The 69,420-nt window shown below is 33.4% G+C and overlaps 3 protein-coding genes across 6 annotated transcripts; all 3 read right to left on the minus strand.

Moving 5' to 3' along the window:
* Positions 1 to 3,817: 3,817 nt before the first annotated feature.
* On the minus strand, positions 3,818 to 8,998 carry LOC129292129 (probable aquaporin NIP5-1). The gene is made up of 4 exons (XM_054929653.1): positions 8,080 to 8,998; positions 4,777 to 5,202; positions 4,637 to 4,698; positions 3,818 to 4,308 (listed from the first exon to the last, which is right to left on the minus strand). Exons 1-4 carry the CDS (start codon positions 8,278 to 8,280, stop codon positions 4,113 to 4,115), a joined length of 885 nt encoding a protein of 294 aa, XP_054785628.1. The 5' UTR covers positions 8,281 to 8,998; the 3' UTR covers positions 3,818 to 4,112.
* Positions 8,999 to 25,172: 16,174 nt separating this feature from the next.
* LOC129292073 (type IV inositol polyphosphate 5-phosphatase 3) lies at positions 25,173 to 38,950 on the minus strand. 4 transcript variants are annotated; one of them, XM_054929581.1, is made up of 11 exons: positions 38,450 to 38,913; positions 38,154 to 38,319; positions 37,862 to 37,924; positions 37,098 to 37,170; positions 36,870 to 36,974; positions 35,427 to 36,285; positions 33,522 to 33,706; positions 28,191 to 28,299; positions 27,664 to 27,803; positions 26,176 to 26,523; positions 25,173 to 25,631 (listed from the first exon to the last, which is right to left on the minus strand). In XM_054929581.1, the coding sequence occupies exons 1-10, from the start codon at positions 38,477 to 38,479 to the stop codon at positions 26,325 to 26,327; spliced, it is 1,929 nt and encodes a 642-aa protein (XP_054785556.1). In that variant the 5' UTR covers positions 38,480 to 38,913; the 3' UTR covers positions 25,173 to 25,631; positions 26,176 to 26,324. The 4 variants fall into 4 exon arrangements, with proteins under 4 accessions (XP_054785556.1, XP_054785557.1, XP_054785558.1 ...); XM_054929582.1 differs by having other exon boundaries at positions 38,154 to 38,274; positions 38,450 to 38,910; XM_054929583.1 differs by lacking the exons at positions 27,664 to 27,803; positions 28,191 to 28,299 and having other exon boundaries at positions 38,450 to 38,943.
* An 11,543-nt stretch (positions 38,951 to 50,493) lies between these two features.
* On the minus strand, positions 50,494 to 52,765 carry LOC129292578 (ran-binding protein 1 homolog a-like). Its single transcript, XM_054930149.1, has 4 exons — positions 52,481 to 52,765; positions 52,240 to 52,391; positions 52,008 to 52,133; positions 50,494 to 51,138 (listed from the first exon to the last, which is right to left on the minus strand). Exons 1-4 carry the CDS (start codon positions 52,627 to 52,629, stop codon positions 50,900 to 50,902), a joined length of 666 nt encoding a protein of 221 aa, XP_054786124.1. The 5' UTR covers positions 52,630 to 52,765; the 3' UTR covers positions 50,494 to 50,899.
* Between the last annotated feature and the right edge of the window lie 16,655 nt (positions 52,766 to 69,420).

Raw genomic sequence — 69,420 nt, forward strand, 5'->3', positions numbered from 1 at the left:
AAAATAGGTGTGGGTCCATGGCAATAATTCACACCACTCTTCCGCCTCCCATCTCCTTTTTTTTTCTTTTTTTTTATATAATATTACACACTACACACACACTAACGTCTATATTCCTTCTCCTTTTCCCCTTTTTTTAATATAATATTGCACACTATACACACCCCAATGTCTATATCCCTTCTCCTTTTTTTTTTAATTTCATTCATATCCCTTTTCTCTTTTAATGATAATAATAATAATTCTATTTTCTAAAAATCATAATTTAGAATTTGGATTTATGCTAAATTAAATCCAATAATAATCTCCTAACTAAAATTATTTATATCTAAATATTCCTCCAAAATTACTCATTTTCTCTAAATTAACTTAATTAACTTTAGGTTAATTTTTGGGATATTGCACTAAATATATTAGAGATTTTGTTATTATTTTGACCACATGGTAAACTACTTCTAGAGCTCCAATGGTTGACATTTTTGTTAAGACCCTTTTTCCCTAGCTTAGGACTGTGGGACATTATATTGGACACTTTTTTAAGAAGGAGAGTTTATTCTTGCAAACAATGCATTTTTGGATGGGTGTATTCTCAAGCTAGTAAGATAAGGTGAATGGGAGGCATAAGGGAGGGTTAGGGATGAGATCACCTATTTGTATAACTTTTTGATATACTTTCGAATTGTAAAAATAATATTTCCTTGTCTTGTGAACTTATTTGCAAATTGGTATTGTGAAAGTGACTATGCATGTAAATATAGGTTTGTAAAAGGAATTTTTAAATGGTTTGTTAATATATTTAGAATACTCATTTGTTATTAAGATATATATCTTGTTTGTTATCTCTTACATTTTTTAGGTAAGGGTTCCGATAGGTTATAAGGGAAGGCACTGGAGAGTTGAACAATGGCTCAATTGTCCCAAAGGCTTCGCACATGTCCAATTTACTTTTGTTTGTTGCCATGGCTTATGGGATTTTGGTATTTTGGGTCATATGGGATTATTTTAAAGAGTTTTTATTTAATCATGAGACCAATCGTATTATCTTTATTAAAGTATTTCCTTTAGGTATTTTATTTTGGGATCAATTATGAAAATGGTTTAGAGGCTTGAAGGCCTTAGTTGTTTTTTTTTTAGGAATCCCAATGTTTACCTTGACAGTTTTTTTTTTTTTTGAGTAGAAGGCCACGAGGTTAATCCATGTAGACAGACAATCTAAATCTTATCGACATACACAATATTTATACAACTAAAGGACAGATTATCAAAAATCTAAACATTTAAATTATCGATAGATGCTAAATGAGCTATCCAATCAATGCATTTATTAGCTTCTCTAAAAATATGATCAAAGGTTATCGTCCAATCCCTAATAGTAAGTTTTCTGATGTTATTGATAGCTGCAGCAAGAGGATGATTAGTGAAAAACTCTTTGCATATTAATGTGAACGCTTCTGTAGAGTTTGTGTAAACATTGACTTTGCTAAACTTCATCGCCTAACAAATGTTGAGACTTTCTAAAATACCCATAAGTTCAACTGTTGTACTTGATTGATAACCGTTGTATTTGGCAAAGCCTTTGATCTAGTTTTCTTGATCATTCCGAATGAGACCTCTACAAGAAGCTGCACCTTGATTGTTAACAAAGCCATTTGTATCAAATCTAACCCAATTTTTTCAAGAGAACACTATTTCGCTTTAGATCTATCACTTTGTTGGGTCAAGAAGTCGATTCTAGATTGAAGGTATTGATCACTATGAATGTCCTAAATGTTAGTGAATACAATGTCTTTGTTAGGCGTGTTTTCCTCAAAGTAGATGTATTTACATCTTTCTTTCTAGATATTTCAACACACATGTGCGAAAAGTCTCTGCCAAGAAACATTCCTTGCTTTAGCATTTGACAGGTTTTATTTAAAACAACGTTTTATTTATTTATTTATTTTTTGTTAAACTAAGGGTGTTACAACAAGCACTGGTAGAGAAGCAAGAGCAAGAGTTGATTGCAACAGCCACTTCAGATCTGGTAGGTTCCGTCAACTTCAATGGACAGGGACGCATGGATGCTTCAGATCTGGATGACTTCGGAACCTTCAGCTAATGACTAACCTTTTTCCAAGTGTAAAAATTGAAGGACAAAAAGATTGCAACAATGGAAGAAGGGAAATACCAACCTTAGAACAAATGAAAGATAAAGCTTGAGGAGCAACAATGGAGAGGATTGGTAAATGTCCGCAACCCACGGCACGAGTGACCCACACTTAATGACGATAATGGAGACAACGACAATGACCCACCATGTACCTTTGACAATAAACAACAGGGTTGGCCGAAAACAATGATTCTTAGTAAAGGGAAGTGTCTTTGTGGTAAATGAGAGAGGTTTCGTGGGAGGGGAGTTTTAGAGGTTTTGAGATGTAACGATTGGTAAAAATAGAGGCAGCTGATAATTTTTTAAAAAAGAACTATAATAGTTATTTCAAATATCCCTATATTTAAACTTAAAATTATATGGCAGTTATTTAAAAAATAATTACTATATAATCTCAAGATTATATAGCGGTTATTTATAAACAATCACTATATAGTCTGTAGAATTAAAAAAATTTAAAAAAAGAAATTTATATAATGATTATTTAAAGTAACAACGGTTGTTTATAAATAATTGCTTCATAGTCTCCATGACATTTTTTTAAAAAAATAATAAGATTACTTCTTGGGTTCTATTTATAGGGTAGAGAGAGAATAAAAAATTTAGTTTTATTTATAAGGCACTTATCAATTTTCAATGCTTCTCTTTATATTTTGCTCTTACTAAATACTTTGAATAAAAATACTATGAATAAAAATACTAATAATGATATTTAAGAATATTTATTAGAGATACAGATGGAAACTTGTTAAATTTTAAGATAAAGTTAATAAAATTTAAAATTTTTTTATTTTCAGTAAAACATGCTGGAAGTGATTTATAAATAAAATCAGAGAAAGTATATAACATTGATTCATATTAACTATTATATAGGTTCAAATTAACTATAACTGTTATGTAGTCTTTTAAGTCAAATTTTGTCTCGTTTATATAATTGTTTTTGAAATAACTAATATATAAGAGGCATTATACATATGCTATTTTCTAGAAGTGCATCTTTCTTGATTATACATAGTGAAGATGAACAGTTGTTTAATTTGCACTCTGCACATCAGTGAAGAAGAGTTTAGATAATGTTTGGCTTGAACGATGCCTAATTTTTGAATTGAGGGGGAGGAAGATAGAGGAAAGGAAGGGAAGTAAAATCCAAATGTATATTTTCTAGATTGTATTTCTTATTTCTGAATTCTTAATTTGTTGCCATGCTAGAGAATAGACGAGCCTCCTTTTCTGCTTTGAGATTATATATATAGGTATGTATGTTCAGATTCTTCATATCAGTTGTTTGTAGAAAGTGTCATTTTAATTCGGGCCAAAAAAAACTTTTCTTTTTTCATTTTCAAGGTATCCTCACAACTGGTAGTGATCATGAAACTAATCCTTCAAAAAAATTGAATACAATTTAAAGGATGTCCTCTTCTAAACACTATTTTTCATATGCATTTTTAGAAATCAAATTGTGAAATGATGTTCTCCATTAATAATTTATCTACATATATAGATTAGAGGTTCACCGCTGGCATGTTTGCTCGGGAATATGGTGTTGTTGTAGGTTTGGTATATGGTGTTGTTTTTTGCTTCGTCCAGGACCCAGCCTGCTATCCTAGTGCAGCATCAAATATAAGTAACTTATATCTAGAGATATCAACAACCAATAACAACAAAATATTACATAATAATTTTCACTCATTTATTATCATTGATTTTAAACTCATACTTTAGTTCTGGACACCGTCGTCATAACTTGTAGCACACACACAACATTCCCAGATACAGATAATCAAACAAACAAGCCCAAATCGCAAAGAGCGACAGCAACGAAAAAGCTTTCCGTTGCTGCCATCAGAGAAACACACCGTACAAAAGAGTATTTTCAACAATGTCTGCTTATGAGAATGGATTCCCCGCAGGCTTATTTATTTAGTTATTATGGTAACCACTGCACAGTGATGAAGCAGCGTGGCTAGCGACGGAAGCTCCGAACCTGGCGTGGCTGCTCAGCCTCGTCGCTGCGGAGCTTGACGATAGTATAAACACCAGCACCGGCCAGAGCTCCGAGGGTGGGAGCGATCATATATATCCATAGGTGCTTGAAATTTCCTGCAGCCACGGCGGGACCCAAGGTGCGAACCGGGTTCATTGAACCGCCACTTGCCGGCCTACCAATTTACACACACAAACCAACTTAACACTTTTCCTTCCGGCCCCTTAATTTTATGTCTTTATTCTTAAATATTATAAGATAAACTTGGTACAATACGTGCATGTGCAAGTGCACAATGACATGTTATATTAGATATAAGAATCGAGCGATTCCTGACCGTCAATAAAATGACCATTATTAGACTTAAATATAATTATCAACATTTTCAATTATTCATCATTTCAAAATTTAAGAATGTAGTTTTTTCATTAACTCATTAATCACATAGTAACTCCTCACACCAGAACAATACGAAGATGAGAAGATTATACAAAGGTGCTAACCCAGATATCAGAATGTTGAGCAAAACTGTGGCTCCAACAGCAATTCCGGCCAATTCCCCAACCTGCGCCACCATCAATTCCGTGATAGATCAAAGTCGAATTTGATCGAGTAATGGGATAGAAGAAGAAGAATAACTCACTGCACGAGTATCGGTGGCAACAGCAGTGACGACGAAGAGAAGATTAAAAGTGATGATGAACTCGAGCGCAAAAGCCTGGCCAACGGTGGTGCTCACAGAAGGAATGGTAACGCCTCCGGACTCGTAAGGATTGAAGATGCCCTTGAGAGCAAAGGAGGCGCAGATGGAGGCCGAAACCTGGGCGGCGATGTAGGCGGGGACGTGGACCCACGGGAAGTGGCGGAAGGCGGCGAAGGCGATGGTCAGGGAAGGGTTGAGGTGAGCGCCGGAGATGTGACCGGTGGACAAGATTACGATCATGACGCCTAAGCCGGCACAAGCTGCGTTGCCGGTGAGGCTCTCTGCTCCGTTGTACTTCTCGTTCAGGATGGGTCCTGCCGAGGCGGCGAACATCAGTAGGAAGGTGCCCACGAACTCTGCTCCGATCTGCTATTTTGTTGCATGCATTTCACAGACAAGATGATTTAAACATTGTAACAATAAATCTAATTAAACCGTTTCCCTCATTTACCAAAGACGAAATGGTTTTCCTCAGCTCATGGTCATATCTACTCTCTCATATCTTACAAGTTAACTAACTTCACATTTTTCAAAAACTTTTAGTAATGAATAAGCTTAAAATTGCAAAAAAAAAAAAAAGAATGATTTTTCAATCCTACACTTTGACTGAAATTAATGACCTCAATTAACTACGTTTAAGAATATATTAAAGAGGGGCAATATTACAAGAATTTTAGATATTATATTAAAGTACACCTTTATTCTATATTTTAGAATTAAATTAGCTTTAATTTAAAATTTTACCTTATAATTAGGATTGGAAGGAGTACTTAACTAATCCAAACAGATTTAAAAATAAAATTTAGTTATTTTTAATTAACGTGTCAATAATTTGTGATATTCTTTTTGTTTTTTTAATATCCCTCTCATTTAGCTGGACTCTTGACATGGTCAAAATCTCAAATTATTATTGCGTCAATAATTTGTGATAATTTACTTTTTTTGACTGCTTGAATAGTTTACTTAGCCAGTTAGTCCCCAGCATCTTGTAAGTACGAGAAAGGAACATCTTTGGTGAAAAAAAGCAAGGTACGTGGACAGTAGAAGTTAAAGATTTATATAAACTCTTTTGATGTAATTAAGAAAAAATAACATTCATAAGTAAGCAATAACAGGTGATATGAAAATTTGAGAACAGGTGATATGTTTTTTCCCCCAGTAACCCGAAGAAACTTTTTCTGTCCGAACGATCAAAAGAATTTCGATCACAAATTTTCCAAATGTTTTTTTTTAAATCACAGAACTCAGAGAGCCATAATGCAAATAGCTGCAATGATTAGCCTTTCTATTATCTGATAGCAGTTTGTATGATTGAGAGAATCTTATCCCAAAGAAGTTTGCTCTAACGCCAACATTTGGCAATTCATAATGCGTTCCCATTTTGTTTTCTTCCTATTCTCTGTATTTTTAATAAAAATAGTTAAATGTTTTTTTCCAGATTACAACACAGTAGGTAAACTTGACATACCACATATCAAACTTATTTTTCTACCATAAACCAGAGAGATTAAGATTATATGTTGAATTTAATGTGTCTCTTTAGTTTCTCTTGACCATGAGAAAATGTCTAATTAGTTACGCATTTTGCATCACAAGATCATATATTTTGGTGTGTTTTTCTCTTTAAACAAACTGATTTTCAGTTCCCAAAAAAGTTCATCGCCGACCCAATGTTATTAAATAATCAAATTGCATTAAAAAGTAAAATTTCTATATTATATAATTGTTCGGTGGCCGCGGTTCAAGTCCATCAAAATAATGACATTTATCGGCCACGAATCAAGTGACGAATATAGAGGACAAATAGTTTATGAAAATGTCAGAAAATCTTTAAAAAATTAGAAGTAGGTGAATAAATTACTTAAATTAAAGTATATCTTTAATTCTTTAATTTTATAAAATATTTTTTTATTTTTTAAATTTTTAATATCAGTATTTTTCATTAAAAAAATTTGTATTGAATTTTTAAAATTATTAATAAAATATTCTTAAATATGCTGACAAATTAACAATGTCTGGAAAACTGCAAAGACATTTTATAAATTAAAAAATTATACTTATGAAGTAAGAGAATAAAAATATATTTTACCTTACTACATTTATGGAGGTCGTGGCTGGCTTTGGAAAACGAGCGCCGCCCATTGTTAAAGGCCGACATAATTTACATTTTACAATATATTCCCTTTTTTTAATAATATAAAATATTTTTAATTAAATTTTATTTTTAATAAAATAATTATTTACTTTTTAAATTAATTATATTTTTTTATATTTATAATTATTAAATATTATATAATAAATATAAAATCATTCATTAATAATTTTTTTTGAAAAACGCAATAATTACATGTTAAAATTAAAGATTAAAAATATCTTATATTTTTTAATATTTAATTTTTTAAATTTTTTATATATTTTTAAACGTATATATATAAATCCACCAAATGTCAAAATGCTATAGTGACAAACAATACCACTTTTTTTTTTTTCCCGCTCTTCCGACAAGGATAAGTATATTTGTCAGAGTTGAATTTGTCACATACAAATTAGGAAATCACATTAAAAATAAAAATGTTTAAAATTTAGAATAAAAGAGTATTACAAATTCATATCATTTACAAGGATGGACAGGACTTATTTTTACAGTGGATTTAATTAACGAAAGAAAATGCAAGTTATGACTTTCGATGCTCGGAATTGAGAAACAAGGCCACAATAAATACACATCTCCGTTTAGATTTGGATCCTCTCCATTTAGTGATTATCATTAATAAACATTATAAATTTATTTATAAATAATTAAATAAATGAATAAAATTGAGTATTAAAATAAAGATGCATTGACGGAGGAGGGTGTGGAGAGAATGTCATTTTTTAAGTTTTTCTTAGTTAAAAATTATATTAACAGTAATATATAGGCGATCAGTTTATAATAAGAAAGGCTGCTCAAATTAGCAAGGATTTTTTTTTTCAAAAAAAGTTACTGTAACATTCTCAAATTATCCTTAATTACAACTATTAACATGTATTTTTGAGCTTTAACATGCTATCCATGTGAAGTGAACCAACTAGATGTGTGATTATTTTTAAATTAAAAATATTTATAAATATTCACTAAATTGTATAGAGTATGCTATAATAAGAATCCAACAAAATTTTGGCCAATGGAACAAAATTTCTAAGTTTATCAATAAGGAGAATGGAGGGGAACAAAATAAATAGAGAAATTTTATAGAACCGTACCTTGCGCGTGAGAGACACGTTGGGGACAGAGAAATCAGCGAAGCATGTGTGGGCCTTCGTTGGCAAACAATGGCACATCGGCATTGCGTTCCGCTCGTATGTCAGAGAGTCCACGTGCAGCGACGAGAACAGCGGCGCCGGAGTCCCCAGCGTAGCCGGTGCCGACGCTGCCGTCGGCGTCCCCATCTCCGTATCCGCCATCCTTTTCTGTTTTTTCTATGCAAGCAAGGAAACTTGAACAAAATGATATAGATAACCAAAAAAAAAAAGGATATATACGCCGAAGCTGATACTACTTCATTTTTCAAATTTGAGGATTAAAAGTAAATTTTTTTCTTTTTTTTTTTTCTGGAATTGTGGAGGAAAAGAAGGGCCAAAGTTACATAATTGGAAGGTTTTTATAAATGGGCTTCTAAGGAAGAGTGGGAGAGAGAGGATCCAGACTTATGAACGTAATATAAGAAACTCAGCTTTGGAATTGCAGGATATTCATGACAAGCATATATAAAAAGGGAATTTTTTTTTTGGTTTTTTGTTTTGGGAAATTGAAAGAGAAGAAGAGTGAAGTTACATAATTGGGAGCTTTTGTAGATGTGTGTCTAAGGAATAGAAGAGGAGAAATTAGGAGCCAGGTTTGATGAGCTTAGGATGAAAGTGGCGATGAGCAAAACATGAAATATATAGGAGAGAGTGATGTGGAGATTGGGAAAGGAATAAGAAGAAACTTGTGAAGATGGAGGAAGATAGGTGTGGCGATTATGAATGTATGATTTACGATCAGAGAAAAAGCAAAAGCACTGAGGAACAAGAAGGAGGAGGAGGAAAAGCACAGAAACAGAATGGAGAATGAATCGAGGTCAACGTGGAGAGAGAGGGAGATGGAGAAGAGGAGGGGCAGTGACGATGGTTATAAGAATAATGGAGTTGAGAAGAGAGAAAGTGAGTCGGTGAGTAGCTTGAATAACAAGTACACAAATCGAGTAATGGCCAATAGGATATTGTTTTTTGTCTGAATAAAAATATAAAAGTCAAAGCTTCTCCTTCAATTATTCAATGCTTCTCCTGTATGTGATACAACTATCAATCATGCATGATTACCCAGGCTCTTTATACATTTTCTTAATGGATGAATATGTGCTTCTTTTAGTCTTACCCAGTTGAATAATTGGACCAACTAGCTAGTGAGATGTATTTGAAGTTGTGCAGAACTTTTGTCAACTCTTCAATCACCTCAAAGAAGTATTCCAACTAATGCCAAAGGCCTATGGACATGGCGGCACCAAGACACCTTTAAATGGGTATGATTGCGAGTTCAAATCTGATGGAATTCGGGTAAATAGGTGGGGTGTGTGCGTGCGGGCTTTCCTGTGAGGAGAGTGTGGGGTGTGCGAGTAATTCCAAAGAAGAAATTTTTCTACATTTCTTTTTTCCTTTTTTTGGCAAACAAAAGTGGGTTCCATGTTTTGTCAGGAGCCTATGATGGATCCTGCATGCGAACTGCCTTCTATTATTGGTTTTAGGAAGTCACTTTTAATGACTAAAATATCCCTTTCATTGTTAAATTCTTGAATTAGCGATTGAATCTTGAATACATATTTATTGATTTTTGGCGATGATTTTCGATTTACTAACCCCCAATACAATTGTTTCCTGAATAAAAATAAAAAAGGTCAAAGCCTCTTCTATTCTCCAATTTATCGTATGGCACAAAATTTTGCCACATGTGACTTATCTCATTAAAAAAGAGTAAAATGAAAAGTGTATATCATTTTAAAGATAATTAATTAACTAATTCTTTTAATTCTTGTTTCAATTAAAAAACTTTATTAGTTACATCTTTTAACTAAAGATATTTGTGAAAAAATCTTCGTAATTATTCAACCCTCATTAACCAATACAAGGTAAAGCTAAAAAAAAAAATTCCTTACAAGTGTAAAATACCGTACATTACTAAATCTTAAGGGCATCAGTTTTAGGAATTGAGAGAAATTCTTCCATGGACCCACATGGAGTGTTATATTTATTTAATCTCATGTGTTACCCCTCATTTATGCTACTTTACTTCAAATTATTTTAATTTCTTGCTTTTTTTCTCTTCTTCATCCATGACGATGATAAAAAGAGAAAATGCAAAAAATTAAGAGTTACTCTACTACAAAAAAAATCATTATAAATAATGCATGATAGATAAAATTTTATTTAATTGAAGTAGTATATTTTTTATTGAATAGAGCATATATAAGATAATACTCCTAGTCCATGCAAGAATTTTTTTAGTGTTTTCAAAGAATAATAGAAGATGTACATCTAAGCAATTGGCTTTTATTGATCAATAGTTTTGTTGTTTGGAATCTAGAAAATTGCATGAAGAAGCGAACAACGCTTTGTTTTTTGGGTTAAAATTTATTTTTACTCTTAAATTATTCCCTCAAAAACACCTAATGTCTTATATTATACTTTGGGCCATTCTTCCCCTTAAACTTAAAAAAACAATTCATCTAGTGTAACATCCTGAATTCTTAATCCGAAACCTAATTTTTAATTAGGTGTAAATTAGTAATTAATGAATTAATTAAGTTAATTATATTTTTGAGCTACTAATTGGTGTTTTGAATTATTAGATAGCTCCACAGTTGAGTTAGGATTGAAGTTGGATCAGATTGGGTCAGGATAAGTAAGGAAAAATTGAGGTTGGTTTGCTGTACCAAATGGTGTGATGTATGGCCATAAATTGAACTTAATCAAATCGTGATTCATCATTTCAGAATAGAGAACTTTGGTAATTCAAAGAGCTTGAAGGAGAAAGTGCAAGGTTGTGCTGGAGCTTTGGATTGAGCAAGTTTGGAAGCTAATTTGAGTCTACAATCACTTAGGTAAGCTTCCTGCCACTCTCCTCTACTTCTCCATCTTGTTTTTGTTGGTTTAAGGTTTAGGTAAGGGAAATATGAGCTGTGGAAGGGTTCTCTTCAAATGCTAGGCTTTGCATGTGTAATAACCTTAAAATTTCAAATATATATATATATATATATATATTCTCTCAATTTATATTTTATTTAAATTATTTTTTTAAATGAAAAGTGGTGATTTAATGAAATTTATGCTAGTAATTTTTTTTAAAGTTTTAAGGCTTGAATTCTACTAAAAAAAAAGGTTTGATTTTATTTTGTTTTAAATTATAAAAAAAAATTTAGCCTCATTTTGTAATTTTCCCTGTGGCCTTTCTTGCAATTTTCTCGATTGTTCTTGTATTCATATTTTCTTCTCTCCTTCATGCGGAAAACAGAGAGCAGTAGCATTCTTTTTAACTGACATATCTCTTTTCCCCTATGGTCGAAAATTCTAGATTCAGCGAGAGAGAGAGAGAGTCCTCGTCCATTATCCGACTTTCCATCTTTTCTCTATCATTTTTAAGGTCACCAGCCATGCAAGCAAGAGAGGAGGTTCGGATAGCAGGTCTGGGGATCCTATTTCATCGCTGATCCTCAGATCATTTCAGTCGTGGGTGTTGTCGGACCCTCTTTCTCCTCCTCCATTCTTTCCGTTCAAGAATCGTGAGCACGCAAGGAACTGGTCTAACAGTTTTGGAGGTCTGATTCATGAAAGGGTGGCTGGTGTGTGGCTGTCGTCTTCTCCCCTGTTCCGTCGACCCTTTCTTTCTCCTCCTCTGTTCGTGTTTTTTTGTGCTGTCCGTGTGGAGGTGAGTACTCAGATCATCTTCTTTCTTGTTTTTTTTTACCTTGTTCGTCCGTGGCTTGTGACTGGGGAGTAACAAAATGTTCCTCCTTTGACTGTGTTGTAGCTTGTTTGCATCGAATCCCTTCTCCCCTGTACAGCTCGTGACTTTCTTCCCTTTCTTTCTACGTTGTTGATGTTCTGTGATGGCTGGAGATTTTTATTTCTTTCTCGTTGTAGCTGTGTGTGATTGGAGTAGTAGAAGGGAGTCTGATCATATTCAAGATTTAAGCTTAAGAGTATGGTTTTTGGTAGCTAATTTCTCTTACTTACATTGGTTCCACCAGAAGAATAAATTGATTTAACTATCTTTGAGCTTAATTGGGAAGTTGTTGAACTTAAAATTGGTATTGAGGTACTGAGGAAGTTATTGGAATGGAAAAAAAAAACCTTGGATTATTAGTTTCAGGGTTAATGCTTATGAGGTGTTTGATAAAATGTCTATTAGGAGGAGTTTTGTTTAGTTATAATTTTCTAAAAATTTCACTAACCTTTATGAAGTCATACGTGGCTTGGGTGCTAATTATTTATAAAAGAAACTTGAATTTTGTGAAGAATGCCAATTATGAAACTATTGTGAGTTTGACTGGTATATTGCAAGCAATACTAATGATTACGGAGGTTATGTGTAGTTAGTACAATATTTGAGGCAATATTTGAAAAAAAAAATATTGGATTTAAGATTTATCTATTCTACTTCCTGAATTGATTTGGCCTAGTTGTGAAGTGTGACATGTGTATGTACAATATTGAAAGGATTGATTGATTAAAGGCAGAGATTGGATTGGTTTAAGAACTTAGTGACTATGATGTTAGGGGAGGAGGGTTTATTAAATTTGAGCAGAGGCCACTAAATTTTGTATTATTGAATAGGGATTTAGAGAAAGAAATTCTTGATTAAGGTAATAAGGAAGGATTGAAGCTTTAAAGGGTAAATTTTGTGCTTGGAGATGTTGCAGGTAAGTGGCTAGCGTCCCAACTGATTTTTTTTTTCAAAATTTCCTTTACTAAAATATTACATTTTTTTAAAAATCATTTTAATAGCATTAATGTGATTATTGGATATTTGTTGATTAACATTTCTTTATGATTGAGAAATTAGCTTTACCAAATTTGAAATGTTATTTGATCAATTAAGTCAAGTTTGAACTTTGATTATGAGATTTTTATTTTATCAAATGTTGAATTGATACAGAGAATGATTCATGCGAGTTCGACGTTGAATTTTTTTTCAATAAATGCAAGCATGAGCATCTGATATGAAATTTGATTCTGGCAAGTTTTAATGCCTAAAAGTATTCATGCGAGTTTGATTTTGAGAATGAGAACTGTATCTGAAAAGTGATGATTTTCTCGCATGTTTGAAAATGATTTTTAAAGGGGACTTTATATAGAACACTGGTTGCTAACGGCAGTTCCGTTAGCCCTTGGCGCGCCATGGTACACCTAGCTAGCAGGGTGTTTATAGAAGGTGCTAGCCCCGTGCGATGGCCAACGCACGTGGAACGGAGGGATGGTTATTCGTGAGCATCGTACTCACGTTTGTTTCGTGGCTTCGGCTGCGTTTGATTACGTACCCTCGTGGACTGTGTGTCCACGTTTGTTTCGTGGCTTCGGCTGCGTTTGGTTACATACCCTCGTGGACTGTGTGTCCACGTTTGTTTTCGTAGTGAGAACTACGTTTGGTTATTTACCCTCGTGGACTGTGTGTCCACGTTTGTTAATGGTTCTGATAAGTCCCTATTATATGAATTCGATTATTTGATAATCTTACATCCCACTGGTTTTAAATAGTGAATTATTTATAATTATTGATTTTGTTATTTGCTTACTTGCAATCAAGTGATAATAATATTTATTATGAGATTTAAACTGTTCGAGATTTTATTTAAAATTTTATAGAATCATTTATTTCGAAGTTCATTAAATTTTTATAAAAATCGTTGCTTCTTTAAATTACATAATTGTTTAATTTTTTTTATATTCAGTTATTTATTGTTGGGACGTTATTCACTGAAAAATATTTTTGATCTCAGATAGCATAGCGGACCTTGTACTTCCATTAGATCCTTGAAGGCATTTTACTTCGGGACTGAAGTTGAGACACCATTTTGGTTAATTTCTATTTTGATGTAAATTCATAATTTATATATTGTATTTTTATAAATAATGTTTTAGGTACCCCACATAGATTATAATTAAAGTCCTAATTTTATATTGTGCTGTTTGATTGTTGTCGAGGAGAGGAGCTCTCTTTTATTGAGTTGATGTCATAGATTGGGATGAAATATTTTTTTGAGGTTCTATGTTTACGAGGAGGTTTTGTAAAAAAAAAAAATTTAAGAATCTTTTATTTTATTTTATTTTATTTTATTTAAAAAAAATGTTACAATGATTTTCTATCCTATTTTGAATGAATTAAAATATTATATTAAAGTTTCCTTAATCAAGGCTTAAGGGATATATGTTTATGCATATATCTCTTGCCAGTCACGTCTAATTTTTAGGGCGTGACAGCATGTGCCTTTGGGAGTTGAATTTTAGTTATATTTAGTTGAATAGGTGGTTTTACATGTGTGGGATGTTATGTGGATGAGAATGGACAAACCCTAGTTAGAGAAATTTAATTATGAAGCTATGTGAGCTAAAATTACGCGTAGGTTAGCTCTTTATATGCTAAATTGAGATAAAATGGGTTGGTGGAGCTTTCGTTAGCTCAATGGTAAATATTTGGGTTATGGGTAGATGATTTTAGTTTAATTTAATTAATAAGTACTTATGTTAAGTATGAAAGTTAACATATAGTATTTGAAAATGTAGATTTCAATAACTTGAAGCTATTCTAAGGCTAATGGAAATGTTGGAGCATACTTTGGACTATGGATAACCCTTTTGGTAAAAAAAGTTGAGATAATTGAATGTTCATATTATTTATTAGCTTTAGAAGTTGTTTATGAGTTACTTGTGAAACATACATACATACATACATAGTATTTATACATAATTGCTTTTGAAACTTGTAGAGTAGGCAAGTAAAATTTATTTAAGAAATTTGTTCACAAATGGACTTATAATGGTTAGCTAAAGTGATTTTTGGAATGAATGAGAAACTATATAAAAATGTGGTATTTTGTGCATATTTGAACGTTTGGATTGCAAAGTATTGCATGTGTCTGGCATGAAGTGTATAGAAAAACCCATATGGTTAAGCTAACATCTCAAGATGCTCCGTGTAGCTAATATTCTTTCCTTAGTGTTGGATAGGGAGGTGCAGTAAAAAATTAAAATTTTAAAGTTCCTATTTTGATATGAACCGAACGAACTCGTCTAAGTCAAGGTAGATAGAAGAGTTACCTTTTAATTCTTCAAACTTGACTCATGTTCTCTTCAAGAGTTTAGATCTTAGAAGCTAACAACGTAGATCTGCTCTCTCTACTGGTATCCACATGAACAGTTCTCTAACTCAAACAGCGTGCTAGCGCTTCCAGCATCCGTTCTTCTTTGAACGTTAGTTTTTTTTCTATAGGGTATTTCATGGCTCTCAAAGTATTTTTACCATTAGAACTTTTCTAACTCTTTCATCATCCATAAAGGATGTCCCTATATATATATATATATATATTATATGGATAAGAGTTTTCATCTTTTACTTAAAAGCCCATAAAAATTTAATTAAATTTATCTCATAAATTTAATCCATGATATCATATCTAATTCAAATTTATCTTATAAATTTAAATTATAAAACTGACATGATATTTTCTCATATCATGTTAGTTATTAAATTTAATCTATCATATAAAATTAAATTTAAAAATAACAATATAATATAATATAACATAACATAACATAACGTATATATATATATATATCACATATACATATTATATTATATATATATAATTATATTTTAAATTTTATATTTCATATAAATATAAATATATATATTTATCAAATGAATATTAAAATATATATATATACACACACATAAAATTTTTCCACCTTATATTATATTCATTGAATTTAAACATATTTCACATTCAATAAATTTAGACATTATAGCTCAAGTTGGATTGTTTTTGTGTGCGATCCTATAAGCTCACAAGCTACAAGTGGCTGCTAGCAAGACGTTACAACTATTCAATTCACATAGAAATCGATGATTCGATGTAACCTATCATGCAACCGTATCACATCTTTTTTGTCACTTGATATTTCGGTCGAGTATGAGACATGAAATTGCCATTCTCCTTTACCTAATCGTTACTTTCTCGATCTTTGAGTGAACTGACAGTAGCAATGGAAAAATTTTTTTCATTATAGTATGGCCATACATTTTCTCAGTTTTACTTATTGACCTAATAATATCTTTTACTTAATGTGAGGGATAAATTTTATCTTGATCACTCATATTCCTTTATGTGAATATCACTAAACTTAACCATAGCCTTTATGATTACCCGATCAAAGGTGACTTTTGATTAGGTCAAAGTTCAGTGGTCATCATGTAGAAATCCATGATAATCTTAGGTTAAAGGGCTTAGTGACATAGTTACATATGAAATAAGCTTATGATTTGTACCATGTAGCTTTCTTATAACGGGTCGATCCACCATCTTATACTCTTTCAAGTGCCTATGACTTTGATTTATATCTATATAATTAATCAAAATCATACTAGTCTTGTTTCGTCTATGATCCCTCATAAATGACCGACTATGAACATTTAGGACAATTCCTATAATTTATCCAATGATATAGTTATTATATTAAATATGCAATTGATATGATAACAAAATAGAAATTCATTAAATAATAATGTACATAGTACAATAATTGGTCCTAGGGCACAATTTCCAACACTTAGTACCCGAAAGAGTGTGGTTTTGGAGAAAATGCTCCTTAATACCTAAAGGGTACATTGTTGGAGTAATGACACCCTGCTTGAATGTGAGAGGGGGAGTCTATGGTCTGAAAGGTGAGCTTAGATTAATCTATTTGAGGTTAATCCTATATAGTAGCTTATAAACTCATTTAGGGTGTGACAGAAGTTTGGTTGGAAAATTATCATGCATGAAATATAGGTTATCTAGTATGTTGTGTTGTAAATTCATATTTTAGATACCTTGCTCTATTGATTTGTTCAAAATTTACTTGTTAATTTACAGTATGAATTATGCTGATTATTGAGATATTTATCTCATCCTGTAGTAATCATTTTACAAGTTCAAAAAATGGATAGAAGGCAAGGGAAAGAGTAAGGCCAAGAGTAGCATGTCTATTGGCTTATAAAGCCTTTATATTTTGAGTCATTGTAGAAATGTATATAAACTTAAGGTTTGGAGTGCACATGTATTGATAATTGGATTTGTGATGAAAATTTAGGTATTCTAGCCTATCGGGTTTGTTTGTTAAAGTATTAAGAAAATAGGCCAAATAGGTTTACAAGTGTATGCCTCTGATGTTTATATATTTGTGTTGAGATGATTTGGCTTAGGAAATGAAATTTTGAATTTCTAAGAAATTTACCAGTGTGATGTAGAAATGAGCCTCTAGGTGGCCAAATCTTGTTGTTTATGTATGATTGCTTGCTAAATTTCTCAATTAGAAGTAAATTGTTTGTTTGAACTTAGTTCAAGGTCCAAATGTAGTTAATGGCATAAGTTTGGAGGTTTGAGAATTTAAAACTTGAAAATCATTTTAAAATTGACTTTATGCATTCAGGTGTTCAACTTTTAAATAAATTGTTAGATCAAAAGAAAACTTATGACATTATCTAAATCAACAAACAAGTTTCGTGTTGGTGCTTGAATCACTCCAATTAAACGTCGGATGTGAAAATGGTGCACACCGAAAGTTCATCTTAAAAGGCTGTGATGACAATTGTTTGCTGTCATGAAATGACATGTGCACTGCAGTATGTTATGCATAAGCCATGGTACATGGAATAGAGATGAAATTGAGTTCTCTATGCTACATGTCGTGGTGCATGGTTGGCATGTGTACTCAAAAGTGCAAAGATGACTTTTCATTCCCTATTCTCTTATGTTTTGTTTCCCTATGTCTTTTCATGCTTCCTACATTTTAAAAATGCTTTTAGTTTGAGCTCAAACTCCATTTTTGAAAGGGTTATTGGGAATCCCTAATGTTTTCAAAACTTTATGTTTGATTTAACTCTTTTATGATTAAATTAAAATAGAAGCTTCATGACTCCTATTTATCATTGTATGGTGTGATTATTAGGTTATTGGTAATGTCAATGAGGATATTACATCTAGCACCCTACCGTTAAGTTGAGTAACATTGATTGTTAAATAGAGTACTGAAATTTGAAACTTGTCACTTGTTATGCCACGTGGCAAGTTGAGTCATATTTTAAATAAATAAAAAAACTTTTTTGCACCTGCCTCCCTCTATCTCCCTTCCTTGAAGGTCCACTACCATCAACAACTCCTCTGATCCACAATGCTAAAACCAAAGTTCAGCAGGCAAAGGTGAACTAAACTTGGGGAAATAATATTGAACCACTTATAACAGACAAAGCATATTGAACCAAGGGAAATAGGCTTGCCCTCAATCGAAAACCTTGAGACAATAGCTCCAAGAAGATCAAGAAGCCAAATCGATAAGGAAGGGAAAATGAAGATGGGAAACTAATTAAGAGTGAAATGCGGGAAAAAAAATACATACATACATAAGAAAATCTCGAACAATTAATCATAGAAAAATTGCCGAAAGGTGATGATCTCAAATCAATCACTCATATGATCGTTTCTTTCATCCCTTGCCATGATTCTATCTCTCAGTTGCACCATTATGGCACTCTCCCCCTTCTCCAACGTCCTCTACCACTCTCTTTTCTTCGTAGCTTCATTGCTTTGATTTGATGTCCTCTTCTCCCTTCTCTATGTCTTTTCAGCTTTGATCTGGTCCAGATTTATAATCATAACCCAGAAAAGAAAAAATCAAACCCATCTTTTTATAAAGAAAATTAAACCGTACAACCCAAACCCAAATGAAAGTAGAGCCGATACAAAGAATGGAGAAGAGAGAAGCAAATCAACGACAAAGAAGAGATTAGAGGAGGGAGTGACATATCCTTGTTCTAGCCGTGGGTGTTTGAGTCATTTATTAATGTAATTAATTTGAGAATTAATTTTTAGGATGTTATAATGTAAGTTGAGACATTCACGCGTGGGTAGCAAAATTGGTCAACAAACATTAATAGTTCAACACTTAACTGTCAACGTTTAATAATTTAATAGGAGGATATTGGATGATCTATTTTTTATAGCTTAGGGTGATGATTGGACTAAAATAAAGTATAGATATTAGGTGCCTTTGAGAATATAGTTTAAAGATAAAAATGTACTTTAATCCTTGTTTTTTCTTTTACCCACAAATAGTGAAAACATTGTTTACTAGTGTCTTGTATAATTATACTCCTACATATATAAAAGAAAAAAACATAACTAATCAACCATACAAGTTACTCCATTCGTTTCAAAACATTTATTAGTTGAGCACGAGCGTCTTATATTGTGAACCAAAATTATACCCAATGCCTCCATTCTAAATATAAGATTCATTTGAGAGAGATTGAGAATCTTAAAATATAAAACACTTTAAGAATGTTAAGATTTTGTTAAATAGGCTCATTTTAATATTATCCTTTCTTTATATTTAATTTATGTCCTTATCTCTATTCAACATATTAAATGAAAGGTGCTTTTGAAAGTTTATATTTTTGTTTTAAAAAAAATAAGATTGTTAAGTATATTTAATGAAGTTTATTGATATGTAAAATTTTTTCCTAAAGTATTTTATAATTTGGTATATAGAGGGAATATTTTGAAATGGTGGGAGTAAATTTGTTTTCCTTTGTATGTATATTAAAATTTAATTTTAATTTTGTCAACTAATCCTATTGGTAATTTAGTTGGCGTTAGGTTTTGTCGCTTTGTTGAGCCAAGGCAGAGCAACAAAATACTAAAGCGGCTGAATGAAATACAATAAGTAATATCATATTCGTTAACAATCTAATTAACATTTTAGCGTTAAATCTTTCTAAATTGAGTTTGGGTTTGGACCATTTTGCACAACTATAAAATTGAAGTCAGGAAATGATCTGCAATGGCCGATTAGGCCGGTTTAATTGCCGCCATCAAATTAATTCATATTATGGGTTACTAAAATAATAGTAAGAAGATACTAATAAAGGTTGAGTCCAATAAAATGAGCTAATTCCTCACATTATTGTAAATTAATATTCAAATCCTCATTGTAAGAGGTGTTTACGTTTAGTGCTTGACCATATCTTGAAGATAATTGCCTACCAATAGGATAATACTTGTGAATAATAAAAAAATAGAAAAAATGATTAAAAAAAATCCCTCCAAAATAAGAAAATGACAATTTGATCCTACAAAATGTGATAGTATCTTCTAAGTCTCAAAGGACCTAATTGTCATTTAAGTTTTTGATGAAATGACAAAAATACTCCTTAATTTAAAAAAGCACAACAAAATTTTTTTCATTTACAACTTTAGTTTTAAAATTCATAATTCTACATCAGTAAAAAATTAAATTTATTTAGGTATTCATAACTTTTTCTCATCATTTTTTTGAAGTGAAACAAAGTTTTTTTGGTTCACAACTTTTAGTTTTAAAATTCACATGTTGGTGTAGTAAATAACTAAAACACCTAAGGCATTCACAACTTCTTCTCTTAAGTGTTCTCCACTTTTTTAAATGAAAGGATATTTTTATTATTTCATTAAAAACTTTAACGACAACTAAGTTCTTTATGACCTAAAAAATACCATCTCATGAAGTCAAATTGTCATTTTCCTATCTCAGAGAGATTTATTTGTCATTTTTTCAAAAAAAATAATATGAAGATATTTTTTTGGGCCAGCATGAAGATATTAAATCATAAAGCACAAGGTAATCCATATTAAATAAATATGGTGTAATGTGAAGAAGCTTGGTTCTTGTCACGTTCTGTTTTTCTTGGCCTCACTTGTTTACAGGAAGAGACGTATAACTTTGCCAAAAGCAGATATTAAAAAAATAAAAAAAATAAAGAGGAAGGCAGATATATATTATATATGTTTGCGTAATGATGGCTGAAGCTCTCCATATTCTCAAATCTTTCCCGATTATATATTTGTTATTACTTTTCTTAAAAGTGCATCCTCATTCTATTGACAGGGTGTAGGAGCTCTTGTAATTAGACAAAGTAATCTTTTTTAAAAAACATCATAATTAGTAATGTGTTATAGGCTTTGAGGTGATGAGAAGCATTAAGCATAGGACATTTTGTAGTGCACAAGCAATTATTAATTATCATTATATCCTTCCTCTCTCCGCATGATTCTGAAACTTATGAACGAGGGGGCTTGATTTTTAAAATAAACTAAACTGCAGGGGCCAAAATTGATTTCCTCATTTTTTTTTTCTTAACAAGAAGTGGTGAGGATTTTTCTTTCTTTCTTTCTTTCTTTCTTTCTTTTTTTTGGGGTGGGGGTGGTGGGATCATATCATACGTTTCACTAATGCAGTAATAATTTTATGAAAATGTTAATGCCTCAATGTACAATTGTCTGTTGATTTCAACTATTTTATCTTTTTATTTACCATCTTTAGCATGGATCTATAATAAAAAAGTAGGGTCTTTAATCACTATTTGAGTATTGTGTATATATATATATTAATATCCTACTACCTTGAGAAATCTCATGAAAATTGGCGTAATGGTTATTATTAAAAGAACATATATTCCAATCAACTATAGTATACATATATAATAAGAGACAAGTAGATAATAAGATTTCCTTTCTATTGCACAAAAATACAAATTAAGTAATTAATCCACCAATACTTGAAAACAGTGTTGAACTGTTCACGATATTCAATACATTTGTACTTCATGATATTTGATACCTAAACTGTTCACCTTCAATAAAATAGTTATTTATTTTTAAATCAATTTTATTTTTTTATATTTATTCATATTAAACATTATACAATAAATATAAAGTTATTATCAATAGGGACACTTTTAAAAAAAGATAATGATTACATCTCGAAAGACTAAAAATATTTTATATTTTTTAACATTCAATTACTCAAAAAATACCATACATTTTTTAATAGAGGGAGTACACATTTTATTATTTGTATTATTAGTTTTTACAGTATTTTCTAATTTTCATTAAACATAAATACAAGAAATACAAAGAAAAACAGTATTTTCCAACATGACCCAGAATCTTATAGAAAAATCAATTTTTAATTGCTTGTTGTAAATATATAATTTTCAAAGTAATTGTTTCCATGCCCAATTTTCTTCTATTGGTAAACTTTCATATGTCAATTTATTGAATACATATAGATAACATCTATATCCTTAAACTTTAAGAAGTGCCCACTTGGCCAACTCACCTGCAGATACAGGTACATTGAAGATCACATTAAAAATATTGTGGAAGAAAGGGTATATGACATGATATGAATTTTTCTTTTGAGAATTAAGATAAGGCAATTAATAATATATACTCATCAAATTAATTAAACTTGATCACGAGGCTAATCGAGACATGAGGTTGGAGAGCATGTTACCAATAAGTCCAGCTACGTCATACATGCACATAACAACAGATTTTGTGACACCCCACTAAGTCAATTATTTTATTTTTTATTGCTTATGATATGATTTTTTATCAATAATAATGTTGACCTTAATCATATTTAAATCAAAACCGCAATGAAATCAAAGTACTGCAATCAAATGCGAGCCACTAATTTTAAAAAAGAAAAGAGGAGAGTTTAACTAAAAGAGGGAACTAGGCAACAAGGATCAATTATTATGAATATAAAAATCAAGGAAGGGGGGATCAGATGTCAAGCCTTTGTTTATGTGGGTTATCACTTTATTTACAACTAAACAACAGCATTGAAGCTGATGCAATTGTAATATAGTGGCATGGTGATCACCCTTTTTGATTTGTACGGGTTCAATCTCATTTGGTAACACTTTTTAATAATTAATAATAAGAAAAACAATAGCTTTCAAGTAATATTTTTCGGTTTATTTGGGTCTTGGGCCTTTTTTGTAAGGGAAAAGAAAATTTAACAAAGTAAAAATATATTTTTACTTTTGAATTATTTTACAAAAAAAATTTCATATTGTTTTAAATTATTTGTTTTATCAATTTCATTTTTAAAATAATTTATAGTATATTTGCTCTTGACATTAAATATCCCAATGTTGCTTGTTAAAAATACTATTGAGACTCTAGTTTGATTGAAAATGCTTTTTACTATGGCAAGTGGATTCAAGTTAAGGTGTATTTTTATCATGTTTTAAATATTTTATGAGCAAAATTGATATGACTCAAATAATTTAGAACATTGGCTGCTCATTAGAAATAGTTCAGAGAAAGAATGCACCTATACTAAGATTTACTTTACATAACAAGTGACATTTTTGATCAAATTTAAACTCCAGTTAACATTTATAATATTCAACATTGGTATTTGACGTTAGAAGTAAATATGCTATGTTTAAATTACTTCAAGAGAGAAATTGCTACAATATATAATTTAAAAAATTGGGTGCTATTTGGAAAATTATTCAGAGGTAAAAATACACATTAATCCTTTAACAAATAAAAATATTGACAAATTTCTAGAACATTCTACCAAACTTAAGAGTATAATCAATGAGTTAGATAGAGAGGGGGCATGTTATTTAAGTAATTAATTATGACTGAAATGTTGTGTTTTTTTTAAGGGAAAATATCAGTTTAGGATTCTTGGAGAAATTTTATATCAGGTAAGGACCTTAATATTTTGATATTTTATTGCATCCCTAGATATGAATATGAAAATAATTTTGTTTGGAAAAAGACCTAATTACTCTTCTTAATGAAAGAGAAATAGCTAAATGGAAAAGCAGAATGGATTATTGTTAATTATGAATGTGTTATCATCAAAACTCAAATGAATACTTATTTATATACAAGACTAACGCTTATTCAATTCAATATGTCCTATCAATTTTTTTTAATTTGTTTATTATCGAATAGCTTCTTGTTAATTACAAGTATGTTGTTATCAAAATTCTAATAAATATTAGTTTATGCAAGACAAACATTTGTTCGATTCAATCTATCCTATTAATTTTTTTAATTTATTTATTTTTTAATAAATTGTTATTAAAACCTAAATCAATACCTATTTTTAGAGGACTAACACTTATCCAATTTTTTTAATCAATTGTTATTAATTATGAATGGATAATTGTTGAAACCGAATGGGTTATTATTTTAAACTTCAAGGAAAATTAGATTTTTTTCTCATAAAAACTTTTTTTTAGATAAGTATTATGAGGTCCAATGCAACATCATAATCTTAACATCTTCAACTAATATAAAATTTCTCCAGTATTTTTCCATTTTTAATGGCACTCTATAAGTTGGAAGTTATGAGTTCCATCTTGTTTATAACCTCACACTATTAGTATTTATTCTTGTGATTAGAAAAATAAAAGAAATTAAAATAAATAAACGCAACTCACTCTGCATTCACAGAAAAAGAAAAGAAATTTACAGTTAGTTTTTTTTTTACCAACTAAATTTACAGTTAGTTCACAAGTAATCAAATAAATTATCAATAAATCCTCTCAATTTGATTTTCTACTAATAAGTTTTAAGGAAATTATATTTAACTTGAAAAAAAAGTATAAAATTACCCAAATACTCACTCCATTTCTATGTATAAAAGAAATTATTATTTATTATTTCGTTTTTATTTATATACAAAATCACATGTCTTAATAAATATTTATTACAATTTTTTAAATTATCTTTTATAAACACATAATTTGTATTTATAAGCAACATTTAATACAGCTAAATTTTGATGAAATATAAAAATGTTCTAATCTATTTTTCTATTTTCAAACATAAAAATATTTATTATAAATTTTTTAAATCATCTTTTTTTTTAAATTATGTAATATAGTAATTGAAAAAGTATTTTTTAACCTGATTTGATTGAAACCTTTGATTGATTTAATCTCAGTGTCAGTCAACCGCGGGACTGCCAAACAAACCACCATTATTGGACGGGGTTTGATGACCTCCTAACATTTTAATTAAATATTCTTTTTAGTTACAATTGGTTTTCACGATACAGACGTCAACATGTAATATTACGAAGTGTTTTTTTTTTTTTTGGGGCACAGGTCCATAATCTTTACATATCCTTTTACAATTTTTTTCAAGTTACTTCTAGAAATCCACTCAAACCGCATTGCTAAAAACAAATGATAAATATTTACTTACACACACACATACACGGGGAGAAAATATAAAATGCCTTTATCTGTGAACCAGCGAATGAACATAGAATACACAGAGGATACATCATCACTCTCCCTCAAAAAATACAGAGGTTCTTGGGCAAGCAGAACCATCATAGATAATATGCCAGTCCTTCATTTTTATACAAATAAAAGAAAGTTCCCCCGTAAAAGGTGTCTCTCACAATGCATGAACGCCCATAACAATACAGACAAACAAAGAATACAGCCTTAAGGTAACATTACCACTAACGCCAATTGGCAAAAATCTCACAACCCGCTCAAAATACCGGTACTACGACTATACAATTCTGTGTCAGTCTACTAAAATCAAATGAAAGAATCAATTATCTTATGCCAGCAATATCAACCGATAAAGTTTCAGTACCTGCCACTCCTGCGCTGTAAAATGCTGGAATTACTTAACCTCCTTTAGACCTCATATGAAACCCTGCAAAAGAGAGTAGAGCTTATGGACATCATGGGCTAGTGTAAGCCATATCAGTAATCTAACTTTTGTGTCACATTAATTTTTCATATTTAATACATCATGGGCTAATATAAGCCATAATTGTTAAGATCCTTTAGCAAGTGAGAAATGAGCACATCCCAGTTATACCGATTCAGCAGAGAGCAAAGTATAACGTGGGAAGTGGGAACCAGAAAAAAAAAAAAATCAAATCCAGTAGAGAAAGGGGTGCCGTTATGTTAAGTCACATCACTACAACTATGTCTAATTGATATGGATTCTAACTGAGAATTAAGCTATAATCAACATTGGAGGAATACATGGAAAGTAATATACATTAGAAAACTAATCATTAACCTGGTCCAATTATTCAAGAGAACCAACAAGCGAGAAATATCAGGATCTAACTCCTTCAATCATGCAACAAAACAATGTAGCCCTCAGTAAATACAAATACCAAAAAAGGGGGGATGAGAAAATTACTATTATTTTATAGGGAAATATGATGCAGGATTTAGCTGAATACCATTATTATGTGGTGATGGAAACTCTCCTGGCAGTTCAGTATGTCGGACTTGCATTTCCCCAAAGGAAGGAATGATTAACATGACAAAGGACGGATATGTAAGGGAAAGGAGAAAAGTTTTTATCTTTTTGTGTTGGGGGGGGGGGGGTTCATAAATTTGATAGGACTTCTTCATTTTCAATCTCTGCATCAGTGAATGTCAGTGCTCGTTGTAGCTTCCTAGAGGAGAACACCTCCACCTCAGCCATATAGATGGCGGTAACTGGGCGGTGATCTGAAAGTTTGAGCTCAGTCCTTCTATAACTCAACAATCTCAATCCCTTGCCATATGAAAGAACACGATCACACCTGAAAGATAAGTAATATACTATAGCAATTAGCCATGTCAGTAAAAGAACTGACCTATACAAAATCATATAGCAGGTCTTACAAAATCTCACATCTTTGAAGACATTTTTGGGTATATAATAAAGACAATATAAAATACCCTGCCAAATATTTAGTTTCTGCAGCATTTAGCTATTTTCAAAAGTCTTGAGTGAACCTTTGAATCTAAGACAGCATAGTAAGGACCATACGATAAACTATTTGTGAAGAATGGGAGAAGAATATTAGGGGAGATATCAGTAGTTAATTGCCAATTAGGAATTGAGGATAAACATAGTAATCAGAAATAATTTTATTGGCTAATTGGTTTGATCTAGAATTTAGTTATCCTTTCATTTTAATAGAAGCTCTCTGCGCTTGATAGCCATCTCTCCCCACAAATTTTTCTGTAGGTCACCCCTTTTTCTTCTATATATCCTATTTCTACTTCTCTCTCCTTCCCCTTTTCTTTGCCATTGTTCTGCACTAACTGCTCTTATCATTTGGTGGGTGAGGCTATTGAATATGTCTAACGTTCAGGGCAGGCTACTTCCCAAGAACATTCTTCGAATTCTTATGAATATGCTTATTAAATTCTGTGTTTTCTGTGAGGAACTTTTCAGTGTGAGCTGCCAGACCCGTTTTTCATCACATCATATGACCAATGAGTTACTGACTTTGATGTGGTCTTGCACACTCTAGAAGTAACATATGAATTAATTCGCATGAAGAGTGCTCCTTCCAGTATTTTCCACATGAGGAAATGCTCAATTAGATAGAATGTTTTACAAATAGATCACATCCCTTATGATAAAAGTTTTCTCGTCATATTAACCACGTATCTTATAAATTGCCAGACTTCTACAATAAGATTTCAACAAGTTTTAAATTTTCATCTGAAATACGTAGTAGAACAAGTGTACACATGGAACATCCAGAACAAGTGGACACTTGGGGTTGGATGCGCACACTGATAAATCAGGTGATCATAAAAATAGTATAATCTAGAGATACAAGAAAACACTGCTTTGCTGGATGATAGATTAACATGTGTGTGTGTGTGTGTGTGTGTAAAGCAGCAGACATGGAAACACAGCCTGGAGTCAAGAAAGTCAAGCATACCATGCTGGCCTACGCTTCCCAGTCTTGGGATCTTCTCCACGGTACTTCTCTGAATTAATCTCATACTTATAAGTAGGGGCAAAGTTTAGCGTGCCTTCTAACCATCCAACAAATGCACCCTTCTTGAGTTCTTGCACAAGCTATCAGAATAAAATGTCAGTATTCTGAAGAGCCAAACCAGTTATCCAGTAACTGAAGTTCATTTATTTTCCACATTCCACAACTCATGGAACTGATAAAAACAATTATGATGGACTATGAAACGTAGTTATCCAACTTGGCCCAGTAAGGAAGCATTGTAGAAGGTGTAAGTAACAGGTCAATATGACATGAAAATAGGGAAACCACAGGAAGTGTACATAGAAACACAATCACATGTAATTGATTGTCGAAAAACCTCCTGTGAGTAGATAATCCAATCAATTCTCAGAAAGGCATTCATTATGGAAGTAACCAGAAAACCACAGGTCTAATGTTCAGAGGGAGATTCTTATTCTGTACATTCTATGCATGAGATTCTAAAGTACCTGGTCCTTCTCAACCAATTTTGACCACTCCTTTTTCAGGACAAGATCTCTTGTTTTCTCATATGACAAATTAATTCGGTAATTCAGATCTCCAAACCAAATAATTCTTCTGCAAAGAAATTAGAAATGATTAATTGATTATTTCCTTTAATTTTAAAAAGCAAATAAAGAATTACAGCAGACGACAAAAGAAGCATAAAGTGCAGCTGCAGCTTGGAAACATTCCAGTACCAAGCTAAATGCACATATAAAAGCAGCTCAAGTTATGGCACATGTTATAAGATAATAGATGGTGACAAAAATGCTTCTGACTCTTATTATTATGGTATATGTGTTCAATTAAGGTTTAAGAGGACAGATTCAGATTTAACGTTGAATAAACTCATATGCAAAATTGGAGATGTTAGCATATCATCTATGTCAATCTCCAACACCCAATTTTTAACATAATATGTGAACACAATATAATTCTTGTTGGAATTGGGCTTTTATCCTCTGAGCGCATCACACAACTAGGGTTTCTAGTCTATTATTTTTATCCAAGTCAACTTTATCCTTTTAGGATTCTGATTAGCATCTTATATTTTACTTTATTGAGGGAGGATTTTATGTGATTGCATCAATCCCTCTCTCCCTCTATTTATGTATTGGTCAGTCCTGTGGAATAAGATAAGCAATTATGCACTGTTTTCTCTCATGGTATCAAAGCGATCCCACTACATCGTGCTCTCCAGCCAACCTATAGTGTTCGCCACTGGTGATGAGGTTCTCCAGCCATCATCGGTGTCTGGAGGAGGCCCTAGAACCGGGACCGAGACTGGGGGAGGAGGTCTATAGGGTGTGATGATTCCTATTCAGCCTTCGGGGGGAGTTCTGTAACTGATTCTTTTTCTCAAGCTGTTATAACCCATTGTCTTAATGGGAACAATTATTTATAGTGGTCCAAAAATATTCTCACGCTCATCCGTGGGAAAAATAAGGAAAAATACCTCACCTAGAACCCCAAGCCGCCAGCTAACATGGTGTGCCGAGAACCACTTGGTGATAACTTGGCTTGTTCACTCTATATGACCGCCGAGATTAGTGAAACCTACTTGCTCACTAATTCTGCTCGAAAATTTGGGAGTCAGCCAGGCACACCTATTCTGTCAAAGAAAATACAGCCTCTATTTTTCAAGTGAAAAGGATGCTTCATAGTCCCACACAAGGGGAGAGAACCGTTACTCTCTACCATAATGCTCTCATTAGACTCTGGCAATAGATCGATCTATATGAAGTCCACCAATGGTCCTGCCATACAGATGAGGTTTTATTTTCACCAAGTGGTCAATCAAGAATGCTGTTATGAGTTCCTGCTTGGGTTGAATGATAACTTTGAAGATATTCGAGGACGAATTATGGGCATGAAGCCTATCCCATCCCTTAAAGATGCATGTAATATGATTGGGTATGAGGAAAGTTGTAAAGAACTTGTTCAGAATTCTTCATCTACTCCTTCTATTCTTCCTCCCTCAAGTTCAGAAGCGTCGGCCATGGTGGCATGTGGAAATTAGGGTGGAGAGTGAAAAGGGAAGAAGCATCTTAAATGTGATCATTGTAACAAAAATGGTCACACCAGGGAATTGTGTTGGGATTTTCATGGGAAACCAGCCCATGTAAAGCAACGGTCTCAAGGTGATAAAAAGGGCTTCATGGTAAGCAACTTTGACAGTGACATGCTTAATAATGAAGACCAGTCCGTCCTACAAAGAATTCTAGAAAAGTATTCTCAGGAAAGACCAAGTGAGAAAACTCCCTCTGTTACCTTAGCTCAAAAACTTGTCACCGCTTTAAATGCTATGGCCTGGACAAACAATATTTGGGTAATTGATTCAGGAGCTATAGATCATATTACTGGTTTTCGAGAATATTTTCTGTTTTTCACCCCTATTTTGAGCATACCTATGTTCAAGTTGCAAAAAATACCTATGCCAAGGTCATGGGATCAGGCACAGTCACTATTTCTCCCATTACAATCCTCACAAACGTTTTATATGTGCTTGACATACAGTGTAGCTTGTTGCCTATGAAGTGTATAGCTCACCAGTTAAATTGCTTTGTTATTTTTGACCGTTTTAAGTGTGTTTTTCAGGAGATGGATTTGGGGAAGACGATTGGTAATGCTAAGGAATTTAATGGGTTGTATTATCTTGAAGGCAAATCCTCAAATAAAGACTACATGGCTGATTCAAGTTCTTGTTTTTCTACTATGTCTTATGAAGACTTTATGTCATGGCATTTTAGGTTAGGTCATCCAAGTTTTGATTAAATGAAAATTGTTTCCCAAGTCTATGAATAAAAAGAAGTTTGATTTTCATCGTGATACTTGTCAGTTTGCCAAACAAACTCGCACCTCTTATCCTTCAGTCCCATATGTTCCTTCCAAACCTTTTGCCCTTATTCATAGTGATGGTTGGGGTCCATCCAGGGTTGCTACTAACTCAAAAGCTAGGTGGTTTGTTACTTTTATACATTACCATACCCAGTTAACGTGGCTGTTCTTGATGAGAGACAAATCTGAAGTTTTCTCTATTTTTAAAAATTTTCATACCTTTGTTCAAACTCAATTTCAGGCCTCTATCAAGGTCCTCCGAAGTGATAATGGGAAAGAGTACCTTAACTCAAACCTTCAAAATTTCCTTACTGAGAAAGGGATACACCATACACCATCAAACTGCTTGTGTGAACACCCCTCAACAAAATGGGGTAGCTGAAAGGAAAAATAGGCATCTTTTAAAAGTGGCAAGGGCTTTTTTGCTAGGGAAAACATGTTCCTAATATTTTTTGGGGGGTTGCTGTTCTCACTGCTGCCTATCTTATTAATCACATGCCCTCCAAAGTCTTAAAATTACAGTCACCCAGTGAGAAGTTTCTAGCCTTTTTCCCCCCCTAATTCTCACCTTTTAAACTCCCTTCCTAAGCGTGTCTTTGGCTGTACTGTTTTTGTTTTTTCTTCTTTTGGTGAAAGTTTGGCTTCTCGGTCTATTAGATGCATTTTCTTGGGATACTCTTCCACAAAGAAGGGGTACAAATGTTATTTTCCAGCTACTCGGAAAACTTCTGTCACTTTGGATGTTCGGTTTGTTGAAACCCTTCCATTCTATTCCAAATTACCCATTTAAGGGGAGAGTGATAGTGAATGATTAATATGTGACAGCTCACCTAGCCCACGAGTTAGTAACCCAAATACTGGATCTCAAACACTTCTAGATGCTTCTATTATTTCTAAACCTGAACCTGTTCCACCTGCTACAGCACCCAACTTGCTGAATCTGTTTCTGTTATGGCACCAGAATATTCTCCTAATGACCCTACCAGACCTGAATTTGAGTCTGACAACCCTGAAACATCATCAACAGCCATTCAAGACCATAACTTAGAGTGTGTTGCGCATGAATCTGGGGAGAATCAGCCAGGTCAGCAGGTGCAAAGAGAAAATCCCATTATTTTTCCAAGGCAAAGTTATGACTCTCAACCTGAAACCAATCCTGAAGATATTCAATAGCCTATTGCTCTAAGAAAACGCAAAAGGAGTTGTACTTAACATCCCATTGGCAAGCATGTCTCCTATAATAAACTCAATTCTCAGTTTAAGGTTTTGATTGCAAGTATTGATAGTGAGGATATTCCTAGTACTTTTGATAAGGCTATGACTGATCCCAAATGAAGACTAGCTATTGAAGAAGAGCTGAAGGCCTTGAGTAAGGAGCAAACATGGGAGGTTGTTGACTTACCTCCTGGAAAGTCTGTTGTAGGGAGCAAATGGGTCTTTACTGAAAAATATAATCCGGATGGGAGTGTTAACAGATATAAGGGGAGATTAGTTGCTAGAAGATTCACCCAGACATGTGGTATTGATTACCAAGAGACATTTGCACTTGTGGCTAAGTTTAATAATATAAATGTACTATTTTCTCTTGCAGCAAACTTAGGTTGGCCTTTGCATCAATTAGATGTCAAAAATGCCTTCTTAAATGGTGACTTGGAAGAGGAAGTATACATGGAAGTCCCTCAAGGCTTGCCGGGTCCTGAAAATGTGAATAAAGTTTGTAAAACAATCCCCACAAGTGTGGTTTGAGAGGTTTACTCGTGCTGTTAAGGGATCCGGTTATAAACATTGTCAGGCTGGTCACACTTTGTTAAACATTGTGGCCTAAAAAAAACTATATTGATTGTTTATGTGGATGATAGTCTTAACCAGTAATGATCCAGAAGAAATTGCATAGTTGAAAAGAAAATTAGCTACTGAATTCGAAGTGAAAGACCTTGGAAGCATGAAATATTTCCTCAGGATGGAGATAGCTCGATCTTCTAAGGGTATTAGTGTATCATTGCGAAAGTACACACTTGACTTACTCAAGGAGACAGGAATGTTAGGGGCTAGGCCTGCAGATACTCTAATGGAGCTTAATTTCAAATTGGAAGTAAAACAAGACGGAAAATCCATTAATAGAGGTACCAGAAGTTGGTGGGAAAGTTAATTTACTTGTCTCACACAAGGCCAGATATATCTTTTGCAGTGGGAATTGTTAGTCAATTTGCAAGTAATCCTAAAAAATAACACATGGAAGCGGTGTATCAGATTCTTAGATACCTCAAGATGACATCCAAAAAAGGTTTATTCTTTTCTCAGAATAACCAAAAGGGCATAGAAATTTATACAGATGCAACCAAGATGACAACTGGCATAGAAGAATAGAAAAATGTGGAAATATATACAGATGCTGATTGGCAGGTGCCATTTATGATAGATGATCCACAACTGGATATTGCACTTTTGTCTGGGGCAACCTAGTAACTCGGAGGAATAAGAACCGATCAATAGTATCAAGAAGTTCTGCAGAATCAGAATATAGGGCCTTGTCTCACAGAATTTGTGAGGGTATGTGGATTGTACGGTTATTGAAAGAACTTGGGACCTAATGAATGCCCTAATTAAGATGTGGTGTGATAGCATGGCTGCACTGAAGAATGCCAATAATCCCATCCAACATGATTGCACAAAGCAGGTTGAGATAGACTGGCACTTCATCAAGGAGAAGTTGGAAAATAAAGTCATAAACTTATCGTACATCTCATCCGGAAGACAAATAGCTGACGTGATGACTAAGCCTCTTGTCAAAACAAAGTTTTAAGCTGGCAAATATGACAACAAATAACAAAGCTAAAAGTTCAAAAGGAAGGATCACATAAAGCACCAGGAAAACACACATAGCATTAGAAAGCAGAATAGTTCTAACCAGCCTGTAAAATAACTCAATTCATAATTGATATGATAATACGTGCACTCACTCATGATCAAGGATACTTTTGGGAAGTGCAATTTTAGAACGCGAATGAAATTGCGTCCTTCGATGTATTTCATGTACATCAGTATTTCTCTTAAGTTCATCTGCTTCCTTTTCCCCTGACGCAAGGTGGACACATGTAAAACAAAAAAGTGTCTGATAAATGGACATGCTAACAGATATGGATCCCTGGAAGAAAAAACAACTGTCTTATAATCTGAAACAAAGAATATATTGATCAAATGATAGCTCTACTCAATCTTTAGTTCATAAAACCAACATAAACAAAAGGAAATTAATATTATTATTAGGAGTAATTAAGCTAAAACTAATAGCTGAATGCTGGAGGAATGAACTGCTAAACAGTAAACACTTTACATCACTCTACTAGATTGCTAAAACTATCCTTCTCCACATGGAATTAAAGATTCAGATATAGATCTTGTTACCCTGGTTTGAGTCACCATTAATGCATTCCCTTTTATTACCAAAAAAAAGATTTAGATGAGGAAACACCAAACCCCCCTCCCAAAAGTTTGATTGGAGTATAACTTACTGAAAAATGAATAGGAACTTGCCCATCATGCCGCAAAAAAAAAATCTCAGCCAAGATGGACCATTAACAGTAACAAATATATTTCATGGAAGGAGATGGAGTGGAGAGCCCTATATTTCATGTTATTATGGATAAAACTGAAGCACAACTATAAAAAGACCATGGGCGACATGTTTGCCTCTAGAATCCATAGAGACAAGGTAATAGATCATACTCAAAACTGTGAAGGCAGAATAAATACATTAAATAATAGTAAAAGGATGGGGATCCAGAAGACTTGACATGATCCCAAATTTCAGGGATTAGATCACTTGGATCTGGGTACAATGACTAGCTGCCACGATTGGTAGAACTAGTTACCAACAAATATATCATAATTAAAAAGAAAATTTTTAAGGAAAGAGTATCAGGAATATGATGATGAGATCACTGAGCAGTGAGCAATCCACATGTATGAAAGTAAAGAGGTGAAAAGGATAAAGATATGACAGTCTGAATTTTTGTACAGAACAGAAATAAATCAACTGATGTATCTCAGTCTTTGATGAAATCAAAGAGTAGCACTTGGTACGAGAATCAAACGAGTGATGCTGGAAATTATAAGCAACAAGAAAATATTAGTCATAAAACAGAAAATCCACCGGACAAATGATGCCAGGGATGACAGAAAAAGAGGGAAACAATGAGGGAGGTGACCAATATGAGTGAAAATTAATCAGTTGTATACCATAGCCTACACCTCAGAATATATTAGGAGATTAGATGGTATGATAAAATCATTCCCAGAATATTCCCTGAAACATTGAAGCCTATGATTCTAACAGTCCTCTATTACCTGATCATTCCTCCAAATGAACAGAAACAAATTCTCAAATAAACTCCCAAGTACTAATAATATAAAATCCTCAAAATATATTGGACGGGTATTGCTGATACAGTAATACTATATACCATGTTTGGATTGGAATAAACCATAAGAACAAGGAAATACAGGTGATCTTTCATGAGATTGTTGTTTTTTTCTCCCCCTTTTTTTTTTTGGGGGGGGGGGGGACACTGCCTTTCAAAGAAGATTGAATCTCTTAGAATGATGGTTAGACGTCATATACTTTGGGCATGAGATTGTAGAAGCTGTCTCTTTTGCTAATCCAGAGGTTTTGATACTACAGAAATAAAACCCTTCCTAGAAGGTGGCTATTCATTAAGTGTCCCTTTGGATTATGTAGGTATTTTATTCTTGGTAATTGGAAATTACATGTTACCGAAAATAAAAAAAATAATGACAACCAATAACAAAAAACAACTAAAGGAGTTTGGGGCACGGGAAGAATATTCTGAGGAAACGAAATTGACCTTATTGCCAATATATCCCATGGCACCAACACCAACAGTTGACACCTTCACATTTTGAATGTGTCTCCGCAAGCTCCTATGAACCCATACAGTAATGAAAAGTCCAACCATCTGCTTACTAACTATTCTTACATATGATGATCTTCTTTTCCGCTTCATCAAAGCTTCAAGGTCAACTTCTGAAAGCAAAGCTATTCCCAATGGTACTTCATTCATAGTTGACTTGAAAGAATTATATGTTTTGAAGGACTTCAATGCTTTGAAGGAATTAGTTGACTTGAATGAACATGGTCTCTCTAAAACTCTCTTGGATAGAAGATCAAGTGGTGGTTCTGGCCAGCTCAAACCAATCCTTTCAGACCCACTAAGCCCTCTGGCTAGTTTAGAGGTCTGCAGTGCAGATGATGTGTCCATACTTTCTAATGAATCATCAGTGTTCAAACAATTTAATCTATTGAACTTCCTTGGAGAGGTAAGTTGTCTTTGTAAATCCAAGTCAACTGGTCCTGAGTAGGCAAAATTAGTGGCATCTGAATTATGTACGTTTACATTTGAGATTTTATTGGTGACTGATCCATCTGCAAGTCCATCAGAAGCTTTGTGTTCATCACACAAAGGAGGAACTTCCTCACCAATGTCACTATCACTTTCAAGTAATATCTCTTCTTCTATATCTGGGATGTCATCTGGTGGCTTAAATTTTGATGGAGATGGAGGATCACTAAAGGATTTTATCTTTGGTGCTTCTGGTCGAACTCTATCCAGTGTTTCTCGAATGATATCTTCCCATAGTGGAACAGCTCGAGTATCTTCAGCACCGAAAATGTTACCAGCATTCAAGGGTACAATCTCCTGAAGACTGCAAAATTAAGGAATCTTTTTGGTCAAACTAAGAGTATTATTTTTCCTAAGCACAAAAGATTAATGAAATAGGAGTTGTTGCAGAAAAATATATTAGAAGTGATCAAACAAGACAATGATGCTTTAATCAGGTTTACATACATAAGAAGAACTTGAGTAAAAAGAAACTAGTGTTGGAAAGAAAAACTTTTTTGACAAATATATTATTCACTCCATTCTTATTTATAAGTCACCTTTAATTAATTTACCCAAATTAAGTAAGTTTGTTAACATTAGTTGATATTCTTAATTCACCCTGTCTTCTAAAAATACCCTTAATAAAATGCGATAAGTTCTACCCCAATCTTATCCATCTCTTTCAATTCCTCTCTCCAGCAAAACTACTCAACAATATCCAATTATACACACCAAGAGCACTATAGGCCAAACAAAATTAATTGCTTCGTGTATTTTGCAAAATGACTTAAACATAGAAGCGCAAAAAGCTTCGAGATGGTGACCAATAAATAAGAATGGGAGAAGGATATAATAATACTTATTTTAACATGAAGACCAAATAATCTCAGAAGGTGAGAGACTTACCCAAGAACATAAATGTCAGCTGGCTCATCAATACCCAGCCAATCATCAATATCTAGGTCTTCTGGTGGAAGTCTTCCTCCAACATTCCAAGTCCCAACACATACTCTAGGAGACAAATATACGCCATAAAACAGACATCAGAGGTTGCAACCTTAAAAACCTAATGCCAAAAAAATGAAACAAGTGTCTGTTCTTGCTTGCAAAACAAACATGAGAGTAGTATCTCACTTAAGCTCCTTTTTGTTTATATATTGCGCCCTGTAAGTTGATGACTTTTGCCTCCTTAAACTTGGAACATATTCTGTATATCAATAAAATTTTAGTTTGAGATTATTAAAAAAAAAAAAGCAATAAACGAAATTTCCCAAAATAAATGAAAACCTGAACTATTGATATTAGAATTGAATTAGACATGCTTTCCTTGTACTGCATGGAGTCTAAGAAATAAGCTTCAATATTCATCGCTTGTAAATAACCTTTTTTATAACTATCTAGTATCTAGCACCACTGGATTGTTAAAGATTTTAATTTATATATTGATATATTCACCAACATATGATTATTAATTTTCAGATATTATAATTTTTACTTGATAGGCCCCTTTCCAAAAGGGAGCAGGAAAATCTCCATATAATTCATATTTTACTAGTCATAAACAGAATTTTATCTGCATAGTCCAGAGTCATGCTTATGTTACTGCAATTCTTATTTGAGTCTTATTTAGTCATCATAACATAGGATACATATTACATAGAAAATCATGCAAGGATCTAATACTATTTCTATTTCTATATTTACTTTAAACTTTGAAAATCCAGTAACAAATCTAGGACTACTACAGGCCACTGGGATCAGAAAGAGAAACAAGTATAGAATCTAGATTAAGGGACTATTATCTAAATAGACCAGTTCGATGGTATCTAGAAGTTAATGGAGTATAGTAGTTCATTTGTGAAGTAGAAAATTTAGTACCGAGGGGAAAAAAAAACCACCATTAGATTCATGGGGAGCTTCATTGCTTATCTGTGCCCAGAACCGTGATTGTCTTCCCAATCCTGCATAACACCGAAATTAAAGTGCGAGTCAAAACTGAAACGGATCTCCAGGAACATATTATACTAGCATCCCAAAACAAATGCAATTCAGAATTTCAGATAACTGATAATTTGGCATAAATCATAGAGCCCAAGTTATACTAATTCTATGAAAAATCCGTTATGCCAAACTTGGAAACGCTCAATGGATGCACACAATCACATGATAATAGTCGAGATTCTATCTCACCTTCGTTGTCGGAATCATTATCAGGGTCATCTTCATCATCATCATCAGGGTCGGCGCTATAATCGGACTCATTGCTCTCTATGTTGAGCCATTTGCGCACGACTACTCGAGCCCAGAAGAGCTGTAGGCAGGACCAACCCAAACAACATAGTTCAGCCCAAGTCCTCTGCAATTGTACCTCAGTTCCCCCCAAAATTAAACAAACCCAATACACCAAAAACAATGACAAGAATCCAAGCACAATCAAGGAAGAAAGGGGAGGGAAAAAGAGACAGAGACAGAAACAGAGAGATAACCTGCTGCAGGTGCTTTGTCCGTCGCTTCATCTGTAAATTTAATTATAGTCTATAGATGGACACAGAATGAATATGAACTAACGGAGATGAAATTCCAATCCAAGTAAGAAGAAAAGGTACAACGGAAGACGAGGATTCAAGCAGTTAATGAAGCTGCAAGAGTGCCAAGCCCAAGAGAGACGGAGAAGTAAGTGTCGGAGCACGGTCTCGTCGGTTTTTAGCGAAGATTTTGGGGAACTGACGATGGAAATTCTATATAATACTTAAAGACTTCGAGGGCTTAATTTATGATTGAATAGAGGATAATGGTGCGCGGCTAACCAGAATTACGGACTTTAATAAGCTTCATGCGATGGAAACAAAACATAGATGTCAACCCCTGGTTGGATTTCAGAAAGCAAGAAAGGATAATTAACAGATCATCGGACACGTATATAAGACGGCGAAGAGGTGGGTCCATGCGGCTCCTGGGCCAAACATTGGACGGTTTCATCCGCGCCACCCGGCAGTTTCAAGAAAGATTCACTCTTCATGGTCTCCTGAATGCTTGATCTTACTCATCTTTCACCCAGCTTATAAAAGACCAGATCTTTTTGTGAGTATGGATTCCGGCAATGCCACAAGGGAAAGAAAGAGACACGCTCATGCAGTTTATTTCGCTTATTTGCATATATTGATATTGATGAGAATCTAAAATCCATTTATTCATTTTTATTTTTTTTTTATTACAAATCGGGGCCAAACCCAAACTAAATAAGAAACTAAGAGTCAGAGACTCTAAAACAGGATAAACCGATCATATCCCAGTGGAACAACTGACACAAGCCCCAAGAAGGCTCACCCAGGAAATGACACATAATGGATTGAAGGCAGCTCCATTTTGCGAGCCGGTCAACACATGCATTCCCTTCTCTAAACACGTGTTGAACCTTAATCTCCCATCGTTCATCCACCATTTAGCAACACGATTTATGAATCTGCTGTCACGCTCTCCATATAACAGTAAATCTTCTGAACTCCTAACAACAGTAGAGGAGTCAGATTCAATTACCACACGTTGGCATCTTAGCTTCTGCAACAACTCAAACCCATATGTGTCAGCATCTTCACAACTGCAACAGCCTAGTTGCTTAACAAAACCACCTAGCCATTCCCCTCTAAAATCCATTTCTAGTTAGTGTTAAAGTTGTTTGATTAGGAGTATGCACTGAAGTAAATAAGTTCTACCAGTGAATTGCTGGTGCCAATGCATATATATTAGGAAAAATTACATCTCCATCTACATAAAGAAATTTATTATCAAGAGGTCTAAAAAAATTCATAAAATACTTCTAAATTTTAAATCATGAGCATTTATAACTTAATTAAGGGTCTTAACAATTGAACAATAATTATTTACAACTTGTTATTATAAATTATCACTTCCCTTTACAAGTTATAAAGGATCATTACTCAATTGTCAATATCCTTACTCAAATTATAAATGGGCAGGATTTAAGATTTAAAAGTATTTTGTGAATTTTATGGAACCTTTTGATAATAAATTCTCTTTTGTGGGACTTAGATATAATTTTTCCTATATATTACTTCCATTCAATATTAATTATAAAATATTTTATTGAATTACATTTTTCCATGAGATAGATAATTATCTTAAAATCACATACTCTTTCTGTGCTTATATTTATTTAATTTAATAGGATATCCTAATTAAAAAAACCTTATTAAATATCTTAATTAAATGCATTTTTAAAAAATCTCATTAATTATATTTTAAAAAATTCAAAATATTTTATATTTTTTAATATCTTATGTCAGAAAAAGTGTCTTATATATATTTTTTATCAGATGGAGTATTAAGTATGCCATTTACATCTAGACTGTTTAAATATTGTTACTATTACTATTATTGTTATTATTTTGCCTGATGATCATAAATTTAAGTTAAAAGGTTGTTTTTATCTTATTCTCTAAGAAATTATATTGGAATAAAAAACTAAATTTTGACCACTACGTAAATCTGAGTGTTCATGACAGCAACCAAAACTAAATTATAGGATGTGACACCAAGAAGCGCAAAAGCTAAAAAAAAAAAAGACTAAGGATCATGCTTCATGTCTGAAATTATATTGGCAGAGATTCTACAAATTAAAAGCAAACATATCCACATGCCCTCACATTATTAATCAATGAAAGAGGTCGTGCACTGAATCATACAAAAAGAATCAAAACTAAATTAATTAATTAATTAATATGGTTTCATGTAAACATGTTACACTGACTTCGATATTCTTTCCCAAGCTTCCCCACCATTTATATTTCCTATTTCTCTCCAAAAATAGAATATTCATGTTCTCCAAGTTGACGACATTACAACATAAGAAAAAAGATATTGTATTATTTATATTATTATTAAGGCTATATACATTCTGGAGTTGAGGGGAAAGTAGTAGTCTTTAATCATCAATAGACGATAATAATCTTAGTCCAATAATTATGCCTAAAAGCTTAATTATCAATAGATGATTCATTATCTTAGCTGTACGAATTTTGGTGATATTCGACCAAAAAGCATTATTACCAATATATCAATATCATCATTAAATGTAATAAAATTTATAAGGAGTCGCAATTAAGGTTATAACAAATCAAGAAAGTGTAATTTAATCCGGTGTAGCTAGATGGATTCATTGACTAGTTTATAAAAAACCGAATATATAAGACACCCATATATAACTCATGTAGTTAAACTGTTAGCATTAAGAATTATAATTATAATTTTATTCATATATATATATATATATATACATACATACATAGATATATATATAATATAAATTTCACTCACAAAAATGAAAAACCCAAACATGAAACTTAATTCACTTGAGTTTACTGGATACAATACCCAATTAAATTGACTTAATCATTAACGAGGTTCTACTTAGGCTGACCCAAGAATTTCTCTGCTTGGAAAGCAGCTGACGGGCTTTAGGATATAGTAATTTTATGAACTTTTTTTTTTTTGGCCTTTCTTTCCTTCGTTTTTTCAAGAAGTTATTAAAGTTGTGCGTAATTGAAGGAATCACTCAATATTTTACCTTTATTTCAAAAAGAAAATTGGAACCAAATTATTAGCAAGAAAACAATTGGCAGCCACGCTTCCACCTTGTGATTCCTACAGTAACATCCTTTTTTTTTTATTTGTTCAAAACAATTTTTTAAGAGTAAAGTATAAATTTGTCTTTAATGTTTCTAACTAGGCACACCTTATATCCCACAATATTTTTTGATGTAATTTTACCACCAACGTTTTTTTAAAATGGTATATTGTCGCCCCCTCGTTAGATTTGACTTAAATGACTGTTAATTTGACCATTAATCTCAAATTTAATAACCATGTGACATTATTTAAAAATTAAAAAAATAAAGCTAGATAAAAATCTTCAACAATTATGAACTTTATCTTTAAACATGATTTTAACCTTCAAACTCAAACTTCATCTTTTTTGAAGTTCATGAACTTCATCGATCTTCTAACCCAAACTCCAAGTAGGTGATTACTCTAACCCAGCAATCAAATAAGAACAATCAAGCCAAAACTATCAAACCCATCCAGAACATGACATAATTCTTTAGCTCTCTCACATATCCACCGAACAATTCAATTTAAGTATAGAAATTGTAAGTACCCTGTGACAAGAATTAACAACCTAGATTCTTACGCTGAATTGTACAGGAGAATAGGAGATAAATACAAATGAAAATTTCAATTCCAAAACACCAAGATTAGAATGCGAGAATAAGAGAAGAAGAAAGATAAAAAATCTCAAATGGGAAGTAGAAAATTTTGGGAGAGTTTCAAAGGCAAGCAAGCAAGGAAACAGATCAAACCCATTGGAATCTCAAACAAACTTGGGCAACAACGTTCGGCTTGAGAGAAAACCTCAAGAAAAGCTTCAAGCTTCCAAATCCTGAGTTCTCTTCAGACATTGTCGAGTAAATCAACGAGCAAAGGCATGAATCCATCTAACATTGCGAAAAACTCCTAATTCTCTTCAGATTCTTTGGAAAAATATACAACTCTTATTAAGGAATCAAGACCGTTCCCACCATGGCAGTCCAAGTATTTTACAATGTTGACGACCTAATCCAGGGAAGGGATTGTTCTAGTGGTGGCCGGAGACTCAACCGATTCAACCCGGTTGCAAAACGAGTTGGACCAAATCTAAATATAGGACAACGAAAGAAACTCGATATCGTGATGTATAAATTGTCCTTGACCATGGTGACCACCGTTTGGCCTTTAAGAAAGTGAGAGAAAGCAACGTCTCTCTTCACAACCCAGATGATGAAGATTGGGTTGAAATGAGCATCTCCTTTGTGAGGAGGTTTCGTTGCTTTCATGTGAAGTAAATATTAAGGACCTGTAGATTTCCCAAGTGCTCTAGTTTGTCAGATCGATTGCAGTGCTCAGGTGAAGAAGAGACAGATGGGTGGAGGAGACGAGGGGAGAGGGGTTCCTCTTTTTTTTTTTTCCCCTCCTCATTTTCCCTCTTTTTTCGACTCTCTACTATTTATTAAATTTGTAATTAAAATAAATTCATTGAATTAAATCAAATCGAGAATTGAAAAAAGGAGGGGAAAGGAGAGAAAAGAAAGCAGGACCCTTTTCCCGAGAAAAGAGAGAGAGGAAGCTGAAAAAGTAATGAAGCGAAGGGAAGATGTCCACGTGGTTCTCAAAGTTGGAAGAAGGGAAAAGATAAATGAATAAAAAATAGCATGAACTCACACGTGGCAGTTAGGGAAAAATTTAATGATCAAATTAATAGTTGAAGTCCAAATCTATTAACTTAAAATGATATTGTGCCAAATTTAAAAAAAAATGTTGAGTCAACATTTCACCAAAAAAAACTTGAAAATACTATATGCACTTAGAGGAAAATATTGAAGATAAATTTATACTTTAACCTAATTTTTTATTATTATTAAAATAAATAGATATTACATTATTTATTATTGTGCAAGGCTAATCAATAATCAATAATTCATTTTTATTTAGAAGAACTGAACTCATAAGTCTCCTCCATGCGAAAGTTTTGAAATTCTTTATGTTCAGAAAAAAATTTTCCTAAAGAATTTTCATTTTTCTAGAAAGGGTAATTCTAACTTAACACTATTGAAATTGTGAAGGGGATTCAGAAGATCAAATTCAGGTCAACGAAATAACTAAACTTTTGGCTTTACATACGTTGGAACTGCTAGGGGTGTTCATAGGTTCAGTTTGGTTTAGTTTTGGGCAAAAACCAAATCGAACCGAACCATTCGGTTTACTGATAATTGAGACCTGATCGGTTTTTATGAAGTTCGGTTTGGTTCAGTTTTATTTTTGATTTGGTTCGGTTTGGTTAAGGTCTTGATCAAGTTTTAATGTACTTATTTAATTTTTTTTCCTTTTCTCCATCTTCATAATAGTGCTATGTACTAAAATTAAATTTAATTCTTTTTGACTCCTTTTTTTCATAAATAGAGGTATAAAAATATAATAAAATTTTAATGTGATAACAATAATTAATCATAAAAATTGATATAAGTTTTTAAGATTAAAATTATTTAATATTATGTATTTTCATTAAAATCCTTTCAAAATGTTTAACTATGTATCTATATTTTAATAAATAATAAAAAATTTATTATACAAAATTCAAAACAAAATGTTTCTTGTAGATAAATTGAATGCTGAGGCTTTTAGATTGTAAATAATTAAATGATGATCATAGCATGATTATTATAATTAGTTAATATTATGCATCTTCATTCAAGTATTTTAAAAATGTTTATTTATTACTATAAAAAATTCAAAACAAAATGCTTCTTGTAGATAAATGATTATATATTTTACAAACAAATAAATAGAATTTTTTTAATCAAGTTTGGTTCGGTTTGGTTCGGTTTCTAGTACTTAAAACCGAACTTGAATCGAACTAATCGGTTTTTATATCATAAAAACCGAAATAGACCTGATTGTTGTTCGGTTTTGATCGGTTTTTGTCAGTTTGGATTGGTTTGGATCGGTCTTTTCGGTTTGGATCGGTTTTGAACACCCTTAGGAACTGCACAAAACATTATGTGCGGCTTCTCGCTTCCTTGGTTCTACTTAACCTATATTAGCTCGTTTATCCTTGTAACATTGGCTACGCGAAGTAATTCAAGAAATAGTCTTTATTTCAAACCGTAATTAGAAATGATCTCAATTGATACCTCACTTGCGTTTGCATTTCCTTATTCATTATTCTGTAAATATACTTGTCTGATTAACCCTGTCTGCTTTTCTCAGTGCAAGGTGTAACTTTTCATGTATATATGTTTTAAAAAAAGAAAAAAGAAAAGAACAAACAAACATACGTTTACTTGCTTTTTCAAATGTTGATTTGTTTGTCTACACTTTAAGGTCAAAAGGAATACTTAGATTGGAGACATATCAAGAATAGTTGTAAAATTAATATTATTAAAACTTCACTTATTATTAAATATTAATACAAACTAGATTTTACTTATTTGTGTGGGTGGAAATATAATTTTTAACCAATAGACACTAATCAAGTGGAATAGAAAAATAGATCTAGTTTTTAATTCATATATATATATATATATATATTGATTGATGATTCATTGATGCACACTAATCAAATATATTTGAACCTGCGGGTGTGAGTAGGTGTGAGTGATACACACAGAGAGGTGGATTGTGGGGGAAAATACGCATATAATTTGATCTAAAATCTAAGAATGGGTTAAAATTTACATATCATCGCCCTTAGCATTTTTCGTAGAGAGACTATCATCTTCTTTTCATTGAAGTTATGTGCTCAACTACCCATCAAAATACCAACAATAAATAGAAGATAGAATCTTGAACATCGAAATTTTATTGGAAGGGAATTGATTACAGTCCATTCCTCGAATACAACCGTTGAATAATGTTGATATTTCTGTAAGGAATCTTCTTGCTGTGATTTTGAACTGTAAAGTTTAGTCTTCAGAGGTTCTTGCCAACCGCTAACATTGAATTCTTGATCTTTTAATTTTTGGGGAATTACAATTCTCTTGGGCTTGTCTTCCAGTGTTGGCAATCTTCAAGGCACTGAAATTTGAAGTTGTTGAAAATCCAGAGGCTAGTGCTGGGATTTGAGGATGGAGAAAGAAAAGAATTCAACTGAAAACATACTTTCATTATTCACTCAAACTATATTTTACACAAACACTTGTGATTTTTTTTCAATTCTCAAACTCTCTTTTCTTCGTGGCACCGCACTCACACTCTTTTACACTTACTCTCCACCAAACTTTCTCTTCTTGTTACTCACTTTACTGCACACGCACAACTTCCAAAGCCTCCTATTTATGTGTGTGTGTGTCGGTTACATCATTCATTCTTCATTCTTCTTGAACCTTCTTCTATTGCCATAGAGTAATTAATAGTGTCATATTTTCTTTGTTTATTTTATTATTTCACCCCATTGCTTGTTTTCTCCGTTCTTCTAGAATTATCCTTCATTAGTCAGTACATTTTCTAATACCCTACCTCATCGACTAATTAGTCTTTCCATTATCCTTATTTTTTCATCTTTCAAATGGCTTCTTGAACTTGTCATAGTCGACTTTGTTTTCTTGAAGAAACTCATATATAACCAACTTTGTCTTGTGCCTTAAAATATTCTTGGTACTTGACTTTTGCATCTCCATAAATCTTTACAGTAGTGAAAATTGGTCTTGCTCTCTATCTTCTTCATATTTTTCTTTGATTGAACTCTAAACACTTAAACATGATTCAATCACCTTCTCCAAACTGAGTTCTTCTAGATCATCCTAGTCCTTACTTGCATCTTTGTTCTTTTTACCTTGACGTTCTTTTCATTGACTTCATCTACTACTTTTGTAACACAAGCTGCTACCATTTCTTCTTCATAAAAATCTTCTATTGCCATTTCTTCTTCAATGGCACATGAAGCTTGAAAATCCCTTCCTTCCTTGCTGTCGTTTTTATTGTTAGAGGTGACAATATTTTCTTTAGCCCTTTTATGCCAACAATTTCAAAAAAAGTGGCCAACCTTTCCACAATTGTAACACTGACCTTTCTTCAACAATTTTTGCTTTCATCGAGCTTGCCTCAATCTTTGCAAGCTCTCCCTTGATATGAGCTTCTATTGCAACATCTTCTATGCTAGCTATTTTGTCACCTATAATCATCTCCTTACTTTTTTGTGTTAGACTCCTCCTGTCAATCTCTCTTTTTGCCAAAAAGAGCCTTTTCTCATCTTTCAAAAAAAAAATTGGACATTTGTGTATCCAAAACTTCCTGGTTAGCTAGGATACTTTCCAACTCAATTAAAGTTCGTTCCATGGACCAAGTTCTTCAAATTGTAATTAGACCGCAATATTTTAAATTTAACCCCATAATAATTCTCTTCTTCTATGTATCCCTAATAGAATTCCTTGGGTTTAAGTTTGACATTTCATTGCAAATAGATTTAACTATTGAAAAATACTCACTTACTCGCTTATCATCATGCCAAATCAAGGCAAGCTCATTCTCCAACAATTACAACTTCACATCATTTGTTATTGCAAACAGTGAGACCAACATATCCCATGCTTTCTTTGGCGTCTTCTCTTATTTGACAAATCTAATGATTTGTGACTCTAATGAAAACAATTAATATGTAAAGAGCTTTCTTAGCTCTTACCTGCCACTTCTTCAATTCACTTGGATTTGTTGGCGGCATTGCATCATCTTTATCAATGAGATCTCAGATATTCTAAGTTCTAACCTCCAAGATAGAGATCGACTATTGTACTCTATAATTGATAATTGTCATTATTTAGCTTCTCCACTAAACAAGCATTTGACATCATGTCTACCGTAGTGATGTAATTAGTGCCCAATACTTAAACCAAGTTAATTTAGTTTTTGACCAGTGTATTTCACAATTTTGGATTATACCAGCAAAACTTCTAATGAATCTAGACTTCCAAAGTCTTTTGCTTGAATATTCAAAGTTTATCAATTACTCTCGAGCAGCTTAGCTGCATTTTGGTAGCTTTGACTCTAATACTAAACGTTGGAATTTGAGGATGGACAAACAGGGGGATTCAACTAAAAACATACTTTTATTATTCACTCAAATTACAATTTACACAAACCCTCGTGACTTTTCTTCAATTCTCACACACTCTTTCTTCTTTCGTGACACCACACCTGTTCTCTTTCACACTTTACTCTCCACCTCACTCTTTCCCTCTCCTTACTACCCACTTTGCTGCGCACGCGCACAACTTGCAAAGCCTCCTACGTATGTGTATGTGTCAGTCACGCCATTCATTCTTCGTTCTTCTCTCGGACCTTCTTCTGCAGCCATAGTGTAATTAATGTAGTGTCCATATTTTTCTCTGTTTATTTTATTATTTCACCGTGTGTGCTTGTTTTCTTCGTTCTTCTGTAATCAGCCTTAATTAGTCGGTGCACTTTCTAACAGCTACTTAAGAATTCATCATCTAAGAGCCACTGATTTGAGATTAGGTTTGTGAGTTTCTTCAAAAGCTGGGTCTTTGAACCTGGTTAATTGTTTGGCCCCAAAAAAAAAAAAAAAGTTAATTGCAACATCTTTCCGTTCAACTGTGACTTTTCCACCATTTGATCTGGAAACTCCTTCAAAGATGATTGGGAAAATGTTTGAGGAGGTGTTGTCTGAGATCATGATCTCAGCATGCCATCCATGGTCAGGGTTTATGGTTTTTGATGACAGAATCAATGAATAAGCTTCTTGAGCAGTAGGATGAAGGATTTTTGGATGGCGACCAAACAAATAGAACAATGTTTTGCTGTAATAATGGAAAGGGTTGTAACCAATTGGTGAGGCTTTGGAGTTGGCAACTGCACTTTGTAGCCTGTAAAAGAGGCTTTTGTTCTCTCTGAAATTCTGTCACTCATTTTCAACTATACCAAGCTCTTTTGAGGTTCTTGGTTTTGAGATACTGCATCTTTGAGCTCCCATGAATCTGGGTAAGCCAATTGATCCAGTTTGGGCATTTTCGCAGTTATTACTGCGATAGACTGCTCCTGGGAATTAGCTTGTACGTTTACAGCTTTATTCCCGCGAGACTTCCTTGAACTTTTGAAGTCTTGATTGGGTTTTTATAACTTGTAGTGCATTCTATAGCGAATATAAGTTTGTGAGGTTCCTTCCTTCCACTTCCCATCAAGAGTTCTAACCACGAAGGCTAGCGAATCAATGGTTTTTGGGTTATTAAAGGAAACAACATAGTTGGATAACAGTTGAAAGAGACAGGTCCATCAAAGAGACTTGATGCTACAATTGCCGCTATTGAGGTTTCAAAGTCTTCGATTCTATTGTCTCTAAGAATCATCAAGATTGGCGTGTTGGTTCCTACTCTTTGTAAAGGTTGAACAAAGACTTGGATTAATCCAATGTGGATGAAGTTGAATCTCTTCTTACAACGGTTGACCATTTCTTGAGAAATAAGAGAGGCTATTTCTTGGGATTGGGACATGAAGATTTCTCCATCTAAAAAGTTTTGGCAAGAGAGTTTTGGATGAAACCAAGAACAGAACGTTGGGTTTGGTAAAATTGATATGACTTGATCGGAGGTAAACCTCCATTATTTTCAACTTTAGATATTGCAGAATCGATTTTTTATTGATCGGGAGTTTCTTCATCGACCATGCATGTTTCTCGTGATCTAGGCATTTTGTCTAAAATTACTCAGGAAACAGCAGGTCTCTGATACTGGTAATAATAAAAAGGGGAAAACAACAGAATTTTTAGGGTAAAGAAAGAAATACTCAGTCAGTTCAATGAATGCAAGCTGTGGAGAGAAAAGTGAAGAAAGTCTTTGAGAGATGAGACGACAGGAAAGGTTGAAGTAAGACAACGCTCAGATTGTAACTTGAGACATATGACGGTGCATTTGATTGATTTATAGAGTTATACAAAGCGGAATTGAGAGGTATATGAACCCATAAATAATTGATCTTCGGATTTGAAACCATTTGGAAACCGAGTTCAAGATCAGATAGATGGTAGACAGCTTTCACTGTGTGAGTTACTGATTTTGCCCCTCTTTGCGTATGATCTGATTCGATTTTTCTGCATCTTTCTCTTCAATTTCTTTGAACAACGGAGTGTTCAGTTGAAAAAATTAATGATTTACGAAGATTAACAAAATAACTAGTTCTCATCAACCCCAGCATCAAATGAATGGACAGTCTAGCCTTTAGTTACATCCCTTGTTGGTTTTACTCGCTCATCACCTCATGTACCGGGAGTGGAGATACTAGGGAGTCAGAATAGATGACCTCTAAGATTTGTTCATCAGAAAGACCATGTTCGAAAAGAAAGAGGCCACACTTTCATAAGGAACGACAAGGCAATGTTTTCCATTCAATGTTTTGGAAGCCTATGTTCATATTTTATAATAAAAAACCAGTAGGTTATCTGCTCTGCTTTGACAGCATGTCAGTCAGCTTCTAGCCATGCCAACACAGACTCACCCGAGCGCTCAATTTTTCAACATACTCTTTTCCTCTAAGAAAACAATAACGCTAACATATTTCAAATTTTTTTGCCACATGTAAATCCAACTCTCGTTCTAATTCCAGTAAAACACATAAAGGGTTCTACTCATTGATCGAAGTAAAAATAGTGCAGCCCTATATGTTACCAATGATGTATTTTACGACTCACGAAAAACATGATTTACTAGAGTTTCCATTTGATATTATAGATGATTATCAGCGAAACTTGGATTCTCCGTCCTTCCACCGAGTTCATCCCACATCGTGCATGGATCACAAATTACTCAAATAAAAATTCCCAAGTTATAATTAGATTACACAAATCTTTAAAGACACTTGTAAGTTTTAAGAACTTCATTGTTACAAAAATGCCGGGGCAAAAATAAAGACTACACGAAAAATGAAGGCTAGTAGTAGATAGGGGAAGACATGCTTTGGAGCTCATGAAAGGTACCAGAGAAGGAAATCTATAATACCATGGCGTTTGAGTCTAAAAAAAAAATGGGAAACTCAAACCATTTGTATCCAAAACCTTTGTTTACAACTTTCACTATTGAGCCATCCCCACCTCGCAACCAGCATGACTGACTCATTACTCGCAACAAATACACAATATAGAATGAAAGTAACACCAATAACACCCGAACCCCAAAAGCACAACCCTCAATATAATTCAAACTTGACCCAAATTCGCTCGCTGATAAAAGACTCAACAGAAGCCACAGACTGCTCGATTTCATGGCCATGACACAGTCCGAGGACTACAAGTATGAATGACCCATGATGATAAGGTGGATGTCTTGTCAATTACCTAACCTTTCATGTTGCCAGGAAGTATGAACATGAATAGATTATAGTCAAGTTGATGATGCCGGCTCTTCCGTCTTCTTCCCTGCATCCGTGTTCTCTGATTCATTCTTGCTTTCTTTTTCAGGTACATCTTTTTGCTCCTCAGATTTGCCCTGAGACTTCTCAGTCTTCTCTTCAACACTCAACTTCTCAAGGAGACCAGCAGCAGCAGATGCGTCTTTGTTTTCCTCTTTCTTCTTCTGGGATTCAGCAACTTCTTGGAATGTTTCCATAAAGCTTTTGCAATCTACAAGGCAAGGCAAAAAACTACTAATTCTATAAACCAATATCAATCTCCATATTGGGCAAGAAAAACAATTATTATGGTTGTTGTCTTGAGCAAAAGAGAGGTGTGTAACTAAGAAACTATTAAAGACACCCATTACAGCCAAGTACCAATCCTATTATTTCTCAATTATTCCCATCTCTGGCCAACAGAAGGAAAAAGAAGTAAGTGCGTCGTTAACCAGATTACTCACAGGGTAGAACCTTAGACTCTATGGAAGTTATCCATGCTTATGAATTACGAAAAATTACAAATTTCTAATACCCAACACAGGTTATATATGACTAGAAACCAAACAACCTTTCTCTCTCTCATGTTGTAAAACTACTTAAAAAGAATTATTTTTTAGTTATAAATGTTAATAAAGATATTAAAGTAACAAAGTTTTTACTCCCCAATAATTTCATCCTAGATCTGTTCCTGCTCATAAATACCTTCACTAGATCAAACCACAAAACAAAAGCAAAACTCCATAAGAAAAAAAGATGGACGCATACAAACACTACAGTGAAAATTTTAAAGAATGCAATGAGACAAAGATGATTATACATAACTGAGAACCCGTCAATTACAGAGTACGGACTTCAGGCAGTCAGAATCTCTGTCTAAATTTATAAAAAAGTACGAAACTTCAGTTATATCAAAAGTGTAGTTAGTTTCAATTTCAGCTATCGAAATAAATAAATAGAATAGTCCATTGTTTGAAAGCGCGCGCCCTATTTTTTTGTTTTTAATGCAAAGTGATGCTAATCAATTAAACAGAGTCAAACGTGCAAGCCTCAAAGAGCAGGGAAAAAAAAACGAGAAGAAAGAAAGAAGCGCACACTTACTTTCAATTGAGGCAAATCGAATGCAAAAAAGTTCATCCTTCAGTTCACCATCGGCAAAGTCCCTGGCATGCCAAACGCAAGATTTTTCATTCCCAGCATGTTCTTGCACGGTCATTGACGGAACAACTGTTCCAGAACCAAAAAAAAAAAAGAGCAAACGATGAGATTTTTTCAAAAAGGCAACCAAAATCTGTGACAAGAATACATATAAAAGATGTAGTGAGTTACAAACTTAAATGATTGGCGCAGATCTTTAGTGTCTTCGATTGCCTCATCACAAGTCTAACTTTCCCAGTAACCTTGTGCTTCAGAAACTTCACAGTACCCGCGCCTCTTTCCTTCCACTGATTCCCATCTTTATCAAATCGGTAAAGCTTAGATTTCCTGCAATCGATCAAACACGCTTTAATTACGGCGACAAAACCAATCAGCTCTAAGAACAAGAAAGAAAAAGTTGACAAACAAATGTATACAGATCGAGAATAGCATCTTCGTCTTCTTCACCGGTGGTGACGGCAACTTCCTCAAGCTTGACGATTGGAGCAACCTGAGCTCCGGTATCCTCGTCATCGCCGGCGGGGGCTACCTCCTCTTCACGGTGCTCGGGATCGTTGCTCGACATATTCGCTAGGGAGGGGAAGAGACACAGAGACAGCAAGACAGAGCGTAAAACGCTAAATGCTAGGGTTTGGAAGTGAAATTGGGTTTAGAAAGCAGCTCGAGCCCGAGCGAGGGCGTTCGTTGTATCCTGTGCTCTGTGCTCCCACAATCCACGCACTGAAAAAGAGCTGGAAGAAAAGACATGGAAGAGGCCAGACGGTCTGAACAACCACATAGGTCCAAGTGTGAATGTGGGCTAACGGATGGTTGGAATTTTTAGTTGGCCCAGATCATATATATGTATATAACTATGCATTCATTGCCCATACAGCCTACACCTAAGAAAAATAAAAGGCCAATCTATATATATTTATAATTTATGATTATAATTAATTAGAAACAACCCAGGTGATTTCGTCCAATCCCAAGTCCGTTTAACCCAAAAAAAACAGTTAAAAAAAACTAGAAAATTGGCCAGTAATTTACATTTACCTTTATATTTACATTTACAATTTATGACAAAAAAAAAGGCCAAAAACGCACACAACAAGCAAAAAAGACGACCAATTCGAGACCAAATGAAAATGAATTAAAAATAAGACTGCCCCTGCTAGAAATATACTCATGAGCAATAAAAAAGAAAATGAACTCTAAACAAAATAGGGTGTAAATAAAAATAAACTAAGTTAATGATTTTGTAATTTAGTGACATGCAATTTTTTTTCTATAATTGAAATGTTATAGGTTTAATCTCGCTTGTAAAATATCATGCATTTAGTTCATCCCCTTCAAAATGAAACTTAGCATCCAAAAAAAAAAAAAAACCATGTCTTCTTCGTTCTCATTGGATTTTTCATCATCTTCATCATTTATAAAGGTTAGCTTGGAGGAGTGAGAAGACGATAGGCAATAAAAGACAAGCTAAATGAAATCAAAAGAAGTATGAATTTAGGAGAAATTGAATGGGAAAAGAGTCGGGCAATAATAATTACTTAGGGATTTAAAAATGCCTTGTAATTCCAGCTATAGAGTTGATTAATACTCTCAGCTAAGGCCAAGGTATGAATTATGATAGACCTGTATTAGAAGTCATAGTACCATTACTAAATGTAAGGACGACAAGGAAAAGGGCATTTGAGACATTCGACATCCATGTTCCATTGCTGGGCAAACAATCATGATTCTCTCCAAACATGAAAGACATTCTACCTCCATGTTCCATTGCTGGCCTAGCAATCATGATTCTCTCCAAACATGAAAGGCATCAACTCTTCATTAAATTAAATGGTTAAAGATCTCTTTCACTCTTGATTTTTTTTTCTAGAGGTTAGTGCTCTATGCTCCCACATATCCACAACTTGAAAAAGAGCTAGAAGAAGCCGAATGGTCAAAAGATAGCAGTGTAAGTCCCAATGTGAATGTGGCCCAGCAAATGGTTAGAATTTTTACTTGACCTAAATCACAAAGCAGATGGTTGGAATTTTTAGTTGGCGGCCCAGATCACACACACACACACACACACACTCTCTCTCTCTCTCTCTCTAGTTGGCCCAGATCATAAAGCAGATGGTTGGAAATTTTAGTTGTTAGCCCAGATCACACACACACACACAGAGACAAAGCGCACACACAGAGATAGAGACAAAGAGAGAGAGAGAGACAAACACACACACAGAGACAGAGACAGAGACAGAGATAGAAAGAGAAAACGAAATAGAGCACTCATGTGGTTATTTCAACTGAACTCTCATATGGAAACTCAAAATCTGGGATGATCAACATTTAGTTGATATTATCAAAATTACCATAGTACAATCTCCTTCTTTTGAACAAGCTATAGAGGATCTTGAATATGATTCGAGATTCATGGAAGATAACTTTGCAAGAACTAGTACCCATATTTCTAAGCCATCCTTTAGACTATGGTTTACTTTTGATGGTCTATCTCTTTATAAATGGAGAGACATACTTCATGAGTTTAAAGCTTGGATATAGATTTATAGATAACCAAGCAAGATGCAAATCTTCGTGAAGTACTCTTAGAATTTTTCTCAAGAATGATTAGGAACTTAAGAGAATGGTTTCAACACCTCAATGAGTACTAGAAAATACAAGTAGCACAACTTCCTAACGTAGTATCATTCTTAAGAATGACCCACAAAGAATTTCTTAGAGACTTTAATCTTTTATTGTAGATAGGGGTTCTTTAAAATGAAGTATTGCTCATTAAATCAAAGAGATTTACAAAAGCATTTTTAGTAGATGTTTGAAAAATACCACAATGTTAAACGGTTCTAATAATGTCAATCTCAGGCATTCGTTCATTGCTTTATTACCATATGAGTTACAACTAAAGCTATACCAAGCCATTAATGCTCTACAAAGAGATATGTCTCATACCTTTGCCGAAGAAATTAACTAATTAGTTGTTTTCACCTTGGATAAACTTTATGAGCAGTAGAAGTTCTTCAGGTCAATGCTTAAGGGAAGTTCAAAATTGCAACTTGCCTATAAAAAGCCTTACTTAAATATTAAATGCAAGGATCATGATCAATGTTCTTGCAAAAAGAAACACAATTTCCACATATACAAGAATAAAAAGGATAAATCCCTTGACAGAAAGAAAAGGCCTCTACGATAATTCAAGAGAAGAACCTTAAGGTCAAAAAATTTTGATTGATGTTTTCTCTATGGATAAAAAAGTTATTTTGCTAAAAAATTTTCAAATAAGTCCAACAAGAATATGAAACTCCTTTAATCTTTTAAGACTATTGTCCATCTCTATGATAACGAAGACATTGAATTTGTTTTTGAAGAACAATCTGAATGAGATGAGGACACATAATATACTCTTCGTATGTCAAAAGAAGACTATGATTCTTCTGATGATGAACAATATTCTCTAATCCATACTATAGAGCCAATAAAATTTAATAATCAATTCCCTCGCTAGTATGAAATTCCTTAACCTAATATCAAAGTTCAAATTCTTCCCGGTAAGTATGATAAGCCCATATCAACTATTGCCTTCACTGATACTAGCTCCTGTAGAAATGTCATAATGCTTTACATCTTCTCTAAAGAAGAATGGGTCCTACACAGTAAATACTTCACCACTATTGATAAAAAGTTCTTCAAGATAAACATTATTACCAAAAGGAAAATTAGCATAAGACTTTCTCTTGGATGTGTTGTTTGAACAAAACTCCTTAAAAGTAATGCCAAAGATATCCTTGTCGGCTTTGATATCTATCAACAAACAAGGAATCTATATATACTTCTTAAGGGACTGAAGTTTAAATAGTTATTTAATAAATATATTGATATTTTAAGTATCTTAGAGATTCAACAAGCCCCTCTAAGTTATAAAATATCAACTTCTTTAGTTTTGTTATGAAAGTCATGACTAGTTTCAACATTCGTTTCCTTTATAGAAAAATGAATAGATCTTTATTAGACTACCATTCAAGAAAAATGAATATGTCAATTCCACAAAGGCATCTCATCTTAGAATGAATCTAAAAGATCTTACACTAGTACAGCAAGAGTATGCAGCTTTACTTAAGTAAGGGCTCATAGAACCAACCAAGTCATATTGGGCTTGCTAAGCATTTTATGTTGAGAAGAGATTGAAAAAACAAAAAGAAAAAAAGAGGTTGGTTGTTGACTATAAGCCTCTTAATACTTTTCTTCGAGATAATAACTTTCCTTTACCAAAGATAACACTCAACTAGTCCACTTGAAGCGAGCTAAGATATTTTCAAAGTTTGATCTTAAAGTGGGGTTTTGAAGCTAGGGATTGATCCAGCAGAGCATTGCAAGATGACTTTCTGCATTCTTAATGTCTAGTACTAATAAATGGTTATGCCACTTGGACTTAAGAGCGCCCCATTACTACTCTAGAAGACTATAGTTTGCATTTTTTAGCCCATTCTCAACAATACTCTAGTATATATTGATGACATACTATTGTTTTCAGAGACTAAACAAGAGCACAAAGACTTACTAGCCTAATGTTTTAAGATAATCCAAAAATATGGAATTATGCTTTTGGCCTATAAACATCATATTAGTACAGCCCAAATAAAGTTCTTAAGTATGATTATTTAAGATAGACAGTACCAACTTGACCCACATATTACTTAAGAATTATAGAACTTTCTAACTAAAAATTTATTTATGACTCAAATTCAACAGCTCTTAGGAATTGTGAATTACATTAGAGACTTTATCCCTCATATGTCAAATCATACTAACCAGCTATCTAGGCTACTATAGAAAAATCCACCACCTTAGCAAAACAATCAGACTAAAACTATCCAATATCTAAAATAGATATCTTAGCATCCTTTACTACTTAAAATCCTTAACAAAGGACAAAGAATTCCACAAACTGTATAGTTGCCCTTACTAATTCATACTTAACTAACTAATCCACGATAATTATATGACTAACCCGAATGAATTATCCAACCATTATTGACATATTTGAAAACAATACTGGCACTTCGTAAAATCGAGTTACAATTCCCTTTAAGATTCTAGATCCTAAGGTTTACTACTTTAAAACACTTTGGTATAATTCTAATAAGTTCAAATCATAATAGAAATGGGTACGAAAGCATGGAATACCATCTTAGGGTTAAAGTCCTTGAAAACAAGTTGAAAAACATTAATTATCAAAAATCTAGGAAGTATGCTGTGGCATGTATGCACACGTTGCAACTCCTCTTTTCTGTGCCATGCGCTGCGGTATATTGCACAGTTTATAATAGCATAAGTGCTATCAAATGACGATAACCAGGACTAACTTTTAACATGCCTTGATTCTTCATCCGCATCCAATTAGTGTAATCTAGGTGTCTATAAAAAAGTCTCTCAAAACTTTAGCTAATCACACTAGTTTCATTTCAAAATCATACTTCAATTAAAAAGGATTCCTGCTTGTAAACTCACACATTATTACACTTTAAGCATAACTTGGGTACCCAATTCCCCAACCAAGTACCAAGGTATCAAAATCACCCCTAGACCACACTTAATAGCCTCACTTTGTCCAGTGCAAAACACCATAGTATTATAGTAATGCTTATATTACATTTTCAGTTCTCAACCCCTTAATGTTAAAAATAGAAAAGGGATATCAATTGCAGATAATAACTATTATAAACATGCATACAGTCAAATCCTTATTTGTAATAATATTTTGGCTTTACTCAAATATATCAATTTACAAGTGCATAATTACAAGGTCCCAAAATACACTAATCAATATCACCAACAACATAGTGCAAGTAAATGCAAGCATAAATCCCTAACTAGGAATTATCAATTTTAAATACACATAACTAAAATAATAGAGGCCTACTATTATAATCAATCAATCGTAAACCTCTGGAACTTTCTCTCTATCTTGCCTAAGCTAATAGCATTAATTTGTTGAAGAGAGAGAGAGAGGTGAGTATAACCACTCAATAACCAAGAATAGTCTATCCTATGTAAATGCATGCCAATCAATTATAGCCAGCATGAACTTATAAAAACATGAAACAGTGGGCTATTTATCAAAGGGCTCATCTATGTCATTAGACTACTTAAGCCTTTTAATTGGAGTCACTAATTCAGACTAAGCCCGAACTTGCCTAAAAAAGGTTAGGGTCAGCTTAACTATATAGAATTTTTAAAGAGGGTATAATACTTTAAGTCTGATCTAAATAACTCAAGCTTGAATTAAGCTCGAGTAGAATAAGCATGATTATTAAAATTTTCAACTCTATGTATATATAGAGTTGGTAAATTTGCCTAAACTCGACAGGCCAGCCCGAACCTAGTCAAAAAAAGTTAAGGCTAGGCTTTAGCTATATGAACTTTTTTAAGAAGGTAAAATACTTTAAAGCCAATCCAAATAAGCTGACCCAAATTGTGCCCGACTTGAATAAGTCCAGCTCCCCTGAATTACTGGCTGTACTTCCAATTGTAATGAGCTTCTTAGTGAAAGTTACTTCTCTCACTTATTGTTCATAATTTCCCATAAATCATGCATTATAGGGTGTCGTGCCCTTAAACTAGCATTCTCATGAATAAGTGAAAATTAATTAAGTTCAAGTCTCTTGATAAAATTTGAGATAGTCCTTCATAAAATAAGTAGGACAATACATAAAAGGGCAAGCTATCAAACTCCGAATGGCGGTGTAACACACCAAAATTTTTTTTTTAAATAATTTAACTCAACCATAGTTGGGTTACAGCCACCCAACACATTTTTATATCAATAATTTCGATATAAAATATTTTATAATTGGCTTCAACTTACACACTATAACATTTCAGATAAATTTTTACCTCCCACATGCCATTAGGCTAAATCACATTTGTCCATCCTTATACTCCCAACAAGTAAACTAAATCACATTTGTCCATCCTTATACTCCCAACAAGTAAAATAAGCAATTTAGTCAATTTTCAACACAAGCCAGTTATTTGGCCTTATAATCATGCCATTTTAACCAATCCAAAGTAAACCAAATATTAAAATTACAGTCATCCAAATTGTACCAAAAATAGAAATAGTTTGAAAGGCATGATTACATTTATATATTCATATAATTGACAATAAACATAAAAAAGTCCTAATATTGGCAATATAACACATTATAAATCATAAATTAAATACCCAAAAGAGACAGTGGATCTATACCACTAAGCCTCTTGGACTCCTCCACGTGTCACTCTTGGCTCTTCTCCTGAAAATTGTTAACCACATAATGAGACTCAAAAGTCCCAGTAACCAAAGCCAATTTATGATAGTGTATACAAACAGTTAAGTGTGTGCTTACTAAGTGAGAATTAAAAATAATATAATTCTAACAAATATAAGAAATATTATAATAAACACAAACAACCATCCTTATATCCCTCCATTAACCTCGAGCCGTAGCCCTCACTCGGTACTAAATTACCCGGCCAAAGGTAGATTAGCCCGAGCCCTTACAAACCACCTATTGAGCTCCAATAGGGGCGTACCACGTGGCACATAAATACAACAACAATAGCAAGTCTCCCAACACCTCCCACAATAATTAAACAAATTCATAATAATATTGCACAATTATACAATATTACAAAATTCATAATTTTCTCAATAATCACCCAATTAACAAGAAGTAACACTAATCACAAATTAAAAGCATGGTTACCTTGTGGCTTTTTTCAATAAATTATTCCTTAAAATTTCTCTCTCACCACAATCTTCACCAGTAATACAATCTACAAATAACATATTATTTATAAATATTAGTTTCAATTTTTGAAACTAATAAAATAATTCTAATAATAGAATTAAAAATATAACATAATTCTTAATCTCAATCTTAATACAAATCTATAGTTAATACTATTAAGTATAATTTTTAACTCCTCTTTTAATTATCAATAAACATTGATAATCTAAAAATCAAATTTTAAACTAATTTCTATTATCAAAATTTTCTTTTTATTTTATAAATTCGTACCTAAAATACCCAAAAATTAAAAATTAAGTCTCTAGCTTAGAATCATAATCCTATAACCATAATAATTCATTTCTCATCCCAAATAATCATCTAAACCTCAATAAATCAACATATATTTTCAGATCTAGTTTAGAATTTGATCCATAAGCCATAAATTCAAAGATCATTAACAAATTTATACTCTATAACATTTATTATACTACTGACAACCTCAAAAACCATATTTATTCAACATAAATTCATCCCTCTTTCAGATCTTAAATTTTCTACCACTACAAACTCAGAAACTAAAGAAGAAGGATGACTAAGAAAAATTTTTAGAACACTTACTTAGTCTTGAAAAGCTTAAAATCACACCCTAAATATCCTATTAAAAACTCTTACCTTAAAACCCAGCACCGGTGAATTTGGCTCACAGATGCTCTCTCTGCCGAAGCTCACGCACGAAGAAGGAATGAAGAAATGAAGGAACAGGTGAGTTTTTATAAAAATTCAGTGGGTCCCACATTTTTTTAAAATTATTTTCTCTCTCTTCTTCTTCTTTTCTTTTTATTATTATTTTATTATTGTTACTGTTGAGGCGGCGGACGAAGCAAATTCGTTTTCTTCTTCTTCTTCCTTTCTTTTCCTTTCTTTTTTTTATTATTATAATAATAATAATTTAATAATATTTTATTTTTTTATTTATTATTATTATTTTTTTTTATTTTTTTTATTTATTTTTTTTATTTTTTTTTATTTTTATTTTTTTTTGCATACCTTTTTTTATAATAATAATTTAATAATACTTTTAAATTTTTATTAACCCAAATTAACTATTAAAATTTAAATTGGGATGTTACAATTCTCCCCTCCTTTTAGAAATTTTGTCCTCAAAATTTAAAATTAATAACTATTAACTACTCACTTAATCAAAAAGACGAGGATAATCACGTCGCATACTGTCCTCGGTCTCCCACGTAACATCACCTGGAGTTGTGCTCTTCCAGATTACTTTAACCAATCTAATGGTCTTATTTCTTAATTGCTTGTCCTTATAATCCATAATCCTTTCTGGTTCAGCTCTGAATGTCAAATTCTCCCTGAGTTCAATTTCCTCGGGTTCAATTATATGGGAAGGATCTGGTTGATACTTTTTCAGTTGTGACACATGGAATACGTTGTGTATTCCAGCAATTTGGGGTGGTAATGCTACTTGGTACGCTACTGGTCCAACTCGTTTTAAGATCTCAAAAGGCCCCATAAACCTTGGTGTCAACTTCTTAGCCTTAATAGCTCTTCCAACACCAGTTACTGGAGAGATTTTCAAAAATACATGGTCACCTACTTCAAATTCAAGCGGTCTTCTCCTTTTATCCGCATAACTCTTTTGTCTACTTTGAGCTGTGAGTAATTTTTGCTTAATTAAAGCAATCTTTTGGGTAGTCTCATCAACAATGTCTGGCCCCAAAACAGTTCTCTCACTTAATTCTGTCCAACACAGTGGCGATCTACATTTTTTCTTCCATACAATGCCTCATAAGGTGCCATCTGAATGCTAGAATGAAAACTATTATTGTAGGCAAATTCAGCTAATGGTAAGTGACTATCCCAATTACCTCTAAGCTCAATGGCACACGCTCTTAACATGTCTTCAAGAGTTTGTATGGTTCGTTCCGTTTGCCCATCGGTCTGGGGGTGGTAAGCTGTGCTAAAACTCAGACGAGTACCCATGGCTTCCTGTAATGACTTCCAAAAGTTTGATGTGAATCTCGGATCACGATCAGATACAATATTTGTCGGCACTCCATGCAATCTCACCACTTCTCTTATGTAGATTTCAGTTAATTTTTCGAGAGAATACTTGATATTAGTAGCAAGAAAATGAGCTGATTTGGTGAGTCGATCTACGATTACCCATATAGTGTCATGACCAGAAGATGTTCTAGGCAATCCTGTAATGAAGTCCATAGAAATGCTGTCCCATTTCCACTCTGGAATATCAAGAGACTGTAGCATCCCGGCTGGTTTCTGATGCTCAATTTTGACTTTCTGACAAGTCAAACAACGAGTTACATGTTCAGTTACATCTCTCTTCATCCTTGGCCACCACCAACCACGTCTTAAGTCATGATACATCTTAGTTGCTCCTGGGTGAATGGTATATTTACTCTGATGAGCCTCCTCAAGTAAGATATTTTTCAATCGAGTATCATTAGGCACACACACTCTACCTTTATATCTTACGACATCATCATCGGTCACATCAAAATGTTCAGCCTTTCCAGCCCCAATCTCTACCCTAATCTTATTCAAATAATCGTCCTTCTGTTGCGCGAAATTCTGATTTCTTCCCAAAAATTATTCTCAAATTCAGTAATATGTAGAGCAGCCAAACGATTTTCGACTACTTCTACATTTACTGCATGAAAACTACTCCATAATTCATGTTCTCTGACCATCATGTGAGCAGTATGTACAAGCTTCCTGCTCAGAGCGTCGGCGACTACGTTAGCTTTCCCTGGATGATACTTCAACTCAAAGTCATAATCCTTCAAAAACTCAATCCATCTGCGCTGTCTCATGTTGAGCTCCTTTTGATCAAACAAATATTTTAAACTTTTATGATCACTGAAGACTTCAAAAGAAGAACCATAAAGATAGTGCCTCCAAATCTTCAAGGCAAATACCACAGCAGCAAGCTCCAAGTCATGAGTAGGGTAATTTTCCTCATGAGGTCTCAACTGTCGAGAGGCATAAGCCACTACTCGATCCTCCTGCATCAATACACAACCTAAACCTTTCTTAGAAGCATCAGTATACAAGGTATAAGGAGCAGTTGGAACAGGTAAGGTGAGCACCGGTGTGGTGGTCAACCTCTTTTTCAGCTCCTGGAATGCAATTTCACACTCGTTCGTCCAAATAAATGGAGCATCTTTCCTGGTCAACTTAGTCAAGGGCATTGCAATTTGTGAAAAACCCTTAATGAAACGACGATAGTAGCCTGCAAGACCCAAGAAACTCCTAATCTCTGTCACACTTCGAGGTTGCTCCCATTTCATCACTGCATCTATCTTACTAGGGTCCACTGCTACCCCTTCTTCTGAAACAACATGGCCTAAGAATTTAACTTCTTTAAGCCAAAAATCACATTTGCTCAACTTGGCATAGAGCTTGTGCTCTCTTAATATCTCCAAAACAATTTTAAGATGTCTAGCATGGTCCACCTCATCTCGAGAATAAATAAGTATGTCATCAATAAAGACTACAACAAATTCATCGAGATAAGGCCTGAAGATTCGATTCATATAATCCATGAAGACAGCTGGGGCATTTGTTAACCCAAACGGCATCACTAGGAACTCATAGTGCCCATATCTAGTCCTAAAAGCAGTTTTAGGGATATCCTCTGCTCTAACCCTCAATTGATGATACCCTGATCTTAGATCAATCTTAGAAAACACCGCTGAATTGACTAATTGGTCTAACAAATCATCAATTCGAGGTAAGGGGTACTTGTTCTTGATGGTTACCTTATTCAATTGTCTATAATCAATACACAATCTAAGGCTTCCATCTTTCTTTTTCACAAACAGTACCGGTGACCCCCATGGTGATACACTCGGTCTGATAAACCCCTTCTCTAACAACTCTTCAATTTGTCTCTTCAACTCAGCTAACTCCGATGGAGACATCCTATAGGGTGCCTTAGAAATAGGCCCCGTACCAGGTACGAGTTCAATCGAGAACTCAACCTCTCGTTCTGGAGGCAAACCGATCACTTCAGTAGGAAAGACGTCAGGGAATTCTCTCACTACTGGAATCTGATCTACACCTTCTTCAATCTCTGCCTTGATTGAGAAGAAAATCATAAAAGCTTGACAGCCCTTTCTTATACACTGTTCTACTTGAGCTGCAGACAACAACATAGGACTTTGGGACTCTACAGGGGTTACAGTAAGAGCTGAGAGTGACACACTCTTTTTCTGACAATTAAGTACAGCTCCATTTGCAGACAACCAATCCATCCCCACAATAACATCAATCCCAGACAAAGACAAACAAATGAGGTCTATGGTGGTCTTTCGACCCTCATACTCAACCTCTACATTTAGACATGCCTTAGCAGTCCTTACAGTCAAACCAGCAGGAGTAGAAATCTTCACATCAAAAGGTAAGGTACACACAGGCAATTTACATCTTTTCATACATTCATCAGACACAAAAGAGTGTGTAGCACCCGAATCAAACAAAGCACAAACATCATTATCAAGGATTCGGATTATACCTCGGATAGCATTAGGGTTGTTAGCAGCCTCTGGCCCAGAGAGGGCATACACTCGTGCTGGTACTGTAGGTCTCTGATCATTACCCCTATTCTGATTTTGATAGCAGAATCGGGCAATATGACCAGGCTTCTGGCAGATGTAACAAACCCAACAATCACCAGAATGAAACTTCCCACACTTACTGCATGCTTGATTACTAGCAGCACCGGAGTAGGATTAAAGGTAGCTGGGCTCCTATAGGACCCTGACTCCCACTCTGATTCCCTCTGTAGCTTTGGCCCTTATGGTAGTAGCCCTTCTTCTTCTGATTTCTAAAGCCTCCAAAGATTTGACTGCTCCTCTTCTCTACTCCACCAATGGGTCTGGTGTGGATAGGGGGCTTCCCATGAGGTTCTTTCCTCCTCTCTCTATCAGCTTCTAATCTAGCCTCTCTCTTCCTCCGAGAAACTATTCGAAGCTTATTGCACATCTCACTGAATGTCTTGATCTCAAAAGGGGCTAACTGTTCCCTTAGATCAGGCCTCGCCTTCTCTAGTAATCGTTCAGCCATCCACTCCGTGTCTTCATGTTTCTGGAGGTAAGTAGAGTATTTAGATAATTCTGAGAATTGTTCAATAAATTCATCCTCATCTAGATCACCCTGACGAAATGCATGAAACTCAGCCTCCTTTTCTGCTCTCAGTGCAGTAGGAAAATAATTCTCGAACAATATGGCTTTAAAATCTTCCCAAGTAAGAGAGGAATCATCCTTCGGTCCTGATGTTTCCCACCATTTCTTAGCACTCTTCTGTAGTAGGAATATTGCCAGCTGCACCTTTTGATTAGAAGTGCACACAACCATACGAAAAATACTCTCCAATTGATCTATCCATTCTTCAACCACCGCCGGCTTAAGATTTCCATCGAAAGTAGGAGGATTAAACTTACGAAAAGTACTCCAGATCTTTGTGATCGTGGATGTCTGTTGCTCAGAGTGGAGACTCACATTCTTCGGACTAGTCTCATGGTGAGAATAAGGAGGTAAGCCTTCATCAGCAGATTGGCTCGCATTGAATACCTTGGTATGGCTTCCTTCTTGTTGGCCATTTCCCTCTCGGTTGTCATTCTCCTTATATTGTCTTAAAGCGGCCAACTCTTCTTCTTGTCTCTTCATGCGGTCACTAAGATTATATAGTAGATCCATCATTTGCCTCATGGTTGGCTCATCCTGCCTTAGTTGTGACTGTATGGGCTCGCCCTGCCCAATTTGTTGCTGTGTGGGCTCCGGTTGTGGCAGTGAAGGTATGTCATTTCCTATTGGCTCTATAGAATCACCGACAATTTCGCCACCTCTCCTAGTTTTAGACACCATCTCTCCCCTCCTAAAGGATGGAAGTCACATAATTAAGTTAACACTAATCTCAAGACAAGAAAAATAATGGAGAAGCATTATGATTTAATAATGTATATTGCCAATAAACTAGGTTAATGTATAACAATTTCATAATTTATAAGAATTGGAACATGTAGCTCTGATACCAAAATTTGTAACACACCAAAATTTTTTTTTTTTAAATAATTTAACTCAACCATAGTTGGGTTACAGCCCACCCAACACATTTTTATATCAATAATTTCGATATAAAATATTTTATAATTGGCTTCAACTCACACACTATAACATTTCAGATAAATTTTTACCTCCCACATGCCATTAGGCTAAATCACATTTGTCCATCCTTATACTCCCAACAAGTAAACTAAATCACATTTGTCCATCCTTATACTCCCAACAAGTAAAATAAGCAATTTAGTCAATTTTCAACACAAGCCAGTTATTTGGCCTTATAATCATGCCATTTTAACCAATCCAAAGTAAACCAAATATTAAAATTACAGTCATCCAAATTGTACCAAAAATAGAAATAGTTTGAAAGGCATGATTACATTTATATATTCATATAATTGACAATAAACAAAAAAGCCCTAATATTGGCAATATAACACATTATAAATCATAAATTAAATATCCCAAAAGAGACAGTGGATCTATACCACTAAGCCTCTGGGACTCCTCCACGTGTCACTCGTGGCTCTTCTCCTGAAAATTGTTAACCACATAATGAGACTCAAAAGTCCCAGTAACCAAAGCCAATTTATGATAGTGTATACAAACAGTTAAGTGTGTGCTTACTAAGTGAGAATTAAAAATAATATAATTCCAACAAATATAAGAAATATTATAATAAACACAAACAACCATCCTTATATCCCTCCATTAACCTCGAGCCGTAGCCCTCACTCGGTACTAAATTACCCGGCCAAAGGTAGATTAGCCCGAGCCCTTACAAACCACCTATTGAGCTCCAATAGGGGCGTACCACGTGGCACATAAATACAACAACAATAGCAAGTCTCCCAACACCTCCCACAATAATTAAACAAATTCATAATAATATTGCACAATTATACAATATTACAAAATTCATAATTTTCTCAATAATCACCCAATTAACATGAAGTAACACTAATCACAAATTAAAAGCATGGTTACCTTGTGGCTTTTTCAATAAATTATTCCTTAAAATTTCTCTCTCACCACAATCTTCACCAGTAATACAATCTACAAATATATTATTTATAAATATTAGTTTCAATTTTGAAACTAATAAAATAATTCTAATAATAGAATTAAAAATATAACATAATTCCTAATCTCAATCTTAATACAAATCTATAGTTAATACTATTAAGTATAATTTTTAACTCCTCTTTTAATTATCAATAAACATTAATAATCTAAAAATCAACTTTAAACTAATTTCTATTATCAAATTTTCTTTTTATTTTATAAATTCGTACCTAAAATACCCAAAAATTAAAAATTAAGTCTCTAGCTTAGAATCATAATCCTATAACCATAATAATTCATTTCTCATCCCAAATAATCATCTAAACCTCAATAAATCAACATATATTTTCAGATCTAGTTTAGAATTTGATCCATAAGCCATAATTCAAAGATCATTAACAAATTTATACTCTAAAACATTTATTATACTACTGACAACCTCAAACCATATTTATTCAACATAAATTCATCCCTCTTTCAGATCTTAAATTTTCTACCACTACAAACTCAGAAACTAAAGAAGAAGGATGACTAAGAAAAATTTTTAGAACACTTACTTAGTCTTGAAAAGCTTAAAATCACACCCTAAATATCCTATTAAAAACTCTTACCTTAAAAACCCAGCACCGGTGAATTTGGCTCACAGATGCTCTCTCTGCCGAAGCTCACGCACGAAAGAAGGAATGAAGAAATGAAGGAACAGGTGAGTTTTTATAAAAATTCAGTGGGTCCCACATTTTTTTTAAATTATTTTCTCTCTCTTCTTCTTCTTTTCTTTTTATTATTATTTTATTATTGTTACTGTTGAGGCGGCGGACGAAGCAAATTCGTTTTCTTCTCTTCTTCCTTCTTTTCCTTTCTTTCTTTTTATATTATAATAATAATAATTTAATATATTATTTTTTTTTTATTTATTATTATATTTTTATTTTTTTTTATTTTTTTTATTTTTATTTATTTTTATTTTTTTTTTACATACCTTTTTTTATAATAATAATTTAATAATACTTTTCAAAATTTTATTAACCCAAATTAACTATTAAAATTAAATTGGGATGTTACACAGGCGGCATAACTAAAGTTGAGTTAAAAAAAAAACCTGCTCCTCTCCCTTGCGATCTCCCTGCTAATCATGAAATGCAACGTGCTTAAGCACATAGCATAGATAGTTCTCAATATATCCTTGGCATGGGGGGGTTTGAGTTTCCAAAAGTATATTCATAACATGAATTTCTCAAGATTCGCATTCACATCTTAAGAGGTAACTTTTTAGCCTTAATACCAAATAAACTTCAAAAACTATTCCTAAGCTTGAATGATTTTATAAGTAATAATCTACATTAATCATACCTAAAATTATGACTATCACCATTAATACAAATTTGACTCCCTAACCTAATACTTTAAATACCCAAAGTCTTATCTCTTACTTTTGAACTTAATCTTAGGTTTAATCAACTCTCATTAGCTCCCCACTATCATTAATAAACCCTTTACACACTATTGAATAGCACTTAAAACACTTCCAACCACCCTCATAAATGCTATTTTGGGCCATTAATGGGGCCAACAACCCAAGGGTGCATAAATTCACCAACTCTCTATTTAATTAACTTAAACAACTCTTATTAACTCTAGTTAAATCAATAGGTTCGGATCCATAGTCTTATAAGTCTGAAAATCCACTTCTCTCTCCAAACCTAACTCTAAACTTAGAGAAAATGGCAAAGGAAGGAAAGAGAAGGCTTAGAAAACTTTTAATGTTTGTTAACTTTAAATTACTCCCAAACCTTTAAAAATTTTGTAGAGGAACATGCACTCTCACTATTTTTCATTTTCTTCTCACATTTTACAAACTAATGCTGCCTTATTTACTATGAATTTTGACCATATGTCATAGCACATGCTATACTGACTGTAAAAAATGGTACAAGGAGCCTCTCCCTTATGAATCTGATACTTGTGTTGTGGCGAACATTACACAAGCCATAATGCATGGTACAAAGATAATTCCTCAATATTTCTTCCAACTCTAAAATTCAGGTGAGCCAACCTTACTCTAGACCCAATCCTAAGGTTGCAACTACAGCCTAATAGACTTATTAGTCCTTTCTAATTATCCACACAACCAAATACATTTAAAATTACTTAATTATCCTTAATTAATTTTTATTAACCTAAGAGTTAAGTTTTAAAATGTTAAACAAATTGATGCGAGTAAATGACTATTAATGAGAATACTCATTGAGAAAAATGGGAAAGACATATCATGAATAATGCTGATAAGAATTTCAAAACCTTCAAAAAATGTTTATCATATAAGGTTATAAAGAAGTTTGGGCTATTAAACGTGACATAAAAAAAATCAACTTTTATCTCAATCCCTACCAGTTTAAGGTAGAAATGGATAATATATCATTCTT

Source organism: Prosopis cineraria, unplaced genomic scaffold (assembly GCF_029017545.1).
Source record: "Prosopis cineraria cultivar Desert tree isolate PC_DT_omini unplaced genomic scaffold, ASM2901754v1 PC14, whole genome shotgun sequence".
NCBI lineage: Eukaryota > Viridiplantae > Streptophyta > Magnoliopsida > Fabales > Fabaceae > Prosopis > Prosopis cineraria.

Coding starts and splice junctions, on each gene's coding strand:
- LOC129292578 (XM_054930149.1), bottom strand. CDS start 52,629: ATGTCGAGCAACGATCCCGAGCACCGTGAAGAGGAGGTAGCCCCCGCC. Junction 52,392..52,480: donor GAAGATGCTATTCTCGATCT/GTATACATTTGT, acceptor GATCGATTGCAG/GAAATCTAAGCTTTACCGAT. Junction 52,134..52,239: donor GATCTGCGCCAATCATTTAA/GTTTGTAACTCA, acceptor GTTCTGGAACAG/TTGTTCCGTCAATGACCGTG.
- LOC129292073 (XM_054929581.1), bottom strand. CDS start 38,479: ATGAAGCGACGGACAAAGCACCTGCAGCAG. Junction 36,286..36,869: donor GCTGACATTTATGTTCTTGG/GTAAGTCTCTCA, acceptor TTAATTTTGCAG/TCTTCAGGAGATTGTACCCT. Junction 26,524..27,663: donor GGGAAGCGTAGGCCAGCATG/GTATGCTTGACT, acceptor CTTATCTTTCAG/GTGTGATCGTGTTCTTTCAT.
- LOC129292129 (XM_054929653.1), bottom strand. CDS start 8,280: ATGGCGGATACGGAGATGGGGACGCCGACGGCAGCGTCGGCACCGGCT. Junction 5,203..8,079: donor ACGTGTCTCTCACGCGCAAG/GTACGGTTCTAT, acceptor ACAAAATAGCAG/ATCGGAGCAGAGTTCGTGGG. Junction 4,309..4,636: donor CTCAACATTCTGATATCTGG/GTTAGCACCTTT, acceptor GTAAATTGGTAG/GCCGGCAAGTGGCGGTTCAA.